At 38.9% G+C, this 72,089-nt stretch overlaps 1 long non-coding RNA gene and 2 other non-coding genes across 3 annotated transcripts; all 3 read left to right on the top strand.

The window, feature by feature from the left end:
• The first annotated feature begins 8,677 nt into the window (after positions 1-8,677).
• Positions 8,678-8,749, top strand: TRNAW-CCA. Its single transcript has one exon. It is a non-coding gene; the product is annotated as a tRNA-Trp (tRNA).
• An 8,574-nt stretch (positions 8,750-17,323) lies between these two features.
• LOC109167453 lies at positions 17,324-34,284 on the top strand. The gene is made up of 5 exons (XR_002051858.1): positions 17,324-17,335; positions 17,451-17,567; positions 18,612-18,718; positions 20,319-20,322; positions 34,256-34,284. It is a non-coding gene; the product is annotated as an uncharacterized LOC109167453 (long non-coding RNA).
• Positions 28,534-28,605, top strand: TRNAW-CCA. Its single transcript has one exon. It is a non-coding gene; the product is annotated as a tRNA-Trp (tRNA).
• Positions 34,285-72,089: the final 37,805 nt, after the last annotated feature.

A 72,089-nucleotide genomic window follows, 5' to 3' on the forward strand; every position in this document is an offset into this window, starting at 1 on the left:
GAATAAACTTAAGAGTGGGAGTAATGGTTTGATCAGTGAGAGTGATCATTTAAAAGATCAATAAGATGCCCCATTTGATCAGTGGGAGTGATCATTTGGAAAGATCATTAAAGATGTCCCACTTCAAGATTGCTCCACTTCAAGGATATGACACCTTGCTTTGTTATTATAAAATCAATAGTTCAATTTGTTGAACTACAAGTTGTGCAACATATTTCTGAAAATGTTGAAACAACATTAATAGTTTTTTTTTATTATAACAATGGCAATAAGTTTATGGTGAACTATCACGAGTTAGCTTTTTTAGCATTTATTGGAGTCTTTCGTCTCACAGCGTTACATTAATAAATCCCCGTTATTGCTCTCGAGCATAAAAGTTGGCCTTCATTTTTTTTATTTTGGAGATTATTTATAAGGTGTATGCTCAACGTTCCATTTTGTGGGCTTAGACTCATTAATTTGTTATCTAAGTCGTTGGAATATGGACTACTCAATTATTATCTTTTGGCTAAGATTAATGAGAGTAGGAGTGACAGACGTGTCAACTCTGAAAACTTAGCTGTCAGCGATAATATTAAAGATAATGCGTCAGTCATGTAATATATTTGCATTTTGCTAATAGTTTCGGATCCCTATTTAAGGCATGCTTATAAGAATTTTAGGGATCATACATGGCAGATAAAACTTATTATGTAACTATATTGTACGTACATTTATGTTGTCACTTCTATGTAATAATTTGGATGGTTTCTCCTATGGTTATGCGCATATTTACTTGAGAAACATCCCTAATGTTGGACGAAGAATAAACGTAGGGTTTATTCATAAAGTACCTGAGTTGGGAATCAAAATGCATGTGATGCATAGATGGTATTACTCACACTTTAATTTAGAGGACATACCACTATGATTCATGTTTTTTGATCTTCAACAAAGGTTGTGCCAATACTTGCACCAAATGGAAAATTGCAACATTTTTCATTAATATTGTGCAAATGAGGTTGTGCAAGTTAATTAGGCCAAATTTAGCCATTGCGGCAATAATTAGTTTTTGATAACTAATTATAATCAAGAATGAACGTAAGGTTTATTCATTAAGTTTTATACCACATAAGGTACTTAGAGAAGAGTTACATTGTAATCTTAAGTGGATACTACTCTGATTAAGAGGAACTATCTCTTTGGTTCACACATGTATTTTTTTTTTTTTTTTTTTTTTTGCTTCTTTGAGTTAATACTTGCACCAAGTGAGAGAATGTAACATTTTTCATTATGTCACCATTAAGTGGTGCAAGTTTAATAGGTCATTTATGACCATTATGTTGTGGTTTGAAACGGATGTAACGTTTTCCGTTACAAAGCCTCTATTGATGGCATATAAGGCTATATAAGTTTAGGTCCTACCACTGCTCCGGAACACTTGAAATACACCATCTATATTATCTGGAGACCAAGTGGGAGACATTGTTACTCTACAAAAATTTCTACTACGATTATTCACAACGCAATACACAAAGATGTCAACTGTATATGGCTGGAGTTTTCCTATGCTTCCGCTATGATGTTAGATCATTACAAGTGTTTGATTGTATATTTATTCTAACAAGCTTGCCATTGAAATTTAGCCCTTAGGACTCTGAAACCAAATGTAACAGTTGAGGACAATTAAGATGCATGGTGCTATTAGCTTGTGTGGTACTAGAGCGGCATGCTCCAATATAATATTTAGCTTTGGGACTGATGAAACTATAGTGTACATAAAATTAAATTAAATAACATTTTCACGTATATGAGTGTATAAATATCGAATGAAACTATAGTTATATCGAAATGAATCTGTAGTTGTGTTAAACTGAAACTACAGTGTATACAAAATGAAACTGAATAACAGAGTTACTTTTTGCGGAACAGCGCGAAACGGGTGCCTTTTCTTTTCATTAAACAGAACGACGTCGTTTAACTGAAACTGTAATTCAAATGTTAAAATGCAAGGTATGATGATATTTTCTTTATTATAAATAGAGATTTTCATTTCAAGTGAAAGGACAACAAAGATGAAGATATTCTCCAAAGAAATTAAAGCTAGAAGATTAAAGAACGTATTCAAGTATTTTAAATGTGTTCAAGTTCAAGTATTCAAAGTGAAGTATTTGGAGTATCAAATCCAAATATTCAACCAAGTGCCTGCAAAGGAGTGAGTTGTAATGTCCATTGTTTTGACTTTTGAAATGTCCTACATCTAAGATCAGTTTTCAAGCTTTTGTTGACTCTATTAGTCTGTCCATCGGTTTGAGATGTTGTGGGCTCGCCATTGAAATTTAGCACTTAAGGGCTTCGAAACTAAATGTAACAGTTGAGGACAATTAAGATGAGTGATATTAGCTTGCATGGTACTAGAGCGACACGCTCCAATGTTTAGCTTTGGGACTAATAAAACTTGTGTGGTACTAAAACTAGAATGCTCCAATCTTAGGAATGGTATGAATATTTATAGAACTGGAATGAGAATAAAATAAATAAAATTTAGGCAAGACAAGAACTAGTTCTAGTTTGTCATATGCCGAGCATTCCCATTAGTTATTTTTTCACGGTTTTTGAGAATTACTTTGCTTTGGTGGAGGAAAGAATGGGGGGGGGGGGGGGGGGGAAGAGAAACAAATGAGCTCCGGTTGGTTTTTATCAGAAATGTAGGACCCATTGAAATTAAACATGCCTCTGCTTGCTTCGCATGCGCAGCCAAAAAAGCGCCCAGAGTGCACGCGCCCCCTGGGCATGTATACGTGCATGTTTTTTCTTTTTTTTTTTTCCTTTTTTTTTTTTTTATTTCCTTTGCCATATTTTGTTTTGTTTTTTATTTTTTTGCCCATTTTCTATTTACTCCCATTTCTTCTTTCATAATCATACCTACAAAAACTTCTCAAAAACCACATGGGGGCATCCTCAATAGTGGAGTTTTTGGTGTGGTTTTTGAGAAGTTTTTTGTAACTGTGATTAGGAAAGAGAAGATGGTAGAAAAGAGGGAAGAAGAAAAAAAAATAAAACAAATGCTAATTTCCAAAAAAAAATAAAAATAAAAATAAAAAAGGTTAAACATTGTCATTAACGCGCCCGCTGGGTGACATTGTGGCCTTCACTAGAGCAGCGCGGGACTGGTCTTAAAAGACATTGGGTCTCACTTTTTCTGAAAAAAACTCCAAATTAGTAGGAGGAACTTGAACCTTCTCTCTCTTCACTCTCTTTCTTCCATGTTGGCATTTATTTCTTAATAACCGTGAACAATCAATCCCCCCTTAATGGGGATGCTCTAGGATCTATCCATTATTAGAGGTCACATGTGTTTGATTCTAGCCTCCACAAAGTAGTTTTGGTCAAAGTACCTATGAGGTCCATGTACTATAGCGTTTTGTTCAATTTAGTCCTTATACCCGTTTTTGTTCAATTTAGTCCTTATACCCTTTTTTGTTCAATTTACTCCTTGTATCTTAAAAATGTGGTGCAAATAAGTACAATAGTTAACGATGTTTATATTACCTTTAATTTTGATTACGTGGCGCTTACATCATCATTATCACATCATGATATATTTATATTCCTACTCATATATTATTTTATAAATATTTAAAATTAATTATTTTTACTACCAATATATTAAATTAATATGTACAAAATAAATAATTACAACCACGTTCCTAATGAGATTTGGCCACTTAATGTTAGCATGAGTTGGAATATAAATATCATGATGTGGCAGCAATGTTAGCATGAATTTTAAAAATTTATAAAATAATGTATGAGTTGAAATATAAATATCATGATGTGGCAGCAATGATGTCAGTGCCACGTAAGCAAAGTTGACGGTAACATTAACACCGTTAACTATTATCATTAGTTTTACAACTTTTTAAAGTATAGGGACTAAATTGATAAGAATTAATGTGCAAGAACTAAATTAAACAAAACACTATAGTGCATGGACTTCATACGTACTTTGACTAATCAGCTTTTTGTTGGAACTTGCTCAGTGAATAAAGTGCATGTTATAACAATGCAATAAGTTTTTACTATTATTATTTTTTGAACCCAATACCATCTGCAGTATAAATTTTGAGTTTTGGAGAAGGACTAAGTTTTCCTAGTCGAAGAATCTTACACTGGATATGAGTGAAGACCAAAACCAAAAGGGAAAAAAGCCGTTGGACTACAAACGCTTTCCAGTACAAGACAAATGCATGACAACACAAGTAACATAGAACTTTCACATTTATCTCAGAAATGATGATGATTCTTCCCCACTAATAAGAATCTAGTTTTATCTCAACTCTCCAATCTCCATTTTCTGGTGCGTTAAGCCCAAAACAGTAACACATATATAGAAACCTGTAGACCAAGATTCCATGGCCCCATGCATCACACCTTTCTGAAATCTGAAACCCACAGTAGCCAAAAAAAAATGGAAATAGGAAAAAAGATTGGGAAGCCTTTCAGACAGCCAAGGGTCCATCCCAGCAGCAGTTAGACGGCCGGAAACGATCCTCTACAGCACGGTCCGGTGAGGGTACGGTGGTGTTACTCACGCTCTACATTCCCATTGGTTTCCTGTTGTTAGAAAATAATATTTTTGTGGCTCAAATTTATCAGCTTCCAACAGACCACGTTTTGTCTTCATCTTGACCGTGATGCAAGTGTCCCACCATCCAAGCATTTCTTCACCTAAAATTGCTCTCCTCCAAGTGCATGCCACATATTTCTCTTATTGTATTGTATAAATAGCTTACTGCTTTTCTTGTAATAAGCACATCAATTCATCATTATTAATTCTTCTATCTATTTATTCTATTTTTCTCACGTAGATTTATATATATATATATATATATATATATATATATATATATATATATATATATATATATATATATATATATATATATATATATATTATAATCTCCCAAATTAGCAATTGTCTTATTCTGTCACTCATATATTTTCCCTATTATTTAACTTCTATAATTCTCAATTTTCGATTCTTCGCTCCCGCATTATTCCGCTATATTCCTAACAAGTGGTATCAGAGCGGTTTAATTGAGAGTTATTTTCAAAGATGTCGACTGTCACTAAGTTCGATATCGAGAAGTTCGATGGGAAAATTAGTTTTTCTATCTGGAGGTTCAGATGGAAGCCGTTCTAACTCAGAACGGTTTGAAGAAAAGCGCTAGCTGGGAAGAAGAAGAAACCGGCTACAATGACAAATGAAGATTGGGAAGATTGGGATGACAAGGCACGTTCAACCATTCTTTTGTGCCTGTCTAAAGAGGTTCTACGTGAGGTAGTAAGTGAGACGACTGCATCAAATTTATTTTCCAAGCTGGATACGCTTTACATGGCCAAAACTCTGGCGAACACGCTACGCCTGAAGGAGCGCCTGTACACAATCCGTATGACGGGAGGTACTTCGAATTTAATTCTATTTTATTGGACTTGGAGAATATTTATGTCGTAATTGAAGATGAGGATCGTGCTGTTTTATTGTTTGTCTCTCTCCCTAAATCATACAAGCATTTCAAAGAAATTATGTTGTATGGTAATAGTAGTGATACCCTTACTTTTGACAATGTTAAGTCAAACCTGTTGTCCAAAGAAAAGTTTGACTTTGAAATTAAGTCTGAGGACAAAGGTGAAGGCTTGACTGTAAGGGGTCGTTCACTTGAAACAGAGAGTAGAAATAAAAAATCTAGATCCAAGTCCAAAGGACGTAAGTCCAACAAATCCTGTAAGTACTGCAAGAAGCAGGGTCACGATGTGACTGAATGCTTCAAGTTGAAAAACAAGCAAGAGACAGAAAAGAAGTCCGCTGAAGCTAGTGTTGTTGAAAGTGATTCAGAAGGCGATGTTATGTTATCTGTTAGCTCCGGTGACAAACAGAGCAAGACTGAGTGGATTATGGACTTTGGTTGTACATTCCACATGTGTCCTCAGAAAGACTGGTTCGTCTCTCTGGAACCGGTTGATGGTGGAGTTGTCTTGATGGGTAATGATACCCAATGCAAGGTTAGTGGAATTGGAAGTGTTCAGATTAAAACACATGATAATGTTGTCAGGACTCTTACCAATGTTCGGTATATTCCTGATTTGAAACGCAATCTGATATCCTTGGGCACCATGGAATCTCTGGGGTGCAAGTACATAGCTGAAGGTGGAGTTCTGAAAGTCATAAAAGGCTCTTTGTTCTCAAGAAAGATTCTCGATCTGGAAGCTTGTACGTGTTGCATGGCAGTACTGTGACAGGTTCAGTAGTGGTATCCTCATCGATGTCTGATGCAGATCTCACTCAACTATGGCATATGCGTCTGGGCATATGAGTGAGAAATGCATGCATCTCCTGAGCAAGAAAGGTATCCTTGGTGATTCAGGTACGGGTAAATTACAATTTTGTGAATATTGTGTTTTTGGGAAACAAAAGAGGGTTAGTTTCTCTACTGCGACACACCGTACCAAAGATGTAGGGTCCGACTAAATTCCAGTCTATATGAAGCTGTAGATATTTCATGTCTATTATTGATGACTTTTCCCGTAAGGTCTGGGTCTATTTCTTAAAACACAAAAATCAGGCTTTTCCTATTTTCAAAAAGTGGAAAATACTTGTTGAGACTCAGACCGGGAAAAAAGTCAAGAAGCTCAGGACAGACAATGGCTTGGAGTTCTGTGAGTCAGATTTCAATGACTTCTGTGCGGCAAATGGAATTGCCAGGCACAAGACCTTGCCTGGTAAACCCCAGCAAAATGGTGTTGCCGAACGTTTGAACAGGACTCTGTTGGAAAGAGCTCGTTGTATGCTCTCTAATGCTGGGTTATGGAATAGGCGTGATTTTTGGGCCGAGGCCGTTTCTACTGCTTGCTATTTGGTAAATAGAACTCCACATTCATCCCTTGATTTCAAAATTCCAGAGGAAGTTTGGTCAGGTAATCTTATTGACTACTCTATCTTAAGAGTGTTTGGATGTCCTGCTTATGCTCATTCTAGTACGGGTAAATTAAACCCGAGAGCTGTCAAATGCATTTTCCTTGGTTATGCCTCTGAGTCAAAAGGGTATCGCCTATGGTCTCCTGATTATCAGAAAATCATTCTGAGTCGAGATATCACTTTTGATGAAAATGCACTACTTTCTTCTAGAAAAGTTCCCAGTACAGGTGAGACGCAGAGTACTGGTGAGAAGGTGGAGTTTGAGTTCAGGTCTATTGACAGTATTACTACCACTGATGGTAATACTAAAGTTGATGCATCTACTAGCACCGCACCTCTCGTTGAGCCACAACGAGAGTATTCCATTGCTATGGATCATCTTAGGAGGACAATTAAAAAACCTGCTAGGCATGCTAGTGATGATGAAACCAACATGGTTGCTTAAGCTCTTTCAGTCACACAGGAAGTTGATGGTGATCCATCCTGCTATTCTAAGGTTCTTCCTGTTACTAAGTTCAAGGAGTGCTTGAGTTTAGTCGAATGTTCCAGTTGTTAATTCTACAATGAATTTGATCCAAGGTGGAGATTGTTAGAAAATAATATTTTTGTGGCTCAAATTTATCAGCTTCCAACATACCACGTTTTGTCTTCATCTTGACCGTGCTGCAAGTGTCCCACCATCCAAGCATTTCTTCACCTAAAATTACTCTCCTCCAAGTGCATGCCACATATTTCTCTTATTGTAGTGTATAAATAGCTTACTGCTTTTCTTGTAATAAGCACATCAATTCATCAATATCAATTCATCTATCAATTTCTTCTATTTTTCTCACGTAGATTTATATATATATATATATATATATATATATATATATATATATATATATATATATATATATATATATATATATATATATCATTGTAATCCTCTATTTAGATATTAATATATATATATTTTATAATCTCCCAAATTAGCAATTGTCTTATTCTTTCATATATATATTTTCCTTATTATTTAAGTTCTATAATTCACAATTTTCGATTCTTCGCTTCCGCATTATTCCGCTATATTCCTAACACCTGTCTCATTAGAACTCAAGGATACAGAGATACGAGCCTATAGAACATATCCTGTTCAAGTAAGGTCGTGATCAAGTCTCATAAAAGAAAAAAGGCACAACACTAGACATCAAATATTACACACACTCAGTTGAACAATCACACTTAATACATAAAAACAACAAAGTAGCGGGAGTGGATGTCATGCACTTGATTGATTTTGTTAACCGTAGTTCTTTGTTCTCCCTTGACGTTTCTGAAAGAAAACCTTTGAAATAATTCCATCAATCTTCATGTTATAATATGATCTCCATTTGTTGGACATCAAAAGTGGCACAAAGATTCCTCCTAGACCCGCAGCAAATCCTAATGCAACACTGATGTAGATACTAGATATCAACATGTAGAAGAAACTTCCTAGCTATTTCGTCTTAGATCAAGGCAAAATCTAACTGGAAAACTAAATTTCACTTTTAATCATATGATTAATTACCGTAGTATTTTTACATTTAGTCATCAATTATTAATTTAATCATACTTATGTTGTTTGTTCATTAACTAAAACGAATATGTCAATTGTAATCGTGCAACTAAATCTGGCATTAATTCTAAAGAAAGAGACCAAGTATAAAAAATTGAAAGTTAAAATTCCACAACAGTGGATCCGTGGTGCAATGGTAGCGCGTCTGACTCCAGATCAGAAGGTTGAATGTTCGATTCACGTCGGGTTCAATCCCCCATCCTGTATATACATCTACATCCTGTATATACATCTACTGGCGCAGCAAAATCCTTATACATCTACTGGCGCTTGGAAAGAATGTCGTCAAATAGGTGCTTAGATATGATAGATCTTTTTGTGCTGGTCTACGTGTTGTTGCTATGAACTTAATTTCTGAAAGGTTGAGTGAGTGATTGTGTTTCAGTTAAATTGGTGAAGTGGTTGGGTGCATGATTTGGGCAAGGATGGTGCACTGTGTCAAATGAAAGGGTTATACTAACTGCATGTCCTCCAATTGGGTTTAGAGCTGAAAATCCTTCACGAAAATGCAAAGAAAACGCCTAACTCAATTTTCAGCACATCTCGTATGTGTATCAAACAATACAGCATGGTGGGACTATGTTTCTTAGACCATAAGGGATTTGTAGAGTGCCAACGCCTTCTTCCAGGAAGAAAGTCACACTAGCCTTCTTCCAGGAAGAAGGTTGCGATAGCCTTCTTCCAAACATGGAAGAAGGCCATTGATCCCAAGGCAGCGGCGACCTTCTTCTAAATATGGAAGAAGGCCGTGACGTCATTCTCGGGAAGAAGATTGTCATTCTTTGAAAAAAGCAGTGGTCGATGGTGGTCTGGAACGTCATGATGGAAACATTATTATGATTCTGAACATTATTAATTTGTCCAAAAAAAAATTGATTTGATTAATGCAGGCCAAGTGAGGGTTATGCATATATATCATAATTAAGTAGGATGGGTAGTGATGGTTTGGAGAAAGCTGGAAATTCATCGATCTGCTTCAGGTGAAGTTTGTGCATGATTTCAAGGTGTGTTTACTTGATACAATATACTGTTGAGTGCAAGATTATATTTGTGCATCAATGCATGGAAGATTCCTGGCCTGAAAGAATATGACGCTTTCTTTTGAGATTAGAGAGAGAAAAAAATTGAGGATTTGGATAAGCATATTCACTGATCGACAAATCCAACAGTAGGACACGTTATCAAAGTGTCTACTATCAATGGCGCATCCTACATATGAGAAGTCCGGAGAAGCTTCATTAAGAAGTTGGCAAACATTTAAGCAGTCAGTTTCTATGGTAATGCACTAATTGGAAATGATATATTTGGACTGGTCTTTGACCACGGCAATGGTGAAGAGATGGAGGCCAGAGACCTATTCATAGTAATTGCATGATACGCAGTAGGGTCATGCGTCGCACGTCTGATCATGAGTTTGAATACTCTGTCCGTAGTATCAGATTCGGTAGATATGTCATGATCAAACTGGAGGTGCCGAAAATTGAGTTGGGTGTCATCTCTGCATTTTTCATAAGGATTTGAAGCTCTAAACCCAATTGGAGGACACGCAGCCAGTGTAACCAGTTCATTTGACACAGTGCACCATCCTTACCCAAATCTTGCACCAAATTACCACTTCACCAATTTAACTCCAATCTATCAACACACAATCATTCACTCAACCTTTCAGAAATTACGAACATAGCAACAAACACATACACCAGCAAATGCACACTCGATAAACGTCAAATTTGCATCCCAAAACCAGCTATCATAAATACAACACCTTAAGGGTTCATTTATTTGACAACATCCTTTCCAAACTTGAGTAGATCTATGAGGCTTTTGCTGGGTAAGAACAAAATTGCAAATGGGACCAGGTTCAAGTTGACATGTCCTACAAAGCCAACATTGTTATACTACCTCTACAATACACATGAAAACTACAAATTCTAGGTAACTATATATATGTTCAGATGGATAAAACATATGTGGGAAGATAATGGAAGAGAAATGTAAGAAAAGGAACATAGAGATATGATGGAAGCTAGTGAAAAAAAAAATTTCAATCTTATTTTATTTATTTAGTTCAAATTCAAGTTATATGTTTACAATTAAATTTATTGTTAATGGGAAATTTTGTATATTTAGACATTATATTAAAGTTGTATTAATGATAAAAACGAAATTTTGAATTTAAAAATTATGAAAACAATATTTTATATAAATAAGTGGATAATTTCTTTTATCCTGATGTTATTCTCACATTATTTATCATCGTTTTCCCCAGGCTTTCTAATATAGGAATGGATTATTTTATCCCAATTCCCAAGCACATTTTCTCATAATATTTTCATGCATTTTTTAAATCTATTTTCATCGAAATAAAATAAACAAATTATTGTCGTCAAATAATTGAACCCTTGAGGTGATGTATATGATAGCTAATTTTGGGATGCAAAATTGAAGTTTTCGAGTGTGCATTTGTTGGTGTACGTGTTGTTGCTATGTTCTTAAATTTTGAATGGTTAAATAAATGATTGTGTTTCAATTGTGATTAATTTATGTGTGTTGAATGATAGATTGGAGTTAAATTGGTGAAGTGGTTGGGTACAAGATTTGGGCAATTTAAGGATGGTGCATGCACTGTGTCAAATGAAAAGGTTACACTGGTCGTGTGTACTCCAATTGGGTTTGGAGTTTCAAATCCTTCTTTAAAATGTAGAGATAACACCTAACTCAATTTTCGACACCTCTCGTTTAATCAAGACATGTCTAAAGAATCTGATAATACAGACAGAGCATTCAAATTTATGAAGACGTGCGACGCATGGCCCGACTGCGTATCATGCAATAATTACTAAGTGGAATATTATTTCCTGACATGTTGACCATGCAACATGGTGAGACTATGTTTCTTAGACCACAAAAGGGATTTGCAGAGTGCTAACGAATACATGGGTAATACTTGTATTGAAGCATGTGTAAGGCAACCATGGGTAATGCTCATCAAATTGGTGGTTCCCTCATTCTACTTCAATCGTGAGTTTGGGAATGTATAGTATGGCTTTATTCTCTCCGAACATACTCTCTCGCTCTCTCGTCAGGACCTAATTAATAGATTGACCTAGACCTGCATATATGAAATTGTACTAATCCAAGACCTTGTGTTAAAAATTAAATATGGTCGAAAAGGCACCACTCACAAAAAAAAAAAAAAAAAAAAAAAAAAAAACGGGAACATAAAATTAAAAACTAATACAACAAAGAAGTAAATAATAGTAAACAGGAAAAAAGTATTTTATTTTTGTATGACTCAGTCCACCTTGGTAATGATAATGAACAAACGAGGATTCATGCGTTTAGCATCAAAGCTAGAACTGTAATACCCACAACCTTATAAATAAAATATATATATGTTTAGTAAATGAGGTCAACAAGTCAAAGCTTATTAAAATTTGATATTAGATAAAATTACTAAATTACCCTTCTCTACCCTTAAAGATTAAGGAATCCCTTGGTCTTGGAGAAAGATCTCTTTTAAAAGAAGATAAGGAGAGTTGACTAGAGAGATGGGGGAAGGAAAAATCTTGAAGCTTTGATCTCCATCTTCTTCAAGTTTAGGTCTCAAGTTATTGGGAGTATTGTAGGTGAGTTTGATCTCCATTTTTTTTTTCACTCTTTTTGCGTTGGGTTTATCATTTGAGCCCTAATATTAATGTTTGAAAATATTAGGGATTTTGACAAGGAGTATTTAGGCGAGTTTAATAGCTAAGATTTGGATGTTTTTAGGTAAGTGGTTAACTCTTCTCTCCTTATTTTGCAAAACCCATAAACTATTTTAGAATCTCTACTACTTTGAATGCCCATTTAAGGGTTAGTATGAGTTAAAAGTATTTTGGACTATGATATGTTTTTGGACTATTAAACTTGACTAAAGATATCTTTGGGCATGCCTAAGTTTGGATTCTGTGAATAAGTGAACATGACTATATTTGACTATATTCGTATGTGTATGATTTGTACTAACGTGTTTTGCTCTAAAAGAGGATCATATAATTTATTTGACAATTATTAGTTTATGATTTCATAATATTACTTTTGGATATGTACTTTGTTATGTGATCTTTAAGGAATTGATTTTTGCTACAATGGGCTATTTGATTATAAGAATTATTTTGAAGGTTTGACCAAACTCATGAGGCAACCTACATTTTGTCGTTTGTTCTGTTCGGCTTGGAACGTTCCTAATTGCTCATTCTGAATCGTCGAGCTTGGCTCATTCCGAATCGTCGATTCTTTTGAATTATTTGTTGGAAAGTTCCATCCGGCTCATTCTGAATCATCGAGCCTGACTCATTCCGAATCGTCGAGTCTTTTTGGACCATTATGCCGATAATGGTGGTTGTAGGTTGCCAATGAGTCATATGTTAAGGAATGATTTGTTCTTTTGAAAGTATTGCATTATGAAATGATGTTGATGCCCATGTAGCTAAAGTTTTCCGTTTTGGGAATTTGTGTATAGTATGATGTAAGTATGTTATAACTTTGATATAGTTTAAGGATTGAGTTTTGCATCTGTTTATTACTCTTAGTTTTTTGTACTCTATTGGGGTTACTTGATCCGGGGTTGAGAGGAGTACCACTTACTGGGCATTAGCTCATTATTTGTATATTTTTCCTCATGTTTCAGAGTAGTTAAGGACATGTGAATAACACGAGCACAAGTGGTGGGGTTTCGAAGGTGACTTTTGAAACTAGGAGGCTTAGTCCTAGTATTGGAGCTTATCATGGACTTTTGTTTATTTAGATTTTCCCTTTGACCTTTGTATTTTTGGTAAACCATGTGCTTGGTTTTGATGCTTGTGATGCATTTTGGACGTACTACTCTTGATTGTAAATATTTAATAGTGAATTTGATGAGTTTTTGGGAAGAACTAGTCGATTATATTTTGTCTTTTTGGGTTGTGGAATTATTGTATATTCAAGTGTTATTATGAAGATTCTGAGAGGTATGTATGGTTAGGCTTCGTATTGTTACAGGTTTTCATGTAGCGATACGGCCGGGTCATGTCCTAGAAGTGGGGCGTGACAGAGTGGTATCAGAGCCTAGGTTTAAATCCTTAGTTGGTCAAGAAGTTAAGTTTGAATTTTTGCAAGATTAGACTTTAACCTAGCGGATGATAAGTTTATGCCTTGGGCAAGTTTTGGATGTGGTTTCCTAGACATTTTCGCTAATGTGGCCATACTTTTTCTGTTTGAATTTAAGGAGTATTGCTTTACAAGGATCAGGACGGGTGTTCCTAAATGTGGTCGAACTCATCGGGTTAGCCTGTTGATAAATGTGTCGCCTATTCGGAATATAGTTGTAGATGTTTACGTGCTGTGTGATTCAGGTTCTTCGCATTATTTTATTTATGAGAAGTTGCAAAGGATTTAAATTTGCAAGCTAAGAAGTTGAGTGATCATTTATATGTTAATAACCCTATGGGAAAGATTGTGGTGATAGATACTTGGTTTCAAGATTGTCATCTACAACTTAATGGAAGTGATGTGTCAATTAATTTAATTTAGTGGGATATGCAGGATTTTGATGTGATATTAGGAATGGACTGGCAAAAAAAAAAAAAAAAAACTATGCCTATATTGATTGCGCTCGTAGGAAGGTGGTATTTGAAATTCTTGGACAATCTATCTTTACTTTGAGACACTTTCCTAGGAGCGAAATGTTGGTGTCGAAAGTGGCATTGAAAGTAATTTCTGCATTGGAGGGTAAGAAAGAATTGAGAAAAGGGTGTAGCGGTTTCTTGACTTATGTAATGGATACCCACCAGAAAGAAGTTGAGTTAGATGATATCCCAGTTGTTAAGGAATTTTCGGATGTGTTCCCAGAGCATTTACCTGGATTACCTCCAAATAGAGAAATTGAGTTTGAAATAGAGGTTCCCGGAACTACTCCAATCTCAAAGGCCCCTTATCGCATGTCACCGTCTGAGCTACGTGAGTTAAATGTGCAATTGCAAGAATTGCCTGATATGAGATTTATTAGACTTAGTGTATCTTTTTGGGGGTGCACTAGTGTTATTTGTGAAGAAAAAGGATGGTAGCTTGCGATTGTGTATTGACTATTGGAAATTGAATAAAGTTACTGTCAAGAACAGGTATCCTCTACCTCAGATAGATGATTTATTTGACCAATTCATGGTGCTAAATACCTTTCAAAAATTGATTTGAGATTAGGGTACCATCAATGGAAGGTTAAAGCTAGTGATGTACCCAAGACTACTTTTAGGACCTGGTATGACCATTATGAATTTTTTTTTTTGGTGATGTCGTTCGGGCTAACTAATGCTCCTGCTTTCTTTATGGATTTAATGAATAGGGTCCTCAAGTCATTTCTGGACAAATTTGTTGTGGTATTCATTGATGACATTTTGCTATATTCAAAGAGTGAGGAAAAGCATGCTCAACATCTAAGGACCATCTTGCACACTTTGAAGGAAAATGAATTGCATGCGAAGCTAAGTAAATGTGAATTTTGACATAAGAAGATATCTTTTTTTTTGTCATGTAATTTCTGGAGACAGGATTTCTGTAGACCCAACTAAGGTTGAAGCAACAACACAATGGTTGAGACACACTAATGTTACAAAAGTAAGGAGTTTTCTGGGTTTAGCAGGTTAATAACTATGCCATTGATTCGGTTAACTCGGAAGGGTATAGAGTTTAATTGGGATGAGTAGTGTGAGAAGAACTTTCAAGAATTAAAGGAAAGATTGGTTAGTGCACCTATCTTAGCCCTACTATCTGGGGAATAAGGATTTGTTATTTATAGTGATGCATCAAAAAGAGGATTAGGATGCGTGTTGATGCAAAATGATAAGGTGGTAGCCTATGCCTCTTGACAATTGAGGTCTCATGAAGTTAACTACCCCACTCATGACTTAGAACTAGCAGTTGTGGTATTTGATTTAAAAATTTAGAGGCACTACCTGTATGGAGAATCTTGACAAATATTTATGAACCATAAGAGTTTGCAGTACCTTTTTACCCAAAAGGAATTAAACATGAGACAACGACGATGGTTGAAGCTAATAAAAGAATATGACCTCACTATTAATTATCATCCATGTAAAGCTAACATGGTAGGCTGGTGCTTTAAGTCGTAAGTTTTCCACTGTTAATGTGATAGTGGTGACTAGTCAAACCTAATTGTTGAAAGATTTTCAAGATTTAGAAGTTGAGGTTATTTTGCAAAATAAGCGAGGGATATTGGCAACTATGATTACAAAATTGGTATTATTAGATCACATCAAAGCAGCCCAAGTTTTATATCCTGAGCTGATTAAGATTCGGGAAAAAAATTCAAGTGGGTGACCCAAGAGAGTTCGGTATTCATGATGATGGATCCCTATATTTCAAGTCCTGACTATGCATTCCAAATGATGTTGAGATAAACAAGGATATTTTAAAGGAGGCCTATCAGTCTCACTTCTCGGTACTTCCAGGTGCTACCAAAATGTATAAAGATATGAAAAAAAATAATTTCTGGTGGAGCGGTATGAAGCGAGATATTGCTGACTTGGTGGCTAGATGCATGATATGTCAATATGTCCAAGCTGAACACCAAAGACCTGTAGGATTATTGAAACCCCTAGAGATACCTCAATGAAAGTGGGAACATATATCTATGGATTTTGTGATTGGATTACCGAACAGTCAGCATGGGGAAAATACAATTTGGGTTATTGCACACTTTCTACCCATTAGGAAGACAACTTCATTGAATGACCTAGCTGAGTTGTATGTGGATGAAATTGTAAAGTTACCTGGTGTACCTGTTAGTATAGTATCTGACTGGAACTCTAGATTTATGTCAAAATTTTGGAGAAGCTTACAACGAACCATGGGGACTGAATTAAAATTACGCACTGCATATTATCCACAAATAGATGGGCAAACAGAGAGGACTATTCAGACCTTGGAATATGTGCTTCAAGCTTGTGTCTTGGATTTCAAAGGTAGTTGGAGTAAATACTTAACTTTGATTGAGGAGGTTGCATATAACAATAACTACCAATCGAGTATAGGAATGACACCTTTTGAAGCTTTATTTGGAAGGAAATGTAGATATCCTTTATATTGGAATGAAGTTGTAGAAAGAAAGATCTTAGGACTAGAACTTGTACAACTCACAGTTGAGAATATTCAATTAATTAAGAAAAGAATTAAAGCCTCGCAAGACAGACAAAAGAGTTGGGTTGACTTGAAAAGAAGAGAATTGGAATTCAAAGTTGGGGATTTGGTGTATTTAAAGGTTTCACCAACTCGAGGAGTAATGAGGTACGTAGAGAAAAGGGAAATTAAGTCCACGTTACATTGGACCATTTGGGATTCTAAGTTGAATAGGTAGTTTGGTTTATGAGCTAGCACTACCTCCACAACTAGCTGGAGCTCACAATGTATTCCATGTATCAATGCTACGAAGGTACATTGCAGAACCGAGTCAAGTGGTGGAGTATCAACCACTGCAAGTTACAGATGATTTAACTTATGAAAAAGTAGCTCTTAGCATCATTGACCAAAAGGAACAATTGTTGAGGTCACGAGTAATCCCCTTTGTTAAAGTGCAATGGTCACATCATACTCCAAGAGAAGCAACATGAGAAAAGGAAGATGATATGAGGATAGATATCCAGAACTCTTCAAGTTTGAAGGTATGCAAGTTTCGAGGACGAAACTTATTTTAAGGAGGGGAGATTGTAATACCCACAACCTTATAAATAATATATATATATGTTTAGTAAATGAGGTCAACAAGTCAAAGCTTATTAAAATTTGATATTAGATAAAATTACTAAATTACCCTTCTCTACCCTTAAAGATTAAGGAATCCCTTGGTTTTGGAGAAAGATCTCTTTTAAAAGAAGATAAGGAGAGTTGACTAGAGAGATGGGGGAAGGAAAAATCTTGAAGCTTTGATCTCCATCTTCTTCAAGTTTAGGTCTCAAGTTATTGGGAGTATTCTAGGTGAGTTTGATCTCCATTTTTTTTTTCACTCTTTTTGAGTTGGGTTTATCATTTGAGCCCTAAGATTAATGTTTGAAAATATTAGGGATTTTGACAAGGACTATTTGGGCGAGTTTAATAGCTAAGATTTGGATGTTTTTAGGTAAGTGGTTAACTCTTCTCTCCTTATTTTGCAAAACCCATAAACTATTTTAGAATCTCTACTACTTTGAATGCCCATTTAAGGGTCAGTATGAGTTAAAAGTATTTTGGACTATGATATGTTTTTGGACTATTAAACTTGACTAAAGATATCTTTGGGCATGCCTAAGTTTGGATTCTGTGAATAAGTGAACATGACTATATTTGACTATATTCGTATGTGTATGATTTGTACTAACGTGTTTTGCTCTAAAAGAGGATCATATAATTTATTTGACAATTATTAGTTTATGATTTCATAATATTACTTTTGGATATGTACTTTGTTATGTGATCTTTAAGGAATTGATTTTTGCTACAATGGGCTATTTGATTATAAGAATTATTTTGAAGGTTTGACCAAACTCATGAGGCAACCTACATTTTGTCGTTTGTTCTGTTCGGCTTGGAACGTTCCTAATTGCTCATTCTGAATCGTCGAGCTTGGCTCATTCCGAATCGTCGATTCTTTTGAATTATTTGTTGGAAAGTTCCATCCGGCTCATTCTGAATCGTCGAGCCTGACTCATTCCGAATCGTCGAGTCTTTTTGGACCATTATGCCGATAATGGTGGTTGTAGGTTGCCAATGAGTCATATGTTAAGGAATGATTTGTTCTTTTGAAAGTATTGCATTATGAAATGATGTTGATGCCCATGTAGCTAAAGTTTTCCGTTTTTTGGAATTTGTGTATAGTATGATGTAAGTATGTTATAACTTTGATATAGTTTAAGGATTGAGCTTTGCATCTATTTATTACTCTAAGTTTTTTTGTACTCTATTGGGGTTACTTGATCCGGGGTTGAGAGGAGTACCACTTACTGGCATTAGCTCATTATTTGTATATTTTTCCTCATGTTTCAGAGTAGTTAAGGACATGTGAATAACACGAGCACAAGTGGTGGGGTCTCGAAGGTGACTTTTGAAACTAGGAGGCTTAGTCCTAGTATTGGAGCTTATCATGGACTTTTGTTTATTTAGATTTTCCCTTGGACCTTTGTATTTTTGTAAACCATTGTGCTTGGTTTTGATGCTTGTGATGCATTTTGGACGTACTACTCTTGATTGTAAATATTTAATAGTGAATTTGATGAGTTTTTGGGAAGAACTAGTCGATTATATTTTGTCTTTTTGGGTTGTGGAATTATTGTATATTCAAGTGTTATTATGAAGATTCTGAGAGGTATGTATGGTTAGGCTTCGTATTGTTACAGGTTTTCATGTAGCGATACGGCCGGGTCATGTCCTAGAAGTGGGGCGTGACAAGAACACTTGGTAAGTTAAAAACAAAATAAATTTAGCATAATATCATTGATTATGGAAGCATTATTATTATGATTCTAAACATTAATAATTAATCCAAGAAATTTTTGTTCGATTAATGCAAGCCAGTGAGGGTTATGCATAGCATAATTAAGTAGGATGGTTTGGAGAAAGTTGGAAATAATGCAGGTGAAGGCTATATATGCTGCCATGCATTGACATTGAGGAAGCGTGTGTTAAAGCTTTGACCCTCACTGTTTGCTGCATGCCAAGCTTCTGGATCATCAGGCCGGGATTACAGGTCACCCTCAACACCTTCAGTCAACATTCTATGGGGCAGAACAAGAGGGTTTTGAGTCTGAGGAAAATAAGAATAATGAGTAGTATCAAGCAACACTACTGTTTGCGGCATGCCAATATACTCAGGGAAGTATCAATAATAAAGTTCCACTTGCATTTCTGGTATGCCGTAATAGATATGAGAAACGCAAGTTGTATGTACTGACATGTGTTTTTTTTCAGAAATTCGACAAACTCACCGTTTATGAAGTTCAATGCAAGATTTGTGCAAGGATGGTGCTAAGTTTGTGCATCAATCAGGGGCGGATTCAGAATTTCCTTTGAATGGGGGGAAGAAATAAACTGATAAACATAAGCAAAGCATAATTTATTGAAAGAAGCACATGTGACAATTAAGCAAAGCATTAATCATAATCTGTAAGCAAAACATTAACTAATTAAAATGTGGAAGAAGGCCGTGACATCATTCTTTGAAAAAGCGGTGGTCGATGGTGGTCCAGAACATCACGATGCCATCCTCCGGGGAGAAGCGGTGGTCGTTGATGGTGAACAACAACAAATATAAACGAAGATTATTTTTAAAATTTATTATTATTATTATTATTATTATTATTATTATTATTATTATTATTATTATTATTATTATTATGGAAGGCATTATTATATATGATTCTGAACATTATTTATTAGTCCAAGAAAATTTGGTTTGATTAATGCAAGCCAGGTGAGGGTTATGCATATATAGCATAATTAAGTAGCTAGGATGGGTAGAGATGGTTTGGAGAAAGCTGGAAATTCATCGATCTGCTGCAGGTGGGGTTTGTGCATGATTTCAAGGTGTAGTGTTTCATTGATACAACGCTGAGTACAGTGCAAGATTAATTTGGGCGCGCGGTTTGAGTGCAAGATTTTTGCATCAAATTAAGATTCCCTGAAAGAATATGAGGCTTTTTTTTTAGAGAGAGAGAGAAAAAAATTGAGGATTTGTGTGCAAGAATTTGATGGTAGGGTTGTGGCTTACATTCGGCTGGCAGGCTTTGATGAATTGTCTTGATTGGAAATGACATTTTTTTGAAAATAATCTAAGTATGATTAATTAAACAAGAGGAATAAGGTGTGGAATACAATGAGGGATAGATGAAAATCTAGCAAAAGGACCATGCTGTGAATTTGTTGTCCTTGCTAAGGTTTGGGCAAGCATATTCACTGATCGACGAATAAAATAGTAGGACACGTTATCAAAGTGTCTCACAAACCTACGGCGACATTTAGGCAGTCAGTTTCGATGGTAATACACTGATTATTGGAAATGATATATTTGGATTGGTCTTTGATCACTGCAATGGTGGAGAGATGGCGGCCAGATAACCATTCTTTCCAACTTCCATGATTTGTGGAGATTATATTCTCTTAGGATTGCGCATTGATGGCAAGCTTAAATATTTCCAAATGCAGACAAAAGATGAGTTGTAGTGACCTCCTCAGCATTAGCCCTAACAACTAATAACTCTCTGTTTGATCCTGATATGTCTACAGAACTCGCGACTGCTGACAAATCATTCAACTGATGAAGACATAGAAAACATGACACAGTTATGTATCATGCAATTACTAAGTGAAGCAGTGTACTGTTATTCCCGGACACGTCGAACAACAAGGTGAGACTATAGCTTTGACAACAAGGTAAGACTATGTTTCGTAGACTACATTAGAGATTTGCAAAGTGCCAACGACTACAGTTGGTGTAGTGCTATACTTAAATTTCCTTCTTGTATAGAAGCATGTGCAGGGTGACCATGTATAATGCTTATCAAATTTGCGGTTCAATTCCTCATTCTTCTTCAATTCTGCCAACGACTACAGTTGGTATAGCGCTATTCTTGAATTGCCTTGTTGTATCGAAGCATGTGCAGAGTGACCAGGGATAATGCTTATCAAATTAAATTAGCCGTCCTCATTCTTCTTCAATTGTGGGTTTGGGAGGGTATCGCCACACCTTACTCTCTCCAAACATACTTAATTAATAGATCATCGACCTAGAGCTGTTAGCTAGATATATATGTTTACTAATTTATTTCAAAATTATACTAATCCAAGATCATGTGTTAAAATTTAAATATTGTCCAATAGGTACCACCCATTAAAAAGGCATGAACGTCAACTTTTTAAAAAACAATAAATATGTAAATAATATTAAACTAGAAAAAGTATTTTGTATTAGTGATATATAAGACAGTAGAAATAATATTGGTAGCTGATACTTATAGTGGTTACCATTTCGATCTATTTTCAAAGTCATCAATACAAATATTCTTTCTAGTTTAATATTATTTATTACTCTATTTATTTTATATTTTATTTTATTTTATTTTTTACTTTCAGATAGGTGAAATTATTAGTAACTAGTACCGCCATATTTAATTTTTAGCTTCACAAAGCCATTGCACCAACAGTTGAGCCAAACTAACCACTACTTATTAGGTCATTTTTAGGAAGTGTACTAGAGTTTGACGACGTTGGCATTCCTGTCAAGCACTGGGACTGAGCTACTTAAGGGGGTAGGGGGCCCCTGACCCCCACCCCCACCACACCCCTACCCTCACCTTAAATTTTTTAGTAAATATGTATGCATATATATAGTAGGGATAAAATACACTTTTTACCCCCTCTAATTTTTTTAAAAAACAGTTATGTTTATATTAAATGAACTAAAAATATATATCAAAGTTGAAGTTCATTAAATATATAGAAATAAATCAAATAATTAAAGTGACCATTTTTCTTTATTATCTAATTTCTTTTATCAAGATTTTAATAAATAATGACATCAAGTATACATTTTAATTTAAAAAAATCTCCAAATTTGAGATACATTCTCTGGTTTTATTAGTTATATATGTTCATTAATTAATTAGTGATTTATTGTGTGTTTTAATTATTTATTTACATTTTAAGATGTACATTTAATTTGCTAGTTTAAATGATTAGGTTTGAAATTGACAAAAATTAATATTAATTATTTAATTCGTCTTGGTTTTTGTCTTTATCTCTCAAATTTTGAAATATTTAGTTAACCAGTAAAATGAATATAAGTTAATTATGAAAAAATTTGGTGATAAAATTATTGACAAAACTTTTTATTTGATGTTATATGACAATCTATATTTAAATAAATGTTGTTGTTATTGTTATTATTATATTTTGTGTTATGTGAAAAATTTCCAAAGTAATGCATGTGTCGATCGTACTCATATAATTATGTGTTTCATAGTTTATTACACATACTATAATTAGAAATCATTATCAATAATAACCACAATAATGTATGGTATATATAATAATATATGGTGCCGTTACTTATAATGTCGACTAACATTATAAATTTTCTCTACTACATCGGCCTCCATCTCGAGCATCCATAACAATAATATGTATGTATATATATATATATATATATATATATATATATATATATATATATATATATATATATATATATATATATATATAAGAAAGTGACTGTTAGGCCCTGCCGCGCCACCGAGCACACGCTCGTGTGGCTTCTGCTGTGCGCAAAATGCGCATAGCACCTTCATTTGTTTCTCTTTTCTTGGGAAGAAAAATATTTCAAAGCTTGCCGGGTGAGCTGCCCCACTCTCTCTTCTCTCTCTCCGCCATGTAGACAAGCAAATCTAAAAAACCGTGAATAAACTCTTAATAATACTCTGTTATTGATGCTTTTAAAAGCATACTGAGATCAACTTGCCAATATGGAAGAAGGCACTCATGTATGTACTAAGGTACTTATATTCTTGTACAGGACAAACAGAAGTTGTCTAAAAAGAGAAACTTCATGCTGTCATGCTCCTATTAATTTTCAAATACTACTGGAGGATAAAGTTCATTATTAACTGAAATCAAAATTCTATGCATGTGAAAACTGTTAGATATACAATAGTCTAACTATAATAAACCATAGTATACGAGAAACCTGACCTCGTATGATAGCGGAAGCGTAGCCGTGTTGATCTCCAGCCATAGTTGATGTTCCTGTTGTGTTGCCTCTCAACGGTAGTCCGTTAGCCATGTTTTGCCTCAGACCTGATTCAGAACCCTAGATGGTGTATTGGTGTCTACTGAGCAGTCTGAGTACCGTAACTGAATGTGCTAACATCCAACATGTATCCCATCAATCCAGGATTATATTAGGCACAGAGTTTGGTTGACTAACAACTACTAGTTATTAAGTCCAACCAGACCACTTAATAAGCCTAGTCAACTTGCACCACTTAATTAAGGCCCTAATATATAATATATATTATTAGGGAAAATCTTACATTTTCCCACTTGGTGCAAGTACTAGCACAACCTTCATCAAAGAACGAAACACACGAATCATAGTGATATGTCCTCTATTTAATCAGAGTAGTATCCATTATGGTCACATGCACTTTAATTCTCCAACTTAGGTCCTTTATGAACAAACCCTATGTTTATTCTCGGTACCTTAAAGGATGTTTCTCAAAATACATTATGTGCACAACTGAAGGAGATAACGCATCCAAATTGTACAAAAGAGTACACTGTATGATCTCTAAAACTTTATAAGCATGCCTTAAGTAGAGATCTCTTATTGTTAGCATAATGCTAACTATATTTCATGACTTCTTTATAAGTTAACTTTAAGTACTATCTCTAACAGCTAAGAGCTTGGAGTTGACACGTCTGTCACTCCCACTCATCAAAAATAGCCAAAAAATAGTCAAGTCACAGAAGCATTCCAATAACTTAGACAATAAACCAAAGATCTAAGTCCATAAATTTGGAATCTTAAACATACACCATAACTTCCCAAATAACTTCAATGTTCACTTTAAATGAACTGAACATAACGAGTCTTACTTATATGTCCCACAAAATTGTTTTGAGCCTTACAAACCAAAATGACCCAGGATCAATTTTGAAGAAACTAAAGACTCTATTAATCACTAAAGAATTTCTTAAATGGGAGTGCACCACTAGTTAAATATTTTTGTTCTAATAAATTCCTTAATGTTATTACAACATTTTCATAAATATGTTACACAACAAAATGTTTAATAATTTGAACTTATGAATTTATATGAACAAGTACAAGATTAATATTTTGGACTTATTGTCTGACATATAATCAAATTTAGGATGTATGAAGCCATTTAAATCCATAAAATTTAGTGGAGTATCTTAATGATCTTTTGCTAAATGATCACTCCCACTGATTAAAATATTCTTCAGCGAAATTAATAAAGTGAACTTAATAATATACATACTCATAATTGATTTATTGACCAACTAACAAATGAAGACATAATTCCCCACCATTAGTTGGACATACTAAATAATCAATTTTGGTTCCAATTAAAGTCCAACTAAATAATGAAGATATAATTCCCCACCATAGTTGTACATACTAAAATAAAAATACACCTTCCAAAACCAAGTTAGAATTTGGCTCAAAAGATACATTTTATTATTAAAGGAATCCAAAAGATGTATGTCAAATCACGTAACTTACTACAGTTAGTCCGAAGAACCGAGCAAGATTCGTGGATTAATTAATAGAAGTGACTAAATTTTGGGAAGTGACTGAATACATGTTTTGCCAATGCAAACCATGAACCTTAGAATTATAATTGAGCTAAATTTATAAATTCTAAGAATTGTGATAAAATTATTATCTAATGGGTTGGAGGATTTATAGACATAAAACTTGCCTGTGGGCTAAAGTTTTAATTCTATTAAATCCAATTAAGAAACCCTTATATCACAATTAATAAAGAGCCAGAAGAATCTAGTGACATAAAACTTGCCTGTGGGCTAAAGTTTTACTCAATTAGATCCAATTGAAAAATTATTTATGATGAAACCATTATCAAATGAGTTGAAGAATCAAATGACATAAAACTTACCTGTAGGCTAAAATTTTAGTCAATAAGATTCATTGCTATCATTATGATAAAAAACTTAAGAGATCATGTTCCTTTTCTTAATCCCTGTGGGCAAATTAAGAAATATGACCTAAATTTACATCATAAAATTAAACTTCATGATAGAACTCGAAATTATTTATAAATAACCATAAGGTAAATAAATTGATTTATTTCTATCATCACTGATAAAACTACTAAACTACATTCCGATACATAATTGCCAGTGGGCTAAATTACGACCGTAGTCCAGTATTTAATCCGGATTAATCATACAAATATAATGAAATTGCCTGTGGGCTAAATTCCATCATATTACATACAATTAATCACAAACAAATTGTCCAAAACTTTATGTGATCAAAATAAACCGCTTAATATACAATTTTAACAGATTAAGGATGCTGTGGCTACTCCCAAACCAAATTAAAATTATAAGATCACTAGACAATTATCAAATTCTTCCCTAAACTTTATGTGATTAAAACTTAATAATCTTAGGTAGCTGAATATGCTGTAGCTATTCCTTAATTAACCAAGATTGAAAACTTAAGAGACCTCAGTAAATTAAAGATGTTTTGGCTATTCTTTAATGAACCGAAATCAAATCACATTGGCAAGGAATACTTAAAATTTTGACAAACAGATTAGACCAGATTGTGATGGGAAAATCAAAATATACTCCAAGGAAAGGCGGTTAGAGACTAAGTCTCATTGAAAATCAATTCCTTAAATAGAGTATCAATTTAAGGAAACTAGTGGCACAAGTTGTTCTTAAGTCATGGCCATTAAAACTAGTATGTCTCCCCGATTCATATATACTTAATGTATAACTGTTTGGGGGTATGAACCTAAAATTGTAGGGTATATACCAGAAAACTGTATGATTCACCTATGATTAAAGCTTAAATGGTGAACTAAATTAACGGCTTAAACGTGCTTAAATTCAGGCACTACCGCAACTAAAGTTTATGCATAAGTCCAACTTAAATAGGAACTAATATAATTCCATCCTAAAGTATGCATTGCTAAAGGCATAATAAAATTGCATAATTTAAAAAAGAATATTATGCTTAGGACAAATATGCACAAAATTAAACATTAAACTCATATATTCCAAATAAATTGCATAACTTAAAGCAATTTACAATATGAGATTTTAAAGTATAAACTTAATATTCAAACACCGATGAGTCCAAACCAAAAGAGACCCAACATTTTGAATAATAATGTACTGGATATATACTTTGAATTTTTAAACTGTAAGCCCATGGGAAAATGTTTTAATGCATAAAGATCAAATTTATGAGAAATAACTGAATTTACAAATTCAAACAATATCAAACCAAAAGGATATGCTAGCATTTGTAAATTAAAATCTCATAAACCCTAATTACATAATTAAACTTAATATTATGTACTTAATGTGATCGAATGCATAAAACAATCTAAAGAGTATGAACCAACTAAAGAATATGAATTTAAACCAAATATTCATTTATTCATACTTTAACCAAACATGGGCAATCAGAACTAAAATCATAATTCCAAGAACTAAAAGAATTATGGAATTAATACACGAAGGTATCAATAATAAACTGCAATTTCATTTGTTGTATGCTGTAATACATACGAGAAACCTAAGTCGTATATACTAACATGTATTTCAGGCAAAATTTTATTTTAAAAATTTCACAAACTCACCGTTTGTGAAGTTCAATGCAAGATTTGTGCAAGGATGGTGCTGTGTGTGTACGAGAAACCTAAGTCGTATATACTGACCGTTTGTTTTGTTTTTTTTGTTTTTTTTTTTTTTTTTGTTTTTTTTGTTTTTTTTTAAGAAATGTTCAAAAATTATAGCATAGGGAGTGCTTGGAATATAACTGATAAGATATTTTCCAGCTAGTTTTTGACCAATTTTTATTGAACTTAATTAGTGGAAGAGCTTATTGGAAGACCAAATTTCGCATCATCATTCACCATCCTTATAGGTATTTCTGCTCTAACCATTTCACTTGCATTACGTTTAGTCTTATACGGGTGTAGAGAGTAAACATTATTTCAGGCCAGTAAATGCAATTTCTCCGATGAACACTGAATTTATCATCATTGCTAATTGGCATTTTCCTTTTAGATAATTGTACTACATTTTGATCACTTTGCATTACATTATTTAGTCTTGCACGGGTGTAGATTTTTCGAGTAAACCATAGATCTACAAGTGATTTCTACCATTTTGGGCATGCAATGTAAGCTCATTTCCTCCAAGGAAGACTAGATTTCTCATCACCGTTGACCTCCAATTTATGAAATTATACACTATTTCACTTGTGTTACTTTTATTCTTGCATCGGTATAAAAAAGTAAACCCTAGATCTGAATGCGGTTCTAGAATTTCAGGCAAGTGAACTCTTTTTCTGCAACAAAGACCAAAATTTTTTTTTTTTTGTCATTGTTCAACCGTTATTTTAGATAATTATACTCTTGCTATATCACCTGCATTATATTACTTTTAGTCTTGTAGGGGTACATGGAACAAACCCTATATCGAGACTAATTCAACAACATTATATTCTGTAATTGAACCCGGAGCTTTTCAAAGATAAATGGAAGCTTGAGCTTTCCACAGTAGAAACTGAGGGAAATATAGAGAAGAAAGTAGGGAGAAACTTTTTTTAGAATTTCAAATTCAAAATCTGCATAATCTGCCAAAATCTTGTGGTCACAGGTTCGGGTTCAAACTCCAATGGGGCCAGTGACTCGTGTAGATATCAACGTGGAGAGATGTTGTGAAAAGAAAAAAGGCAGGACACTAGACATCCAAGATTACACACACTCAGTTGACCGATCACACTTAATACATAAAAACAACAAAGTAACCGGCGTTGATTTTTTTAACGATAGTTTTTTCTTCTCCCTTGACGTTTCTAAAAGAAAATCTTTGAAATAACTCCATCAATCTTCTTGTTATAATATGATCCCCATTTGTTGGACATCAAAAGTGGCACAAAGAATCCTCCTGGACCCGCAACAAATCCTAATGCAACACTGATGTAGATATATGAACATGGAGAAGAAGATTTCTATTTCGTCTTAGATCAAGACAATGTCTAACTTGAAAATTAAATTTTACTTTTAATCATATGATTAATTACCATAGTATTTTTATATTTCGTAACCAATTATTAATTTCATCATATTTATTCTATTTGTTAATTAATTAAAAGGAATATGTCAACTGTTAACTTCATATCAGTGGATCCGTGGCGCAATGGTAGCGCATCTGACTCCATATCAGAAGGTTGCGTGTTCCATTCACGTCGGGTTCAATCAATGATACTGCGTCTGACTCCAGATCTCAACTAAAAATTGTGTTTAAAATTTAAAATGCAATGGTTGTCCACTTGTAGGAGCTTCAGACTGCAACCCCAATCCCCAAGAATAATGGTGTCAGTCAAATCTCTAGAACAAAAAATAATGATAATTAAAATAAACATGCAATGAAAACCCCATTGTAGAAAAAAAACCAAAAATGTAATAAAAAGTTACAAACTGTAGCAATGATCAAATTAAAGTGGGAACCAGAATATTATATTCTGGGAGGAAAGCAGTAGTATTATAGCAAAAAAAAAAAAAAAAAACAATCCTGTACTTGTTGGGTATGTTTTTGAGCATGATAGTGGTTTCTCTTCTTCATTTATAATGAAACGAGTATCTAAATGAAACGAGTATCTTTTTGTTTCCACCCACGTTTGCTTTCTTCCATAGTATCCCGGTTACCGTCCTTCCACGAATCTGCTTCGACAGTTCGACGACGACGAAGAACACAAAAAATGTCGTCAAATTCTTTTAGGGAATCTTCAATTGAAGCACACACACAACACCATCCTTGCACAAACCTTGCATTGAACTTCACAAACGGTGAGTTTGTCAAATTTTTGAAATCTTTTCTTTGCTCGAAATACGTGTCAGTATATACGACTTTCGTTTCTCGTATGTATTACGGCACACGACAAACGTAAGTGACACTTTATTCTTGATTCCTCCTTGACCCTTGACCAGTACTTTGGCTACTTGGCTGATGTTGCTATATTTGTGAGAGTTGATTAGCATATATGCAGCAAAGAATAGTGTTGCTTGATACGGTTCATTATACTTATTTTCTCAGACTCAAAACCCTCTTGTTCTTCCCCATAGAATGTATAGTCACTACAAAAAATAGTTATTTAGTGACACACGTTTAGTGGCGGTTTAGTATAACCGCCGCCAAATAAATGTTTTGCGACAATTATACTAACCGCCGCTATTTAAATGTTAAAACTTAGGTTATCTGCGGTTGCTTATAACCGCGGCTAAGGAAATACTTAATATTTTAGGCTTATGTTTAGTGGTAATTGATGCATCATGAATCGTGGCTACGGATTAAGTGTCAGACAAGCTCATTTCATCTCAATATATTTCTCCCTTTGAAACCTTTCTAGATCTCTCTTCTCATAGCTCTTCCGCCCTCTCTACCACATCTCTCCACCATTCCTTCTTGCCTTCTCTTCACCTTTGCCATATTTTCATTTTTGTTTTTCTTATTGGAGCTATTCTCGCCCTTCAGTCGCCGTCGTGCCACCACCTGCCGCTGTCGCATCTCAACATACTTCTTTCAAGTATCAAATCCCTACCCCACTCTTTGTTATGTGCAAATTGTAATTTATGAACTCCAATTAAACTTAGTTGAAAACCAAACAATTGAATCGTAACTAAGTGATTTGAAATTTCTAGTAGTCCGATTACTGGTTTCAAAACAATTGAAAATCGTAACTAAGTAATTTGAAATTTCTAGCATACGGATTACTCGTTCCTTGTAGTGAACTACTATAAACCCTATACAAGCCTAGGAAATGATTGATCGGTTTTTGGCTCTAATGTTGAGAAACGACATTGAATTTAAATATTTGATTGTGATTTAGTTGTAGAAATTCTCTCTATTTATTTCATTTTCTAGTTCATAAATTTTCATTATTACATTCCCTTTGTTATTTGTTTTTTATTTTTATGGAAAAAATCATTGTGATTTAAACAAGACTTATAATTGTTAATCTTAGTGTTGAATTATTCCTTCTCTTGGATTGTTAATGTGTTTTACTGCCTATAGACTTTGAAATACAAAAGCTATCCAAAATTGTTATCTTAATTTATTGCCACTTCTCAAGTCATCTTCTTATCTATTTCATTTTTAGTTATTGTGTTTGTTATGCAAACCAAGGTTATATGGTAAGGTTATCTGTAACAACCCTAAATTTCAAGATATTTAAAATAAAGGCTAATATCTTATTAATTCCCAAAAAGAGCGTAAACTAGACATTGTAGTCGGGTGCTATGTCACATCTGAGCTGGAAAACTCAGATGCCCAGGCTAAACTACAACAGTAAACCAGTGCGAAGATAAGACTATTCAGCGCTGCGGTCCAACAACTCAATCCAAAACATTGAACCACTAAGTAGAATTAATTAATATATTGCAAGTACGAGTTCTTCTTCTCCAACAAACGAAGCCATGTCGGCCACTTCTTGCATCAGATGCCTCCATAATGTATGGTTCCATGCACAGTACTTCAGCAACCTACAACTATTCCCATATATAGCCTCATGCTAGCACACCACATCCATCTGGATGAGGGATCGATAACAACTCACCCTCAACAGCTTCAGTCTACATTCTATGGGGCAGGACAAAAGGGTTTTGAGTGTGGGGAAAATAAGAATGAGTCGTATCAAGCAACACTACTGTTTGCTGCCAATCTACCCTCACAAATACAACAACAACAACCAAGTAGCCAAAGTGGTCAAGGGTCACACAGAGGTATCAATAATAAACTGCAACTTCATTTTTCGTATGTTGTAACACATACGAGAAACCTAAGTCGTATATACTGACATGTATTTCAGGCAAAATTTTATTTTAGAAATTTCACAAACTCACCGTTTGTGAAGTTCAATGCAAGATTTGTGCAAGGATGGTGCCGTGTGTGTGCATAAATTGAAGATTCCGATCCCTAAAAGAATTTGAGGACATTTTTTGTGTTTTTTTTGAAAGAGATGTTCAAAAATTATAGCAAAGGGAGTGCTTGGAAAATAAATGATAAGCTATTTTCCAACTAGTTTGACCAATTTTGACTGACCTTAATTAGTGGAAGAGCTTATTGGAAGACCAAATTTATCATCATCGTTCACCATCCTTATAGGTATTTCTCTCTAACCATTACACTTGCATTACGTTTTGTCTTGTACGGATGTAGAGAGTAAACATTATTTCAGGCAAGTAAATTCAATTTCTCCAATGAACACTGAATTTATCATCATTGCTAATTGGCATTTTCCTTTTAGATAATTATACTACATTTTGATCACTTTGCATTACATTATTTAGTCTTGAACGGGTGTAGATTTTTCGAGTAAACCATAGATCTATAAGTGATTTCTACCATTTTGGACATGCAATGTAAGCTCATTTCCTCCCAGGAAGACTATATTTCTCATCACCGTTGACCTCCAAGTTATGAAATTATACTCTATTTCACATGTGTTACTTTTATTCATGCATCGGTATAAAAAAAGTAAACCCTAGATCTGAATGTGGTTCTAGAATTACAGGCATGTGAACTCTTTTTCTGCAACAAAGACCAATTTTTTTTTTTTTTTCATTGTTCAACCGTTATTTTAGATAATTATACTCTAGCTATATCACCTGCATTATATTACTTTTAGTCTTGTAGGGGTACATGGAACAAACCCTATATCGAGACTAATTCAACAACATTATATTCTGTAATTGAACCCGGAGCTTTTCAAAGATAAATGGAAGCTTGAGCTTCCCGCAGTAGAAACAGAGGGAAATATAGGGAAGAAAGTAGGGAGAAACTTTTTTTAGAATTCCAAATTCAAAATCTGCATAATCTGCCAAAACCTTGTGGTCAAGCGATATAATTGTGACTCTCCAAAAAGGGAGGTCACAGGGTCGGGTTCGAACTCGAATGGGGCCAGTGACTCGTGTAGATATCAGCGTGGAGAGATGTTGTGAAAAGAAAAAAGGCAGCACACTAGACATCCAAGATTACACACACTCAGTTGAACGATCACACTTAATGCATAAAAACAACAAAGTAACCGGGGTGGATGACAACAATAATATAAGCCATGCACTTGATTGATTTTGTTAACGGTTGTTTTTTCTTCTCCCTTGACGTTTTTAAAAGAAAACCTTCGAAATAACTCCATCAATCTTCTTGTTATAATATGATCTCCATTTGTTGGACATCAAAAGTGGCACAAAGATTCCTCCTAGCAGACCCGCAACAAATCCTAATGCAACATTGATGTAGATATCAACAAGGAGAAAAAGCTTCCTATTTCATCTTAGATCAAGACAATGTCTAACTTGAAAACTAAATTTTACTTTTAATCATATGATTAATTACCATAGTATTTTTATATTTAGTCATCAATTATTAATTTCATCATATTTATTGTATTTGTTAATTAATTAAAAGGAATATGTCAATTGTTAACTTCATATTAGTGGATCCGTGGTGCAATGGTAGTGCGTCGAACTCCAGATCAGAAGGTTGCGTGTTCGATTCACGTCGGGTTCAATTAATGGTACTACGTTTGACTCCAGATCTGAGCTTCAGACTGCACCCCCAATCCCCATGAGTAGTAATGGTATGTTTTTGAGCATCATATTGGTTATGCTTCATTAATCTCTTCTTCATTTATCATGAAACGAGTATCTTTTTGTTTCCACCCACGTTTGATTTCTTCCATAGTATCCCGGTTACCGTCCATCCACGAATCTGCTTCGACAGTTCGACGATGACGAAGAACACAAAAAATGTCATCAAATTCTTTCAGGGAATCTTGAATTGAAGTACACACATAGAACCATCCTTGCACAAATCTTGCATTGAACTTCACAAACGGTGACTTTGTTAAATTTTTGAAATATATTTTTTGCTCGAAATACGTGTCAGTATATACGACTTTCATTTCTCGTATGTATTACGGCACACGACAAACGTAAGTGACACTTTATTCTTGATACCTCTTTGACCCTTGACCAGTACTTTGCCTACTTGGCTGATGTTGCTATATTTGTGAGAGTTGATTAGCATATATGCAGCAAACAATAGTGTTGCTTGATATGGTTCATTATACTTATTTTCTCATACTCAAAACCCTCTTGTTCTGCCCCATAGAATGTATAGTCACTAAAAAAAAATAGTTATTTAGTGACATACGTTTAGCGGCGGTTTAGTATAACTGCCACCTAATAAATGTTTTGCGATAATTATACTAACCACCGTTATTTAAATGTTAAAACTTAGGTTAATCTGTGGTGGTTGCTTATAACCGCCGCTAAGTATTAACTTAATATTTTAGGCTTATGTTTAGCGCTAATTGATGCATCATGAATCGCGGCTACGGATTAAGTGTCAGACAAGCTCATTTCATCTCAATATATTTCTCCCTCTAAAACCTTTCTGGATCTCTCATCTCATAGCTTTTCTTATTGGAGCTATTCTCGCCCTTCAGCCGCCGCCGTGCCACCACCTGCCGCCGTCGCATCTCAGCACACTTCTTTCAGGTATCAAATCCCTTCCCCACTCTTTGTTATGTGCAAATTGTAATTTATGACCTCCAATTATACTTAGTTGAAAACCAAACAATTGAATCGTAACTAAGTTATTTGAAATTTCTAGTAGTCCGATTACTGGTTTCAAAACAATTGATGGGTTACCAGCAATCTTTGCTGACCGGGTGTTATCCCTTGATTCTACAGGTATTGAGTAGATGCTGAGAGCGCTAGATGTGGATCGCTAGATAGAGTAGTTACCATGTTTAGACGTTACCTTTTGTTGGCCTATGTGCCTAGACGTTTTCTGTTTGTTGACTTGATAGTTTTCCGCCTGTGCACCTATGTTTGAGATAGGTGTGGCATAACACTTACCGATTTTATTTAGCTTCCGCTTTCTTTATGTCTTGATGATTAGATGTTTTCCTTTGAATTTAAGTTTTAAAAATGTGGTAAAAATCGGGGGTGTTATGTACATACTTGGGATGTTAAGAGTTAGGTTTTAAGAATCTAGGCTACAGCTAGGATGGTACTCTAAGTTTGAGACTTTAGGATGCTAAGCTTTAACTCTAGGTGTTTTAATACCTAGGACTTAGGAATCTTAGGACACGCGGTGAGGCTGTGAGTTACCTATCATTATCGACTTAACTTCTCCTTACTCTATTCTGTGTTTAGCTTAAGAATTCCCCATAATTATATCATCAAGGTTAGGATGCAAACCCCTAACTTACCGTTGCAATCAATATTGGCCCTGTAGAACACCAGAATGGCGCTAACAAGGAGTCAGTCAAGGACCCCTGAACCCTCTGCCGACGAATCACTAGCTCAGAACCTACAGCAACTGACTCAGGTCGCCCAGACACTAAGCAACGCCATCCTCCAAAACAATAACCGACCACCACCACCGCCAAAGGGAAACTCAGATATAACTCGACAAGTCTCAAGCCATCGCCCGCCAATCTTCTCAGGAGAAGAAGATCCCACGATCCTCGAAAAATGGATCCGAACATTCGACAAAATCTTCGAGGTAGTAGAATGCCCGGAGGGACGCCGTGTAGAGATAGCCTCATTCTACTTCGGGCACGAAGCCGATCTTTGGTGGGTCCACGAAGGACCTGCATGTAGGCAAGAACCGTGGTTCAACTGGGAATCCCTAAAGGTACGACTACGGGGACATAAGGGCAGCCATGTACGAGGAATTCCTCCACCTGAAACAGGGGATGTCCGCGGTCATGGAATACCATAAACGATTTCTTGAGCTAGCCCGTTTCGCACCTGAATTGGTGCCTACCGAAACGACCAAGATAGAGAAGTTTGTGATGGGCCTCAACTTCGAAGCTCGAAAGGCTCTAATCGTGAGCAAACCCCGAACCCTTAACGAGGCATACACCAGCGCCGCCGACCTCTACCGGATCCAACTTCTACAACGAGGAGTTCAGGAACAAATCCGCAAGAGGAATACTAGAAGTAGGGGACCGCCTGTGAAAAGAGCAAGGAATGACTCTAACACAAGGACGGTTAACCCACCAAATCAAGGATCGTCAATGAGGAACAACGAAACCAACGCAAGACCATTCCTTTGCAGAAGATGCAATAAGGATCATAGGGGCAAGGACTGCCTCGGAAACACCTTGCGATGCTTCCACTGCGGGGGAAAAGGACATAAGGCCTTCCAGTGCACGACCTCGACCATGCACCAACAAGGAAACACGAAAAATCGGGGAAATTACGGGGCACCCAGAAAGGTGTTCGTCATTAGCCGTACCCAGGCCGACCTCGAAGCTGAAGCCAAGATCGACGCAGAGAACGTAGTTCTAGGGGACGAGGACCCCACAAATCAACTGGAAGAAAACCCGAAAGAGGAATTTGCTGTCTTGGATAGACTACAAACCGTTGTAAACTTCCCTTTAGTAGAATCGCTTATTTAGTTCGATTATTTAGAAGTTCTCATACCTTTAAATAAAAGACAAAGTTAATTAATCCAATCAGCCTAATTCCCTCTGACTACCGCCCCTCGGATTAAGTAAAGGACTAACATCCACGCCTTCTATAATTGCCACCCCGGATCAAACGAATAATAGGAAGCCCTCAAAAGCGTAGAAGAGGTGCACCAAAACAACTAATGTATCTAATAAGAATTCACCATTAGACCTCTTAATCCTAAACCAATGCCTTAACCATTGAAACACAATTGTCTCTTGAAACCTTAAGGGGACACAACCTTCTTAATCCCTCAAAATCTCTAAAACCCAAAAAATCCCCAAATAAAAAACCCGTATTCCTCCCACTCTCTCTCTCTCTCTCTCTCCTTCCCTCTCTCCCCGCCACTCCAGCCGAGACACCCCCACAACAGCCGCCGACCACCCGGCCACGACCCGTCTACCAACTGTCCAAGCATCGCTGAGAACCCGCGGTCTCCGCCCTCCGCCGTGTCGCCGGCCACCTGGGCAGAACGACGTCACCACCGCCGCGCCACGCCAAACGCGCGAACCCGCCGCCCTTCGTTGCAGCTCCAGGCAGACGCCACACCACGCCGATGTCGCCCCTCCAGCCAACGCGATGCCCGGACCCCGCAATCGACGCCCCTCACCGCGTCGCACCGCCGCCGCGCTCACCGGAAGTCTCGTCGAAAAAGTCACCGGAAAGACCACCCCAAGGACATCTACTATGTCGGAGAGGGACAATACATCACCCTAAAGGAGGTTTACCTGAAATCCCCCGAAGAACGACAAGTATTGGTGGATCAGTTGGAAATCCCCAACAAGAAAATGAGACAGGCAATGCAAGAATGCGAAGAGCAGGAGGAGCAGGAAGAATAAAGCGAGCCCAGCCAGCCTGAACCCGCACAAGGAAGGGGGAACATGGAAGTCCGAGACGAAAGGTCCACCAATGAGTGCATCCTCGCGCAACTCATGAGGCAGAAACGGATCATGGATGAGGGATTCTCGTCCTTGATTCTCGCAACAAGCTCATTGGACAGGAGAGTGGCGGCAATCGAACCATGTTGGGCACGCGTGGAGCTTCGAGCTCGAGAGTAGGAAACCAAGGTATTCTGGAAATCTCAAACACTACTTGCTACCGACCTAATCAAACTCCACTCTACCCTCATTAAATGACGAATTTGAGCTACATTTCCTTAATCAGGAGACCAAATTGCATGGCATCTAGGGATAAAGGAGTAATCTATGCCTGAGCTTCGGGGACGAAGCTCCTTGTAAGGGGGGAGGGTGTAACACCCCGTGTTATGACCTTTTATCCCGGACTAATCATTTAACCAATCCCGTTAATAATAATTAAAAAGGGTTTTAAAATTGGTTAGGATTCCCTTCAATGAATTAGTGTGGTCCACAATGGACCAAGGACCCTTATCCTTAATCCAAACCCTTAATCCTATAAGAAATAGGATAAGCGGACCCTTACTATTCAGACCCTAGTTGGGACTCCTAAATATATATATATATAGGGACTTAGAAAGCATTTAGAAACCCTACCACAGTTAATTCTACCACACAAGATATTCCCAGAGAGAAACCTATAGAGGAATCCCCATGCCAACAAACGTAGGAGAATCCACGGGAAGAAGATCTTAGAGAAGAACCTTAGTAGCCAAGGATATTGATAAGGGCTAAGAGGTAACCCATGTCTCGACAAAACCTATTTTCCTTGCTATATCTTATTCATTGGCTCCTTTTATAATCGTATGTGTAATTCTGTGTTTGAGTCTTGATAGAGCCTTGCTTAGGGTTTATATTGTGTTTATGTGATAGTCTTGATGTTTATGTGATAATCTTGATGTTCTTGACACTATGATTGATTATACCAATGATCTTGTATTTTGACTATGTCTAGAGCCCTAGGGTTTATATCGTGAAATCTTGTATTATGATGTTCTTGGTATATTTGGGTGGGATTATGCATGATCGGGTGTTGAGTCTAGCCTAGGACTTGTGTTTAGGACTTTTCATATAGATTTCTTGATGTTCTTGTGATTCCAGATGTTCCTGAATCGTTATATGATTTATGTTGGGTCTTGGTATATTTAGGAATCGTGTTAGGATCTACTTGGTGTGATTCTTGATTTATTTCCATTAATTGAGTACGTGGTGTTGTCGTTATGTGTTTAAATGTGTTTGGACATGATTCCGGGTTCCACGAGAGGGATCCCAGGACCGAAAGTTGCCTGTGTATCAGTGAGGGGTAGGTGGGGGGACTAACAACCCACCAACTACCCGCTGCCCGTGTCACTATTCCAGCGGGCAGCCGGCGGGTGGTGGTCTGCCCGCCAGCCACCCGCTGGAATAGCGTGTGGCCGCCGGCGGGTAGTCACCCCACCCGCCACCTACCCGCTTGAAACCGGTCGAGGTTCGTGATGTTTTCCCCCGTTTGATGTTTCCCCGTGTCCTGTTGTACCCCTTTTGTCGTGTGTGAGTCTCGTTTGCTGTTTTAGGTATCGTCCTAGGAATTTATGTGTAATACGTGTCGTTGTTGTTGTGCCTTGATTGTTATTTGATTATGTGTAACACCCCAGATTTTCAAGAAATTTAAAACTTATAAAATAAAAGAGAAATCTCATTAAGTCCCAAAATATAATACAAGAGTGCGGGGTGCTATGCCACACCTGAGCTAGAGAACTCAGGTGCACAGGATAATTAACTAATATCCTCAATAATGTAAACGCATATGGCACGCAGGACGAAAGGGAAACTATCTACTTCTACGTTCCAAGTTCTAGCGCGCTCTAGTGACTTACTCTTCTGTGCCTGAAAGCCAAATATATCTGTTCAGCGAGAGATGATGGTAACCCACTCCAACGCGTTGAAATACAATACATATATATATATATATATATATATATATATATATATATATATATATATATATATAACTACATAGATATACGAAAAGTCATTTTGAAGCATGAGGATATATCCTAAGAGACTCTAGCTTTCAAATCAGGGAACCGACTCGACAGATAGGGGTACACACAATCAACAGTCATAATCAAGCATATACAATTCTCACAAAGGGAACAGTTATTGATAAGCACAATCAATAATCACAATTAAGCATTACTAGTAAGAGCCCTATGGTCACGTTTCCATAATAGTCATATCATCAATTCTTCTCATCTCATCACGTAGCACACTTTGTTGGCGACACAGGACCAATCGCATGCCCATACATGAGAGTCAGCGCATATAGCTCTGACACGGCCCCGCAGCACCCTGCCCCGTCTCACAATACGGAGGAGTCGATCGCAACCGACTGATGAACCGCAGTTCTATATAATGTTTATATACCTGACCGGTCTTTACCAGCCTGATTAACAGTTGGGATGGTTTTCAACCCATTCAACTGCCCGTATAGTGGACCTTTGTCCTATATAATATTTATATACCTTACCGGTCTTTACCAGCCTGGTTAACAGCCGGTATGGTTCTCAACCCATCCGACTGCCCGTATAGTGGACCTTTGTCCTATATAATATTTATATACCTGACCGGTCTTTACCGGCCTGGTTAACAGCCGGTATGGTTCTCAGCCCATCCGACTGCCCGTATAGCCCGATTGATCTCAACCAAATCGGGGTAACATGCACACATAACACATAGCAAGCACATGCAACCCATGTTAACACATTGGGAAGGGGTAAAACGTATAACGAAACCTATGCGTGGTCATCCACAACTAAGAATATTCCTAAGGGGTTCATACTCCTTATACCTAGGTCAACGGGATACCAATTCAACTAGCATGCAATATATAAGACTCATACAACCTATGAACGGTACCCGAAATATCAAACTAGACATAGGCACGATGGACGGAGTCCGTTGGGACACCACGGGGGTCGGGGGAACATCAAACGGGGAAGCCGGAATCCCGAGGTAGGGTGTAAACCAGCGGGTAGCAGGTGGGTGAGGGTTCACCCGCCGGCGGCAATTGTTCCGGGCAGCGGGTGCCCGGCGGGCAGCTGCCCGCCCGCCGACTGCCCGCTGCCGGCGATGCCCAAATAGGCCGCGGGTAGGTGGCGGGTCCCCTACCCCCACCTACCCCCCACTGACTCTTTTCATCACAAAACGCCCCGGGAACCTTCATGGAACCCTGAACCATGCTTAGACACTTTCAAACGCAATTGACGACAACACGTAGACAATTAACGGACCGAAATCAAGAAACATACGGCACATATCCTATCATGCTTTTCTAATACAATTAACACCCAAACATACGAATTCCCACCCAATATACCAAGAACAATACCATACGAGTTTCACGATATAACCTAGGGTTCTAATTACTTTTAAATCAACAAGAACACAATTCATCTTCTAATATCAAATTTGGTAGGAATATCACATAAACATCAAGAGCATCATATACTCATCAAGAATATCAATAACACCATATAATCATCAAGAACCTCTTATCATCAAGATCACCCACCAATTATCAATATCATTATAATGAATCATCAACACACAAGAGTATGGGGGAAATCCTAAGAGGGGAATCATAGCTATGAAAATAGGTTTTGTTGAGACATGGGTTACCTCTTAGCCTTAATTAATTCCTTGGCTATGAAGGGTCTTTCTTTAAGCTTTCTTGCTTTCTTGATTTCTTCTAAGGGAATTCTTGGAGCTCTTTGGGGTGGTGGGACGTTTATTGTGGTGGGGGCGTTCTAGGTGCCTCTTAAGTCCCCTATTTATATATTTAGGAGTCCTAGTTAGGAACTAATATTATAGGCTTGCTAATTCTATTTCTTTTCGGACTAAGGATTGGGTTTAGGGATAAGGGCCCGTGGACTATGGTGGGTCTTTCCTAATTAATTATTGTGATTTAATTCTTTCTTTTGGGTAATTGATTAAATGATTTAATTGATTCTAGGGATCGTAACACGGGGTGTTACACTCTCCCCCCCCCCCCCCCCCCCCCCCCCTTACGAGGGGCTTCGTCCCCGAAGCCCGGTGTGTTAATCCATTCTTTCACCCCTAGGCATCCCGCATCTTGGCCTCCCGGTTAGGAATGTGGCCCCACGTTTTGCCTTAGCTGGGGTAGACTGGATTTCTGGTGGTGTTGTGATAGAAGGGTTTTAGGTCTACCTCGGTCTCCTGCTCCTGAGCTGGATGCCCCGCGAGTGCCCAAGGTGGCCTCGATTGCTGCCACCCTCTGATCCAGTGCGTGTGTCGTACGGATCAAGGATGAGAATCCTTCTTCCATCATTTGGTTTTGCCGGTTGAGCTGTGCGAGTATGCGTTCATTGATTGAGCCCTCGTTTTGCTCCCTTGGATTCCCTCCCAATCGTGGTTGCACCGACGGGTTGGGCTTGTCATCCTCCTCTTGGTCCTCATTTCCCTCCAGAATTCCGCAATCTTGCATTGCTCGTTTGAGCTTTTTGTTGGAGATGTCTAATTGGTCGACCAATTCTCTTCGCTCATCCTCGGGTTTTTGGCAAATTTCTTCGAGGATGAGGTAATGTCCTCCCCCGGTGTAGTAGATGTCATTGCGGCGTAGGTTTTGGGCGTTAAAGACCATGCCATTTGCGATCTTGACCTTGGTGTGGCTTAGGTCCACCCCCTTTTTCTCCATGATCTAACTTAGGATCATCCCGTAGGGTAGGCTAAGTCGGTTGTTTGTCTTGCAAAACTCCATGTGTTTTAGCATGAGTGCCGGCAGGTTGAACTTGATTTTATGTTTCAGTAGATAGGCAAAGGTGCACTCTAAGCTCCCTACGTCCTTGCTCTTGTTATTGGTGGGCAAGAGGCTTTCGGTCACAATCATAACCAATATCTTTTGCTCCGCCGAAAGCCACTTCCTGTTTGGCCGCGTGGCCGAGGTGAATCCTTCCTCCTTCCCGAGGAGGTACCCGAGGTAGTCCTTGTACCATGTACTTTGGGTATCAATCCACCCCTTTCGGTCGTAGTTTGACACCCCCGTGGTGGTTAATTTTAGGAGTTTGGCCAAACGGCCTTCGGAAAGTATAATTTCCTTGCTGCGGACCTTGGTGGTGATTTCCAGCTTATCACCCCATTTGGTGGCTACGAGGTGTTGATAGAATTCTTTCACCAATTCGGGGTACGTATCCCCCTTGATGGTGAGATATGAATCTCGGAGACCTTGGTGCTTAAGCATATCAACCAATTCCGGAGAAAATTGGTCGGGTACAAGGGCTTTACCTCCGATTACGGTGTAATCCGCGTTGCTCCACTCCGGGGTGCGGGTTCCGAGGGGCTTTTTCGGCATTTTCTTTTTCTTTCAAGGGGCGTTTTTGTAACACCCCGTGTTACGACCCGTAAAAACCAATTAATTAATTAACCCATAGCCCAAGAGAAAGAATAAATTATAATAATTAATTAGGGAAAAAGGCCCACCATAGTCCATGGGCCCTCATCCCTAAACCCAACCCCTAGTCCTAAAAGGATTAGACCCTAAATAAGACCCTTAGATATATAAATAGGGAACCTAGAAGGCACCTAGAATTCCCAAGAGAATAACGCCCCACCACCCCAAAAGAACTCCAAGAATCCCCTTAGAAGAAATCAAGAAAGCAAGAAAGCTTAAAGAAAGACCCTTCATAGCCAAGGAATTAATTAAGGCTAAGAGGTAACCCATGTCTCAACAAAACCTATTTTCATAGCTATGATTCCCCTCTTAGGATTTCCCCATATTATTGTGTATTGATGATTTGCGATATTATTATTGATGATTGATGGGATGATTCCATGGGTGATCTTGATGATGAGAGGTTCTTGATAAGTATGGTGTTCTTGATGAGTATATGACATTTTTGATGATTATATGATGTTCTTGATGATTGTAGGATGTTTTTGATGTTTATGTGATATTCTTACCGAATCCTGATATTAGAAGATGAATTGTGTCCTTATTGATTTAAAAATGATTAGAACCCTAGGTTGTATCGTATGGAATTATTCTTGGTATATTGGGTGGGAATTCGCATGATTGGGTGTTAATTATGTTTAGAAAAGCATGATAGGTTATGTGCCATATGTTTCTTGATTTTGATCCGTAATTGCCTACGTGTGATATCAATTGCGTTTGAAAGTGTCTAAGCATGGTTTCGGGTTCCACAAAGGTTCCCGGCGCATTTTTGTGATGAAAGAGTCAATGGGGGGTAGGTGGGGGTAGGGGACCCGCCACCTACCCGCGCCCTTCTCGGGCAACGCCGGCAGCGGGCATCCGGCGGGCGGGCAGCTGCCCGCCGGGCACCCGCTGCCCGGAATAGCTGCTGCCGGCGGGCAGCTGGCAGGTGAACCCTCACCCACCGGCTACCCGCTGGTTTGCACCCCAAATTGGGAGTTTGGCTTCCCCGTTTGATGTTTGCCCGACCCCCGTGGCGTCCCAACGGACTCCGTCTATCGTGCCTATGTCTAGTTTGATATTTCGGGTACCGTTCGTAGGTCATATGAGTCTTATATATTGCATGCTAGTTGAATTGGTATCCCGTTGACCTAGGTGAAAGAAGTATGAACCCCTTAGGAGTATTCTTAGTATGTGAAGGATCACGCATAGGTTTTGTTATACGTTTTCTCCCCCTTCCCAATGTGATAATGTGGGTTGCATGTGCTTGCTATGTGTTATGTGTGCATGATACCCCAATCCGGTTGCTATCGGATTGGTTATTCCTGAGCTGCGGTTCAGAAGCTGGCTGCGGTCAGATTTACACTCTTGGGCTGCGGTCCACCGTTTGGTTGCGATCAAACGTTTCTACATGACCTGCGGTTCATACTTTCCTGGCTGCGGTCAGATGACATACTCTTGGGCTGCGGTCCACTGTTTGGTTGCGATCAAACTATGATGAGCTGCGGTTCATCGGTCGGTTGCGATCGACCCCTCCGTGTTGCGATACGGGGCAGGGTGCTGCGGGGCCGTGTCAGAGCTATATGCGCTGACCCTCATGTATGGGCATGCGATTGGTCCTGTGGCGCCAACAAAGTGTGCTATGTGATGAGATATGGATGAGTTGTGGTTATGAGTGTCTTGGGGATATGACTATGGGATATATACTAGGAATCGTATATGTTGGGTTATGATTATTAATTGTGCCTATCTTACCTGTCTTGCCTGTTGTAAACTGTATATGCTTGGTATAACTGCTATCTGTGCTTAGCCCTATCTGTTGAGTCGATCCCTGTTTTAAAAGCTAGAGTCTCGTAGGATATATCTTCATGCTTCAAAATGGTTTTCGTATATCTATATATATGTCTATATGTATTGTATTTCAACGCGTTGGAGTGGGTTACCAGCATCTCTCGCTGAACAAATATATTTGGCTTTCAGGCACAGACGAGATGATCACTGAAGCACGCTAGAAGCTTGGGGCGTAGCTTAGATAGTTTTCCCTTTCGGCCTGCGTGCCACGATTTAGTATTGATACTGATTTAGGTTTTAGAATCTAGCCTGTGCACCTGAGTTCTCTAGCTCGGGTGTGGCATAACACCCCGTACTCTTTGTATCGTATTTTGGGATTTAATGAGATTCTATCTTTATTATATAAGTTTTAAAAGTCTTGAAAATCTGGGGTGTTACAGTTGGTATCAGAGCCTAAGTTTGACCCTAGGATAAGGCTATTAAGACCAGACCTTAGGACGTAGACTTGAACTCTAGGAACATAGGACCCGGGAGTCTTAGGACGCAAGGTGAGATGGTGAAACCTACACTTAACCCCATACACTTTATCCCTCCCTTATCTAAAGAAAACTCCCCCCCCCCCCCCCCCCCCCCCCACTTATCACATCATAAGAAGAGCACCGAACTCTAATTTAACATTCTTATAAACGTTGACTCAGAAAGGCGACAGCATGGCACCCAACAGAAGACAATCAAGGACTCCAGAACCCGCCACACACGACCCCCTGACCCAAACACTACAACAACTAACGCAAGTCGCCCAGGCACTAAGCGACGTAGCTCTTCGCAACAACAGGCCCCCGCCTCCTCCATCAAACACGAACTCAGACGTCGGCCGACAAGTTTCAAATCATCGACCACCCACGTTCTCAGGAGAAGAGGACCCCGTGATCCTGGAGGAATGGATCCGAACCCTCGACAAAATCCTCGGGTTAGTGGAATGCCCAGAAGAACGTCGCGTAGAGATAGCCTCGTTCTACTTCGGACACGAGGCCGATCTTTGGTGGATCGACGAGGGTCCCGCTTACCAACAAGAACCAGGGTTCAGTTGGGAAAACCTCAAAGCACGACTACGGGAACGATTCTACCCAACACACGTAAAGGCATCCATGTACGAAGAGTTTCTCCATCTGAAACAAGGGACGGCCACCGTCATGGAATACCATAAACGATTTCTCGAACTAGCACGCTTCGCACCAGAACTAGTCCCCACCGAGGTGACCAAAATAGAAAGATTCGTATCGGGCCTCAACTTCGAAGCCCGAAAGGCACTAGTGGTAAGCAGGCCTCGGACCTTCAACGAGGCTTACTCCAGTGCCGCAAATCTCTATCGAATCCAACTGCTCCAACGTGGGGTTCAGGAACAAATACGAAAGAGAAACACCGGAGGTGGAGCACCACCTGTAAAAAGAACGAGAAACGACACCGGCACAAGACCGAGCAATCTGACCAATCAAAGGCCACCCCTAGGGAACAATGAAGCTAATACAAGAAGCTTCCCTTGCCCGAAATGCAACAAAAGCCATAGAGGCAAGGATTGCATGGGCAACCCCTGGCGATGCTTCAACTGCGGAGAAGAAGGGCACAAGGCCTTCCAGTGCACTTAGCCCCAAAGACCACGCCCCACCACCGTGGGTCAACACGGGGGCACCGGCCACCAAGGAAACTACGGCGCTCCCGGGAAAATATTTGTTATGAGCCTCACTCAAGCCGACCTCGGGAACGAGGATGACCTCGAAGAGGGAATCCCAATGTAACACCCCAGATTTTCAAGACATTTAAAACTTATAATAAAGGTAGAATCTTATTAAATCCCAAGATATAAATACAAGCGTTCGGGGTGCTATGCCACACCTGGGCTAGAGAACCCAAGTGCACAGGCTAACTAACTAATATCCCCAAGGCGCAAATACGTAAACGTGGCACGCAGGCCAAAAGGGAAACTATCTACTTCTAAGTTCTAGCGCACTCCAGTGACTTAATCTTCTGTGCCTGAAAGCCAAATATATCTGTTCAGCGAGAGATGCTGGTAACCCACTCCAACGCGTTGAAATACAATACATATAGAGATATATATAGATATACGAAAACCATTTTGAGCATGAAGATATATCCTACGAACTCTAGCTTTAAAACCGGGAATGTCTCGACAGGTAAGGCCAGACACAAGCAACAGTTATAACGAGCATATGCAGTTCACAACAGATAAGGCAGATAAGGCAAAACATAAACAATGATCATAACCCAACATGAACAATCCCCAATATAAATCCCATAGTCACATCCCCCAAGACACTCGTAATCACAACTCGTCCCTGTCACAACACATAACACACTTTGTTGGCGCCACAGGACCAATCGCATGCCCATACATGAGGGTTAGCGCATATAGCTCTGACACGGCCCCGCAGCACCCTGCCCCGTATCGCAACACGGAGGGGTCGATCGCAACCGACCGATGAACCGCAGCTCATCATAGTGTTTGATCGCAACCAAACAGTGTACCGCAGCCCAAGATAATGTCATCTGACCGCAGCTAGGAAAAAGGACGAACCGCAGCTCGTATAGAAACGTTTGATCGCAACCAAACGGTGGACCACAACCCAAGAGTATCAATCTGACCGCAGCCAGCTTCTGAACCGCAGCTCAGGATAACCAATCCGATCGCAACCGAATTGGGGTAACACACACACATAACACATAGCAAGCACATGCAACCCACATTACACATTAGGAAGGGGGAGAAAACGTATAACAAAACCTATGCGTGATCCATCACATACTAAGAATAGTCCTAAGGGGTTCATACTTCTACCACCTAGGTCAACGGGATACCAATTCAACTAGCATGCAATATAATTGACTCGTAAACCTACGAACGGCACCCGAAATATCAAACTAGACATAGGCACGATGAACGGAGTCCGTTGGGACACCACGGGGATCGGGGGAACGTCAAACGGGGAAGCTGGGATCCCGAGATGGGGGAATTTCCAGCGGGTAGCCGGTGGGTGGGGGCCACCCGCCGGCTGCCTACCGGAATTACTGTTCCGGGCAGCGGGTCGCCGGCGGGCAGCTGCCCGCCCGCCGGCTACCCGCTGCCGGGTGGTGTTTCACGGCCGTGGGTAGGTGGCGGGTCCCCTACCCCCACTGACTCTTTTCACAGACTTTACGCCCCGGGAACCGTTGTGGAACCCAAAACCATGCTTAGACACTTTACAACGAAATTAACGACAACATGTAGCCAATTAACGAATCAAATACAAGAAACTAACGGCACATAACCTATCATGCTTTTCTAATTATAATCAACACCCAAACATGCGATTTCCCCACCCGATAACCCAAGAATAAGATCATACGATACAACCTAGGGTTCTAATCACTTTTATATCAACTGGTATACGGTTCGTCTTCTAATTGCAAGATTCGGTAAGAATAACACATAAGCATCAAGAACATCACACAATTATCAGGAACAACACATGATCATCACGAACTCCATATAATCATCAAGAACACCATAATTATCAAGAATCTCCCAATATCAAGATCATCAAGATCCCCCATGGGATCATCACATCAATTACCAATATTAATCATCATAACTCGCCAATATACAATAATATGGGGAAACCCTAAGGGGGAATTATAACTATGAAAATAGGTTTTGTTGAGACATGGGTTACCTCTTAGCCTTAATTAATTCCTTGCTATGAAGGATCTTTCTTTAAGCTTTCTTGATTTCTTGATTTCTCCTAAGGGGATTCTTGGAACTCTTTGGGTGGTGAGAGATTATTGTGGTGGGGATTCTAGGTGCCTCCTAAGTTCCCTATTTATATATTTAAGACTCCTAGTTAGGGCCTGAATGGTATGGGTTTACTAATTCTATTCCTTATATGGCTAGGGCTTGTTTTAGGGATAAGGGTCCATGGTCCATAGTGGACCATATTAATTAAAGAGGATCCTAATCATAATCTGAATAGTAAAAGGCCTACTGCCTTTATTCCTAACAGGCTTAAGATTCTTATTCGGGCAAGGGTCCACGGTTCATGGTGGACCTTACTAATTAATTAAAGGTAAACCTAACATAATAAAATCATATTTAATTATTATTAACGGGATTAATTAAATAATTAATCCGGGATTGAAGGCCGTAACACGGGGTGTTACACCCAACCCCGGAAAACGAGGACCATGCAAACCCAGCAGAAGAAAATCAAGAGAACGAATTCTGTTTAGGATAAGCCGTCAAACCTCTTGTAAACACCCCCCCTTCATAGAACCGCTTACTTAGCTTAGTTATTTCGGAATTATTATCGAATTTCGATTTCACTAACGAGGGTAAAACGCAAGTTATACCAACAACCCAAACCTTCCCCCACTAAAGGACAAAAGAAGGAAAAAGACAAGGACCACACCATTAAGAAATGCCTAATGTTACCAATGGGGATTGAACTCTAGACCTCCCACTTATAAAACAAAGTTCTTAACCACTAGGCTATGAATGCTTCTTGAAACCTCAAGGGAACACTCCCTTGATAAACCCCTCCAAATCCCTAAAACCCACAAAACCCCCAAATCAAAAACCTTTCTTCTTCTTCTTCCTCTCCTTCTTCTTCCCCACTTCCTCCCCTTCCCTCTCTCACGCACCTCACCACCCCCCTACTCGGAAAAACCACCAGCCACCCGCGACACCACGAGCCAAACGCCGTCGCCGTCCGACCACCTCCCGCCAGCCTAGCGCCGCCGCGCCACCACCTAGCCGCTCCGCCGGAGATCGCCCGCGACGCCGAAAACGCCGCCCGCCACCTGCCCAAGCTCCACCCGCTGCCACCAACACCCCACGCCACCGGAGACCTGCACCGCCTCGCCGAGCCGTCGCCTGGACTCCGCCCACCGTCACCGCCCTCGCAAGCAGCGAAAGAAATCCCCGCCGGAAAAAGTCACCGGAAAAGTGTCGCCTATCAAAATGCCGAAGAAAACCCTCGGAACCCGCACCCCGGAATGGAACAACGCCGATTACACCATGATCGGAGGTAAAGCCCTTGAACCCGACCAATTTTCTCCGGAATTGGTTGATATGCTTAAACACCAAGGGCTTTTAGATACATATCTCACCATCAAAGGGGATACGTACCCCGAATTGGTGAAAGAATTCTATCAACACCTCGTAGCCACCAAACGGGGTGACAAAATAGAAATCACCACCAAGGTCCGCGGCAAGGAAATTGTGCTTTTTCCGAAGGCCGTTTGGCCAAGCTCTTGAAATTGACCACCACGAGTGTGTCAAACTATGACCGAAAGGGGTGCATTGATACCCAAAGCACCGGGTACAAAGACTATCTCGGGTACCTACTCGGGAAGGAGGGCGGGTTCACCTCGGCCACACAACCAAACCGGAAGTGGCTATCGGCGGAGCAAAAGATATTGGTTATGATTGTAACCGATAGCCTCTTGCCCACCAATAATAAGAGCAAGGACGTAGGGAGCTTGGAGTGCACCTTCGCTTACCTCCTGAAACATAAAATCAAGTTCAACCTGCCGGCACTCATGCTAAAGCACATAGAATTTTGCAAGACGAACAACCGGCTTAGCCTACCCTACGGGATGATCCTATGTTGGATCATGGAGAAAAAGGGGGTGGATCTAAGCCACACCGAGGTCAAGACTGCAAATGGCATGGTCTTTAAAGCCCAGAACCTCCGCCGCAATGACATCTACTACACCGAAGGGGGGCATTACCTTACCCTCGAAGAAATTTGCCAAAAACCCGAGGAGGAGCAAAGGGAATTGGTCGACCGATTGGACATCTCCAACAAAAAGCTCAAGCGAGCCATGCAAGATTGTGGGGGTTGGGAGGGAAATGAGGAACAAGAGGAGGATGACGAGGCTAACCAGTCGGTGCACCCACGACCAGGAGGGGACCCAAGGGGACAAAGCGAGGACTCAGTCAACGAACGCATACTCGCACAACTCAACCGACAGAATCAAATCATGGAAGAAGGGTTCTCATCCTTGATTCGCACCACGTGCGCACTTGATCAGAGGGTAGCAGCAATCGAGGCCACCTTGGGCACTCGCGGGGTATCCAGTTCCAGAGCAGGAAACCGAGGTACACCCGAAACTTCACTATCACGACACCACCAGAAGCCCAGCCTACCCCGAGCCAAGACAAACGTAGGGCCGCATTCCTAACCAGGAGGTCAAGATACGAGATGTCTAGGGGTGAAAGAAGGGGCTATCACACCGGGCTTCGGGGACGAAGCCCCTCGTAAGGGGGGGAGAGTGTAACACCCCGTGTTACGACCCCTAAAACCAATTAATTAATTAACCCATAGCCCAAGAGAAAGAATAAATTATAATAATTAATTAGGGAAAAAGGCCCACCATAGTCTATGGGCCCTCATCCCTAAACCCAACCCCTAGTCCTAAAAGGATTAGACCCTAAATAAGACCCTTAGATATATAAATAGGGAACCTAGAAGGCACCTAGAATTCCCACGAGAATAACGCCCCACCACCCCAAAAGAGCTCCAAGAATCCCCTTAGAAGAAATCAAGAAAGCAAGAAAGCTTAAAGAAAGACCCTTCATAGCCAAGGAATTAATTAAGGCTAAGAGGTAACCCATGTCTCAATAAAACCTATTTTCATAGCTATGATTCCCCTCTTAGGATTTCCCCATATTATTGTGTATTGATGATTTGCGATATTATTATTGATGATTGATGGGATGATTCCATGGGTGATCTTGATGATGAGAGGTTCTTGATAAGTATGGTGTTTTTTATGATTATATGACGTTCTTGATGATTATATGATGTTCTTGATGATTGTAGGATGTTCTTGATGTTTATGTGATATTCTTACCGAATCCTGATATTAGAAGATGAATTGTGTCCTTATTGATTTAAAAATGATTAGAACCCTAGGTTGTATCGTATGGAATTATTCTTGGTATATTGGGTGGGAATTCGCATGATTGGGTGTTAATTATGTTTAGAAAAGCATGATAGGTTATGCGCCATATGTTTCTTGATTTTGATCCGTAATTGCCTACGTGTTATATCAATTGCGTTTGAAAGTGTCTAAGCATGGTTTCGGGTTCCACAAAGGTTCCCGGGGCATTTTTGTGATGAAAGAGTCAATGGGGGGTAGGTGGGGGTAGGGGACCCGCCACCTACCCGCGGCCTTCTCGGGCAACGCCGGCAGCGGGCATCCGGCGGGCGGGCAGCTGGCAGGTGAACCCTCACCCACCGGCTACCCCCTGGTTTGCACCCCAAATTGGGAGTTTGGCTTCCCCGTTTGATGTTTCCCCGACCCCCGTGGCGTCCCAACGGATTCCGTCTATCGTGCCTATGTCTAGTTTGATATTCCGGGTACCGTTCGTAGGTCATATGAGTCTTATATATTGCATGCTTGTTGAATTGGTATCCCGTTGACCTAGGTGAAAGAAGTATGAACCCCTTAGGAGTATTCTTAGTATGTGAAGGATCACGCATAGGTTTTGTTATACGTTTTCTCCCCCTTCCCAATGTGATAATGTGGGTTGCATGTGCTTTCTATGTGTTATGTGTGCATGATACCCCAATCCGGTTGCGATCGGATTGGTTATTCCTGAGCTGCGGTTCAGAAGCTGGCTGCGGTCAGATTTACACTCTTGGGCTGCGGTCCACCGTTTGGTTGCGATAAAACGTTTCTACATGAGTTGCGGTTCATACTTTCCTGGCTGCGGTCAGATGACATACTCTTAGGCTGCGGTCCACTGTTTGGTTGCGATCAAACTATGATGAACTGCGGTTCATCGGTCGGTTGTGATCGACCCCTCCGTGTTGCGATACGGGGCAGGGTGTTGCGGGGCCATGTCAGAGCTATATGCGCTGACCCTCATGTATGGGCATGCGATTGGTCCTGTGGCGCCAACAAAGTGTGCTATGTGATGAGATATGGATGAGTTGTGGTTATGAGTGTCTTGGGGATATGACTATGGGATTTATACTGGGAATTGTATATGTTGGGTTATGATTATTAATTGTGCCTATCTTACCTGTCTTGCCTGTTGTAAACTGTATATGCTTGGTATAACTGCTATCTGTGCTTAGCCCTATCTATTGAGTCGATACCTGTTTTAAAAGCTAGAGTCTCGTAGGATATATCTTCATGCTTCAAAATGGTTTTCGTATATCTATATATATGTCTATATGTATTGTATTTCAACGCGTTGGAGTGGGTTACCAGCATCTCTCGCTGAACAGATATATTTGGCTTTCAGGCTCAGACGAGTAGATCACTGGAGCGCGCTAGAAGCTTGGGGCGTAGCTTAGATAGTTTTCCCTTTCGGCCTGCGTGCCACGATTTAGTATTGATACTGATTGAGGTTTTAGAATCTAGCCTGTGCACCTGAGTTCTCTAGCTCGGGTGTGGCATAGCACCTCGTACTCTTTGTATCGTATTTTGGGATTTAATGAGATTCTATCATTATTATATAAGTTTTAAAAGTCTTGAAAATCTGGGGTGTTACAGTTTTCCGGCGAGTGCTCCGGTGATGTGACTTTTCCGGCGGGGCTCCGGCGGCGCGTTTTTTCGTGCGGGCAAGGTGGGCGGCGGTGAGCTGTGCTCCAGCGGTGGCCTGGCGAGGGAAGGAGGTGGCTCGGCGAGGGGCGGTGACGGGTGTTGGGCGATGCGTGGCAGCGGGCGGCGGCTGGGTGTTCGCCGGGCGAAGGTGGCGGGGTGCTGGTGCGGCGGCGTGGGACCGGCGGGAAGTGGTTGGCCGGCGGCGGCGTTAGGTTGGGTGGCGGTGTCGAGTGGTTAGGGGGTTTCTCCGGTGGTGTGCGGCGAGGGGCGTGAGGGAGAGTAGGGAAGGGAGTGTTCTCCGGTTTTTGATTTGGGGGGTTTCTCCGGTTTTTGATTTGGGGATTTTGAGGTTTTAGGGATTTGTAGTGGCTTTAACAAGGGAGTGTTCCCTTGAGGTTTCAAGAAACACTCATGGGCTAGTGGTTAGAGTCTTGGTCTCCTAAGTGGATGGTCAAGAATTCAATTGTCATTGGCAACACTTGGCCTTGTGATGATGGGGCCCTTGTCTTTTTCCTTCTTTTGTCTTCTAGTGGTGAGACTTGTATAGTTCTAGTTCCTCCCCCCCGTAAATAAGACCGAATTTTGAACCGATCTTTTATTTATAATATCTCTGAAGTAATTAAGCTAAATAAGTAGTTCTACCACGAAGGTGATTACAAGAAATTGCCAACCTAACCTAGACAGAATTCGTCTTCTTGGCTTTCTCCCACGGGGTTTGCATGGTCCTCGTCTTCTGGGCTTAGGTTTCCTTCCTTGAGATTGCTCTCGTTCCCGAGGTCGGCTTGAGTGCGGCTCATGACGAATATTTTTCCGGGAGCGTCGTAGTTTCCTCGATGAGCGGTGCCCCCATGTTGTCCCATGGTGGTAGTGCGTGGTCTTTGGGGTTGGGTGCAAAGGAAGGCCTTGTGTCCTTCTTCTCCGCAGTTGAAGCATCGCAAGGGATTGCCCATGCAATCCTTGCCTCTATGGTTCTTGTTGCATTTCGGGCAAGAAAAGCTCCTGGCGCTAGCGTCGTTGTTCCCCAGAGGTGGCCTTTGGTTGGTCAGGTTACTTGGTCTTGTGTTGGCGTCGCTTCTTGTTCTTTTTACTGGTGGTGCCCCTCCTCCGGGGTTCCTCTTTCGCATTTGCTCCTGAACCCCGCGTTGGAGTAGTTGGATTCGGTAGAGATTAGCGGCACTGGAGTAAGCCTCGTTGAGAGTCCGAGGTCTGCTTACCACTAGTGCTTTTCGGGCTTCAAAGTTGAGGCTCGATACGAATCTCTCTATTTTGGTTACCTCGGTGGGGACTAGTTCGGGTGCGAAGCGTGCTAGTTCAAGGAATCGTTTGTGGTATTCCATGATGGTAGCTGTCCCTTGTTTCAGATGGAGAAACTCTTCGTACATGGATGCTCTTACGTGTGTTAGATAGAATCGCTCTCGTAGTCGCGTTTTGAGTTGTTCCCAGTTGAACCCTGGTTCTTGTTGGTGAGTGGGACCCTCGTGGATCCACCAAAGATCGGTCTCGTGTCCGAAGTAGAATGAGGCTACCTCTACGCGGCGTTCTTCTGGGCATTCTACCAACCCGAGAATTTTGTCGAGGGTTCGGATCCATTCCTCCAAGATTACGGGATCCTCTTCTCTTGAGAACGTGGGTGGTCGATGGTTAGAGACTTGTCGGGCGAAGTCTGTGTTTGCGTTGGATGGAGGTGGTGGGGGTCTGTTGTCGCGGAGAGCCACGTCCCTTAGTGCTTGGGCGACTTGTGTTAGTTGTTGTAGTGTTTGGGTTAGGGCGTCGTGTGCGGCGGGTTCTGGAGTCCTTGATTGTCTTCTGTTGGGCGCCATGCTGTCGTCTTCCTGGGTCAATGTCTATAAGAATGTTAAATTGGGGCTTGGTGTCCTTCTTTGACGTGGTAAGCGGGGGGAAAGTTTTCTTTAGGTAAGGGAGGAGAGGTTATGTGTAGGTTTCACAATCTCACCGCGCGTCCTAGCGTTCTTGGATCCTATGTTCCTAAATATCTAGAGTTCAAGCTTAATGTCTTAAAGTCCGGTCTTAAGAGTCTTATCCTAGGGTCAACTTAGGCTCTGAAACCAACTGTAACACCCCAGATTTTCAAGAAATTTAAAACTTATAAAATAAAGGAGAAATTTCATTATGTCCCAAAACATAATACAAGAGTGCGGGGTGCTATGCCACACCTGAGCTAGAGAACTTAGGTGCACAGGCTAACTAACTAATATCCTCATTAATGTAAACGCATATTGCACGCAGGCCGAAAGGGAAACTATCTACTTCTACGTTCCAAGTTCTAGCGCGCTCTAGTGACTTACTCTTCTGTGCCTGAAAGTCAAATATATCTGTGCAGCGAGAGATGCTGGTAACCCACTCCAACGCGTTGAAATACAATACATATATATATAACTACATAGATATACGAAAAGTCATTTTGAAGCATGAGGATATATCCTAAGAGACTCTAGCTTTCAAATCAGGGAACCGACTCGACAGATAGGGGTACACACAATCAACAGTCATAATCAAGCATATATGATTCTCACATAGGGAACAGTTATCGATAAGCACAATCAATAATCACAATTAAGCATTACTAGTAAGAGCCCTATGGTCACGTTTCCATAACAGTCATATCATCAATTCTTCTCATCTCATCACGTAGCACACTTTGTTGGCGCCACAGGACCAATCGCATGCCCATACATGAGGGTCAGCGCATATAGCTCTGACACGGCCCCGCAGCACCCTGCCCCGTCTCACAATACGGAGGAGTCGATAGCAACCGACTGATGAACCGCGTTCTATATAATGTTTATATACCTGACCGGTCTTTACCAGCCTGGTTAACAGTTGGGATGGTTCTCAACCCATTCAAATGCCCGTATAGTGGACCTTTGTCCTGTATAATATTTATATACCTGACCGGTCTTTACCAGCCTGGTTAACAGCCGGTATGGTTCTCAGCCCATCCGACTGCCCGTATAGTGGACCTTTGTCCTATATAATATTTATATACCTGACCGGTCTTTACCAGCCTGGTTAACAGCCGGTATGGTTCTCAGCCCATCCGACTGCCCGTATAGCCCGATTGATCTCAACCAAATCGGGGTAACATGCACACATAACAAATAGCAAGCACATGCAACCCATGTTAACACATTGGGAAGGGGGAAAACGTATAACGAAACCTATGCGTGGTCATCCACAACTAAGAATACTCCTAAGGGGTTCATACTCCTTATACCTAGGTCAACTGGATACCAATTCAACTAGCATGCAATATATAAGACTCATACAACCTACGAACGGTACCCGAAATATCAAACTAGACATAGGCACGATGGACGGAGTCCGTTGGGACACCACGGGGGTCGGGGGAACATCAAACGGGGAAGCCGGAATCCCGAGGTAGGGTGTAAACCAGCGGGTAGCCGGTGGGTGAGGGTTCACCCGACGGCTGCCCGCCGGCGGCAACTGTTCCGGGCAGCGGGTGCCCGGCGAGCAGCTGCCCGCCCGCCGGCTGCCCGCTGCCGGCGATGCCCAAATAGGCCGCGGGTAGGTGGCGGGTCCCCTACCCCCACCTACCCCCCACTGACTCTTTTCATCACAAAACGCCCCGGGAACCTTCGTGGAACCCGAAACTATGCTTAGACACTTTCAAACGCAATTGACAACAACACGTAGACAATTAACGGACCGAAATCAAGAAACATACGGCACATATCCTATCATGCTTTGCAAATACAATTAACACCCAAACATACGAATTCCCACCCAATATACCAAGAACAATACCATACGAGTTCCACGATACAACCTAGGGTTCTAATTACTTTTAAATCAACAAGGACACAATTCATCTTCTAATATCAAGATTTGGTAGGAATATCACATAAACATCAAGAGCATCATATAATCATCAAGAATATCAAGAACACCGTATAATCATCAAGAACCTCTTATCATCAAGATCACCCACCAATTATCAATATCATTATAACGAATCATCAACACACAAGAGTATGGGGGAAATCCTAAGAGGGGAATCATAGCTATGAGTATAGGTTTTGTTGAGACATGGGTTACCTCTTAGCCTTAATTAATTCCTTAGCTATGAAGGGTCTTTCTTTAAGCTTTCTTGCTTTCTTGATTTCTTCTAAGGGAATTCTTGGAGCTCTTTGGGGTGGTGGGACGTTTATTGTGGTGGGGGCGTTCTAGGTGCCTCTTAAGTCCCCTATTTATATATTTAGGAGTCCTAGTTAGGAACTAATATTATAGGCTTGCTAATTCTATTTCTTTTGGGACTAAGGATTGGGTTTAGGGATAAGGGCCCGTGGACTATGCTGGGCCTTTCCTAATTAATTATTGTGATTTAATTCTTTCTTTTGGGTAATTGATTCTAGGGATCGTAACACGGGGTGTTACATTATGTCTTGCTTGATTGAATGATGTTGAGTATCGTGGTCATTGCGCAATGGCCGGTGTGAATGATGATGATGATGATGATGGGATTGTGATTGGTGGAAAAGAATTGTTGGCTGTTGGCACCACTTGTGCCCGGTCATTGTACAAAATGTACAGGCCGTAGCGGTGACTGTGCTAAAGGCACACACCCACCTTAGACTTGTTTGTCGTTGAGCATGAGTCAGGTTATAAGTGCTGCGGTGTCGTGTTAGAGCTATATGCGCTAACCCCTTGATAGTGGCACTAGAGGTGCGGATCATTGAATGGCACTGCGGCACCATCTTGATATGTTGGTGGTTGATAGGCGGTTTGTCGGTGGGGGCATGTAGTTGCCCGGAGGCATAATGGGTGGTGATATAAGGGTGGCCTGGAGGTATAGGTTGGAACTGATATAAGGACGGAGGGGAGCTACAAGGTTGGAACTTGTTATTGTAACACCCCTCTAAAACAAGCTAAAACAACAGCCTTAACACATGCAGATAACACTACAAAACACTAGTACAGCAGAAGATAAAAAGGTAACTGGATAAAAGCAAATCCAAACAGGGGTGTTATGCCACGTTTACCAACAATGATAAACGCTACGGCGGTCAAATCTGAATTGTGTACACAACTATCCCAAAATCCATAAGTCTATCACTACATCGGCTCACAGGCCAAAAACAAGGGAAAGACACTAAACTACCAGGCACTAGACATCGCGCTCGTCTAAACATCACCTGAAAGATCACAAAGATAAACATGGGACGACGCCCGGTCAGCGAATAGTGCTGGTAACCCATAAATACATGTGAAATATCATACATAGATAGATATAAGTTATAAAGCCATTTTCGAAACAGAATACATAAGTATATAAGTGTAAAACCAAGAGTAAACACCAACTCAAGACTCATCACTCTCAAAGATAACACGGGAACATATCCCAAGAGCACAAGGATAACCACAACAAAAAGGATAAAGACAAGACCGATGACAACACACATGACCTTGTGACTACACACGTCACAAGAAAGAGAACTCACAACAACGGCTACACAAGCCCTCGTGACATCTCCCATCACGAGTTGATATGCCTTCCTTATGCCCGGTTCCAACCTTATGGCTCCCCCCAACATTATATCTTCTTCCAACCATTACCTCCAAGACCCCTGTACAACCAAGTCCAACCTTATTCCCCCGGGACCGTCGTCCCCCACCAACGACCACCAACGCGACCACCAATTCATAGTACACAAGGTACCGTACACACATGGCACACATGCCCGCATAACACATGTTATCCCCCATAAAACGTGAACCTTACACAAAGGCCACAACTCCATAATCACGTCACGGCCACCACGAGGACCGTTGCAATACCTTGGTGACTAGTGTCCCATACCACTAATCGTGCAATCCAAGTAAAGCCACACACACATCACACCACAACAGGAATCAATCAACGGATCACAACGAAGATATGAAACCATACTCAATCAAGGAATGGGTCACAGCCCAACAACAATAACGATGAATAACACAAGTTCTCATCAACCAATCGGAAGGTACAAACAACACACACGCTAGCATTTAGACACTGAACTAGCATGCTCATCAAACGGATAAACCAAAGGTAGTTCCGAGGAACACACAAGACACATCACGGTTCAACGAAACACAATGTTGAACACTTAGCACGATTCAAGACACCAAAGCCTACATGGAATCCTACCATATAGTTCTAGACATACGAAACATCAAGAAGACGCTCAAATAGTTCCACAAAATAACATCGGGAAGTCAAAAGATCAAATACCGAGTCAAAAAAATCACGGGGAACAAATCCCAAACAAACACCACAGTGTTCCCCCCGGGTGGACCCACGGGGAACACCTTCCCACAAGGCCATGTACCCGCGGGTAGGTCGGCGGGTGGTGCCCCGCCCGCCGTTCCGCCCGCGAGTACAATCCTGTACCACAACAAATCCCTTCGCGGATTTTCTTCTCCAAACACAAATTCAAGTCCAAAACATGCCAAATCTCACCCAATACAACAAAATGACTTGAACCATGGAAAATGCCAAGCAATGGCACAAAGGAACCCTAAACACAAGCTCTAGATATGCAATATCACAAGACAAATGCATAAACCCTCACATTTCATAGCAAAACACAAGTAGAATCCAAGAAATCACATATAGGTAAGCAAAATAGGTTTTGTAGAGCATGGGTTACCTCTTGTAGACCAAAAGACTTCACTTTACACCACAACAAGCTCCCCACAAGGCTTACTTTCCAAACTCACTTCAAGATTAAACCAAAAGATCATAAAGATCTTACCTTTTAGAAAAAGACAACTATGATGAAACCAAAAACACAAGATGGACTTAGATCTTACCCTCCTAGATGCCCAAATAGGTGAAAGGTTGAATCTTGGTAGCAAATCTTGGAATCTTGACAAGGGTCTCAACTTAGCTTGGAGAATAAGCTACTCACCTTTCTAGAGAGAAGGTAGAGCTAATTTCTATGAAATGTAAGGAATGAAATGAAGAAGTCTTCTAGGTTAGGTTACAATACTAACTCTTGGTGAAAAGTCAAGGATACCCTTACTAACCTTTAGAAAGTGTAAGGAACAAGGGAACTCCCCTCAAAGCTCAAGGTACTACATAGGTTTGAAGTTGACTAGTCAAATACTAGTCCTCGAGTATTAAAAATCAGGAATTTAGGAATTAATTCTTCAAATAAAATAGGATTAATTACTCCATTAATCCATGGATTGAATGTGGATTTTTGGGATGTCACAGTTATAAGGTTGGAGGATGAATTGTGTGCTTCGATGACTACTTGCTAATTAATTGTATTGAATGCCTGAGTCGCCTCTACTTGTTATCTGCATGTTTATCTGCTTGTCATGTCTTGCTTTCCATGCTTTGGGTGCCTATTAGTTCTTATGCTTATCTTGTGATATTGAGTCTATGCCTTGAGTCATGAGCTTGGATTTAAACTAGAGTCTCGTAATTATATATGTATTCCAGCTTCAAAATGAGTTTTTTATATCTACCTATATTGTACTTAACGCGTTGGAGTGAGTTACCAGCATTATTCGCTGACGATTGTTATACCGAATGTTTTTCAGGTGATGAACATTAGCTTCGGAGAGCGCTAGTCAGAGCTTGGGACTTAGCTTAATTAGCTTTAGCTCAGTAGTATTCCAGCGTGCCTTGGGATTGTATTTGAATATGGAATTAAGGATTTATTATGCTTAGATAGCTTAGCCTGTGCACCTAGGTTCTCAAACCTAGTTGTGGCATAGCACACCGACACTTATGGTTAGCTTTATGCTCTATTTGGAATTCAATCAATGGATTTGCCTTTATTTTACAAGTTTTAAATATCTCAGAATTTAGGGTTGTTACTCAAAATGGATAATGGATGAATGAGATATTGATTCTCAAAGTAAACCCATTTGAGTTGGAAAATGAAGGGAAAAAGTGAGCTTTTGTCCCACATTGGTTTGGGAAGAGGATTTGCCCCACTATTTATACAAGAGCTCTTTTTAAGCTTATTAAATGTATAGCATAGAGCCTCTCTCTTGCGCGCAGGGGGGGGGGGGGGGGGATGCAAATCAAATCCCAAACTGAGATCGAAAAGTCTTGATTCAAGACTAAGCTCGTGTGCGCCAGAATTAATTATCTCAGATTTTTTTACACAAGAAGAAAGCATACACACTTGCACGGTTTTAGCTCCAAAATACTCTGTTCCTACTCCTTTCTTTGCTTAACTATGTTCAAGGCTTTGCTCTAGTTCACCGGGTTTGTTCGTTTGGGTGCTCAAACGTCGAACCGTAGCACAATTTATCCTGGGAAACTTAGGCCACAACGCTCCTAGCACTTTTGGGAGGTGGCAAATAAGGTTTTAAGGAAAGAGTGATCTCTTGACTCGCGTTAAAAAACCTTATACCCAAACACGAGCCAATCTCCTTCTTCTTTAGGTTTGGATTATGCTTCTAGGCAAAAATCCCCTCTTTATATTTGTTTTTGTCGTTGGATTGGATTTATAATCTGAGGATTATAAGTTCCAATTTTTTGGTTAATATATATACGTCGTATACATATGTGATATAAATGTATATATAACATTTGGTTCCTTTTTATATATATTTGTGTGTATGAGTTAATACCATCTGAGGTCCTCCGAGTATAGTGGTTTCACCACGTTTAGTCTTAAACTTTCAAATTGACCATATGTGGTCCTTCAACTTTCAAATTTAACCATTCGCGGTCCAAGTTAACCACCCATGGTCCTTCAAGTTTCAAAATTTAACCAGCTATGATCCTCTTGAAAGGACCATGGTTGGTTAAAATTTAATACTTTAAGGACCATGAGTGGTTAACTTGGACCACGAATGGTTAAATTTGAAAGTCGAAGGACCATAGATGGTCAATTTGAAAGTTTAGGACTAAACATGGCAAAACCACTATACTCGGAGGACCTCATACGGTATTAACTCTTGTGTGTATATATATATATATATATATATATTTCGGATATATATCCAATAATATTTTATATATTGTCGTGTGTATATATATATTTCGGATATATATCCAATAGTATTTTATATATTTTTGTGTGTATATATAAATATTATTTAAGGATATTAAATAGACTTTTGGTTCATTATATCCAACAGTAGCATTATAAAGCATGCCGGGAAGAATAGGTTCAAGTAGAAGAAACAATTATGCCGTTATAGGTACCTACCACAGCATAAAAACGGCAACTGCCATCCATGAAGCCCACAACACCACCCTGTGTCGATTAAAAGCCCATAAATCCCTCAGACCACATAAGGGATTTGCAGAGTGCCAACGACTACAATTGGGACAATGTTGTTCTTGCCTTCTTGTATAGAAGCATGTGCAAGGTAACCATAGGTAATGCTCGTTGAATTGCTGGTGCCCTCATTCTACTTCAATCGTGATGAGTTTGGGAACATATCACTTTATTCTCTCCGAGCATGGCTTCGTTGGCTTCTTTGTCCCTCGGCATCTAAGCATCTTACATCAGATGCCTCCGTAATCTATGCAATGGTTCCACAGTACTTCAAAATCAACCTACAAATCAGAGTATCAGAAAACACTAATTAAAGTGTTGATATTCTTATTTCACTTCTAAAATTGTTAATATCTTTTATTAAAAACTAATAAGTATTACTCTACAAATTAAGATGCAATAAAAAATTTCAATATGTAAATCCAGGATCAATTTTCAGAGTCATTCATCTTACTATTAGTACGACTAAGCGCTTATGTTCTATTCCACCTCATGCACAAAGCACTTATCTAATCCTTCTACCATACCTTCATCGGAGATAAATCATCTACGTAAATGATTCTTTACAATATTTTTTAATTATCAATGTACATTTTATAGAATTCTAGCAAGAGGAATTGTTAAGGTTATTATGAAAAACCCACTCATTTATATTACTGATGAGAGTTAATAACATTTGCTGTAACTAAATAGTAGCGTACCTTTTTTTTTTTTTTTGTTAGAACACAACATATATTACTTATGTTATTTTGATTTTTTAGTTGAATATGCAGATTTAAGTGATCCGTTGCAACCATTGCAATGCCCTGTTTTGGTATGAAGAAAGAGTTAATAAATCCAGCGTTAGTAGTGTTGGTCCCGATAGAATTAGATGAGAGTCTTGGGGGGGGGGGGGGGGGGTTGAATAGACTCTTTTCGTTAGAAGCCCTAAATTTCACCTTTCGGTGTCTTGGCGCAGCGGATAAGATAGATTTGTTTTAGATGCTTTGCACGAGTTTGCGTATTTAAACAAAATTTCGGTAATGATGATAAATAAAAGATACGAAAGCAAAAAGAAAAGCGTAAGAGATAGAGAGGACACGAGATTTTATAGTGGTTCAGCCAAAGATGCCTACTCCACTCTTCTTCCACAACTGTTGGAAGGATTGCACTATCACTCTTAGTACAAATACACAAAGACTTCCTTGATCACTAAGGCGGACAGCCTTCGTAGGTTTTTCAACTCCTCGAGTTTACTCCGCCTCTATCAACTTCTTCTCCTGAGTTGAGGTTGGTAGAAAATGATTTCTTGAATTCTCCAACGATGAGGTCTTGACTCTGAGATATGATTGCTTCAAACAAGTGTCAAGACTTCCTTGAGGTGCAAGACAAAAGATTCTTCAAGTAACTTAGCACCTCAAAACTGGTTCACAAAAGCTTTTAGTAAATTGTAATCTTTTCAAGAGCTTTTGTAAGTGAGTAAGTTGAGTGATAATGAACCAGCACCTTCTTAGTTGATGAAGGTGAGTTTATATAGGTGATGAAAATTCATCCGTTGGAGGGAGATGAAATTTTCGAACCTTTTAACCAGTGGACAAGGACCGGGGAGCTTCATGCATTAAATGCTCCATTAATGAGGTTGTACCATGTAGCCGTTGTGGGTATGGGAAGCATAGGGATTTTGTCCTTTAGCTCCAAGAGGTGGTACATCTTCATTTAATGCTTCTTGAAAAGGTGTCCCATAAGGTGAAGTCCTTATTGTCCTAGGATGTTGTCAAATCAGATAGGTGAATCATTCTTGTCATTTTTGAAGAGAGGTAAAGCTTGAAGATCGTCTTTCACCAACACTGTCCTTTCGTGCTTGTTGAGAGCTCCTGTTTGATTCTTGTTGCTGTTCTCGTGTCTTCTTTTCGCCTTGGAGATCCTAACATCTAATCATAACTCATTTTCGTGTGTTTGTCTAGCTTAACACGAATTACAAGGGAGTTATGGCAACTTTCGTCTAGGACGAAAGTAGCAATTGAAAAAGCTAATGGTTAGGGGTTTCCTTTTCTACAATACATTGGTATCATCAAAATCCTAATACAATGTTCCTAACAAGTAGATCAACCAAATATTCAGTATGTTGTTCTCATGGGAAGATTAAGTTACCGTCAATAATGACCTATTCTTTGTAAAAAGTCAAAAACCGACAAGTTTCTTGGAAAATATTAGGACATAGTAGTATGTTCTGCTTTATTTCAATAGGTGGCAAGGTAGACAAGTGTATAAATAGTGGAAATGCCCTACAAATATTTAAGATCAATGGTCAAAATGGAGAAGTCCATACTCTAGAGTTTCTTATTGGGTTGCGAGCAATGGGTATTCCAAATCATACCTTAACATTGAAAGTTGGATCACCTATAATGTTGTTGTGGAAGACAGATCACTCAATAGGCTTATGCAATGGTACGGGATTGGTTATTACAAGATTGTCCGACCATGTTATTCATGCCAAAATAATGACGGGTGACAATGCATGGAGTATGCGACCAATTGTATGTGACTGCGTCTAGAGCTAGCAACCCTATTAATTTGTAATGATCATAATAAGAGTTGTACTTCAACCACTAATGTGGTTTATCATGAAGTTTTTCATAATTTGTAAATGAAATATTAATTGTAAAATTTAATATTATAACTCTTCTCTATTGTTTTTCTAAATAATAAGATTACCGAATTACAAGAACCTAATTACAAGATTTTTTTACTGTTTTAATATCCACTAATAACGTTTTGCGAGGTCATGTGTATAATTTAATTTGGCATATACATTCGCTTCGTTTATTACAATAACATTTTAAATTAAAATATAATTTCTATACCGTGCATCACACGAGTATAATGCTAGTACGTGTATGTATGTATGCATTGGCGTCTTAGACCACTTGGCCAAACTGTCCTTGTTGTATTATGTATTGAAAGAAAATAGAAAACAAGCCACTCGGTTAAAGGGAAGAAAAGGAATTGACAACTGTGGGATATGAACCCACACCCTTTCAAACCAAAGCCTAAATTTGGTGCCTTAGACCACTCAGCCAAACTGTCCTTGTTGTGTTTTCTTTGAACAAAAATTATAACCATAACACAAAAATTCAAATTAAATAAACAAAATTTAATTTTGATATATTTGGATTTTGGACCACTACTTCCGAAATAGGTTTACATTCAGTTCACCTATTAGAATTCAGATCAAATATAGATGGAAAATATACCTGGCATGTAGTAAAAAAAAAAGATTGCATTTTGATATTTCACAATCATACTATTATTAATTTCATAGTAAATTTACATTCAATTTAAAAAAGAATTGATGTCTTAACACTCAAACTAACAAGTTAATGTCAATCCTAATATGAAATATGAGTTTCCAATGAGATGGGAATAGCATTGAAACTAACAAGTTAATGTCTTAACACTCAAACTAACAAGTTAATGTCAATCCTAATGTGAAATATGAGTTTCTAATGTCAAAAAATAATTGATGTCTTAACACTCAAACTAACACAATATGTGTAGTGCTTGCTAGTTTTACTTACATTTATTATGTATTTTATTTTTCACCCATATCCAACAATGGTAATTTTTTTAATATATTTTTTCAATATATCCAACCATTATCATTTTTTTAATATATTAATAATGAGATGTGTGATTTAATGTGTTTTATATTCGAAACATTTTATCAAAGTAATTATGTTTAATATTTTGTTATGATTATTTTTATAAAGTTTTGATGTATTTTATTTTTCGTCCATATCCAACAATATTTATAGTTATGCTTCCTATGTGTTTTATTTATTTTTTAAAACTATCTTTTTTGTTTTAATATTTGTCCCCACCAGAAAAATTTTCTGGCTCCACCCTGGGAAGAAGGGTAGGTTTGGAGATAGTAAGGCACAATGATATGCTCCCAAATCCACAATTGAAGAAGAATGAGGAACGGCTAATTTGATAAGCATTATCCATGGTCACCCTGCACATGCTTTGATACAAGAAGGCAAGATTAACACTACCCCAACTATAGTTGTTGGCAGTTTGCAAATCTCTAAGGTAGTTTAAGAAACATAGTCTCACCTAGTTGTTCGACGTGTCAGGGAATAATGCTTCACCTAGTAATTGCATGATATGTAACTGAGTAATGTTTTCCATGTCTTCATCAGTTGAATATAATGCTTTGTCGGAGGTCGTGAGTTCTGTAGACATATCAAGATCTCTTATGTGGTCTAAGAAACATAGTCCAACCATGTTGCATTATTTGACATACATACATGTCGAGGAATAACATTCCACCTAGTAATTTCATGATACACAGTCGGGCCATGCACTGCACGTCTTCATGAGTTGAATGCTTTGTTAGTTGTGTCGGGTTTTGTAGATATGAGAATTAAACGAGAGGTGCTGAAAATTGAGCTAGGTTGTTTCTTTGAATTTTCCTGAAGGATTTGAAGCTCTAAACCCATTTGGAGGACACAAAGCCAGTGTAACCCTTTCATTTGACACGGTGCACCATCCTTGCCCAACTCTTGCACCTAGCCACTTCACCAATTTCACTCCAATCTATCATTGAACGCACATAAATTAATCACAACTGAAGCACAATCATTCATTCACCCATTCAAAAATTAAGAAAGGTGAACGGTGATGAGAAATCTGGTCTTCCTTGGAGGAAATGAGCTCACATGCCTGAATCTATGGTTTGCTCTCAATCTACACCTATGCCAGACTAAATGTAATGCAAAGTGAAATTTAGTATAATTACCTAAAAGGAATGTTAGAAATAATGATAAATCGAGTGTTCATCGAAAAAATTGCATTTACTTGCCTGAAATAATAGAAATCTTTACATACCTAGTGTTTGCTCTCTATACCCATAGAATATCAAAAGTAATGCAAGTGAAATGGTTAGAGTATAAATACCTAAAATGATGGTGAACAATGATGAGAAACTTGGTCTTCCTCATAGGAAACTAGTTCACATGCCTAAAATTGTATAAATTGTTTACTGATATAAGATTTGCTTTCTATACCAATGCAACACTAAAAGGTACAAATGAAAGAGGGTAGAATTATCTATAAGAAAGGTGAAAGATGACGAGATCGAGTCAAGATCTTAACGAAAATAGAAGAAATCGATGAGAAGCAATTGTGGTGAACGACGACCAGATCTGGTTGAGCTCTCAACAAAAATATCAAAGGGTTGGTGAGAAGCGATAAAATAACACGATTTGGATATTAAAATTTTGAAGCCCATTAGATTGATTGGGTCGTGTATAATTTGGCCAAATGTTTTGTTAGAAATTGATGGACTTGTTAATTGTATAATTAAAGTGGTCCAAATATTATATATTTGGTCGTGATTGTAAGTATCGGTCGTTATACTGTGGACCGCGGTGAACGTGCACCGCGGTAAAAACTGCGTTGTTTATTTATGTAAAGAAACGGCGCGCCGTTACGGTTAACGGAGTGCACATTTTTTGTGTGTTCATTACCAACTGAAACTACAGTGTATTCTAACCGACACTGCCTCACGTATTATTTTATATCTTATCAAATGAAACTGCAGTTATATCAAAATGATACTGTAGTCGTGGTGAAATAAAATTACAGTGTATATAAAATGAAACTGAATAACATTTCACATATTTGAGTGTATATTGTGCAATGAAGCTGTAGTTATATCAAAATGATAATGTAGTTCTATTTTAATGAAACTATAGTGTATATAAAATAAAATAAAATTACATTTTCACATATTTGAGTGTATAAATGTCGAATGAAACTGTAGTTATATCAAAATGAAATGGTAGTTGTTGTTGAACTGAAACTGCAGTGTATACAAAATGAAACTGAATAACAAAGTTACTTTTTGCAGAACGGCGCGAAACGGGTGCCATTTGTTTTCATTAAACTAAACAACATCGTTTTGATGCTCGGTGCATGATATAATTTGCCTGTAAGTATTTATGTTGGTCCCAAAGGGGGTGTGGTAAAAGTCTAGAGGGGGGGGGGGGGGGGGGGTGAATAGACTTTGAAACTTTTTCGCGAATACAACAATTGCTAAGGCAACAGAGAGATCAAGACTCTTAACTAGATTATTAGAGTCTTGTACGCAGCGGAATAAATAAATACGAGTTGTGTGATTGTGTCAAGTATATCAACATGATATGCAGTAAGTAAATAAAGCAGTAAATGACACAAGGCAATTTATCGTGGTTCGGAGGTGATGTAATCCTCCTACTCCACTTGCTCTTATCGTCCAAGAGCAATTCACTATATCCACCACTTCTTGGTTCCTAGATACAATGAATTTCCGTCATCTAGTGCTTTGATCACTAAGCCCACACTAATCACGCCCAGTGCCTCCAACACTGCTGCTTCGGATTTCACAGCTCCGTGCTACTTTCCAGGATTTCACAGCTCCGTGCTACTTTCCCCCCCATCTTCCACGATCCGGTCGACGTATCCCGTGATCTGGTGCTTTGATCACCAAGCCTACACCAATCACGCCCAATGTCTCCAACACTGCTGTTTCGGATCTCACAGCTCCGTGTGACAATCTAAAATTTCACAACTCTGTGCTACTTTACCCCCGTCTTTGACGTATCCCGTGATCTAGTGCTTTGATCACAAAGCCCGCACTAATCACGTCCAGTGTTCTCCAACACTGTTGATTCACTCGTTTGTAGAAAACCAAGTTTCACTAGCTTCCAACTTTGAGACTTCTTGAATGGATCTTCAATATGCAGCAAGTCTCTCAATGATGAAGAATTAAACACTCTTGAATATTTTCTCTTTGAGCTCTCTGAGTGTTTTTCTCACTCTGAATATATTCTCACTTTTGAGTATAGCACTTGTTCGTATGTACTGCCTTTTTGCTTGTGTTGGAAGTGCTTTGATCTGCTTCATTCTTCATCCTTTTATAGCTGGTTATGAGAAGTTGTCCGTTGGAAAAAGACAATCTCAAAATTTAATTGTAGATCTCAAATTTGAATTCCAAATCTCATATTTGAATTCTTGTAGCCTTTTGCAGAAGATCTGTAGCTTTCTCAGAGGATCATATTAAAAATGATATCTCTGATATTTTGGCCGTTGCTTAGCATGTGGTCCATGTGAAGAGACTTAAAATATTTCTGATGCCGATCTTATCTTCACGTGAAGGCACCTTAAAATGATTCTGATGTATATCATGCCTTCCAGCTGGTAATCCGCGTGAAGAGCTTCTTTAAAATAATCTTGATGCAGATCATGTCTTCTGGGATTTTTATCTTCTGAATATATGCTTCTGCTACTTTTTGTTCGGCTACTTGTGTTGAGACTTCATCTCCAATTGACTTTCAATTGGTTCAAGGAGCACAATAATATTCTAATTCTTGAATTAGAAGAAATGAATAAAAAATTGCAAGATGCTTTACTTGAAGTGAGTAAGTTGAAGAGTGAAAATATTCATCTTCAAGAAGAGTGTAAAGCAAGAGAGGTTAGAGAACATAACCTTCGGGCAACCATTGCTACATTCACTAACTCGTTCAAAATAATGGATAAGATGGTGAGCATGCAAAAGCCATCCGGAGATAGAACCGGAATCGGTTATGACTGCACATGTTCTCAAACCCCTCCAAATCTTATTATTTCTACTACTGCTTTAAATAATAAAGTTCAAGTGGTAAAATTTCTTAAAAGTCATAATAGCACGATGGGACAAGGACTTGGCTATAAAACAAAAGCAAAGTTGAATGTTGAAAGGCCGAAACAAATCTACACTACGGCAAAGCAACAAAAATTCTTCAAGCAAATATATGACAAAGAGTCAAGTGCAAAAAGATTTCATAGAAAAGAGGGAAGTTTTTCTAGAAATAGAGTTGGGAGATTTTATACCACTCAAAAGGATTGGTTGTGTAATAGATGTAATGCTTTTTATAGACCAAAGCAACAATCCTCTTCCCAGGTGCCAAAATATAAAAATGTTTTTCAAAATCACGCGCCAAAAATGTTTTCAAAAGTGAGTTATGATTATCGTCTCTCAAATGGTTACAAATCGCCTCATCTTAATTCAATAAAATCTAGGTGGGTTTGGTTACCTAAAATCACTAACAGTAAAGGATCCAGGCAAGTATGGGTACCTAAAGTTAATTAATCTTTTTTGCAGGATGTTTGGTACATCGCTTGTGGTTGCTCACGCCACATGACTAGAAATAAATCATATCTAGTGAATTTCAAAGAAATCGATGGACCAAAAGTTATATTCGGAGGAAATCAAAATTATGGAATTACAAAAGGAGTTGGCACGATCAAGAAAAATGGATTAAGGATTGAAGATGTTTCTTTCGTTGAAGGCTTAAAATTCAATTTGTTGAGCACTAGTCAATTTTGTGATAAAGGCTATCTTGTAGAATTTTCTAAAGATAATTGCCTAATCAAAAATGAGCTCACAAATGATGTGATACTCTCTGGAAAAAGGCGAAAGAACATGTATGTTGTTGATTGGAGTACACGCACGCAAAGATTCAGTGTGCTTAATGGCCAGAAATTCGAATGAAGCAAATTGGGAATGGCACAGAAAGCTCAACCACTTAAACTTCAAGATTATCAATTAGCATGCAAAGAAAAATCTAGTAGAAGGCTTGCCAGATATTATCTTCAAGAAGGACCAAGTGTGTGATGCATGCCAACGCGGAAAGCAAATCAAGTCATCATTCAAATCAAAGACACACGAGTCAACGTCAAGACCGCTAAGCTTACTACACATGGACTTATTTGGACCGGTTGATCCAATAAGTGTAAGTGGTAAGAAATATACTCTCGTTGTTGTTGATGATTTTTCTAGATACACTTGGACCGTGTTTCTCAATAAGAAAAATGAAGTTGAGCAAGTTCTACCGAAGCTGTTGAAGCAACTACCAATTGAGAAAGATTTTGCAAATATCAGAAATACGAACGGATCGTGGAACCGAGTTCGTGAATGGAGTTATACAAGCTTTTTGCAATTCACATGGAATTTCTCATCAATTATCTACGGCAAGAACACCGCAACAAAACGGTGTTGCCAAAAGAAGAAATCGGACGCTCAAATAAGCCGCACGAGTGATGATTAGTGCAGTCGGTTTCCTGAAACGATATTGGGTAGAAGTTATCAACACTGCTTGCTACACGCAAAATCGAAGCATGATCCATAAGCAGTACAAGAAGACGCCATATGAGCTTTATAAAGGGAGAAAACCAAATATTGGTTATTTTCAAATTTTTGGATGCAAATATTTTATTCATATTAATGATAAATTGCATCTAAAAGCTTTTGATGAACGTGCAGATGAAGGAATTTTTCTAGGATATTCGACTACCAGTAAGGCGTTCAGAGTTTTGAATAAAAGAACAATGGTGGTTGAAGAATCCATACACGTTGTATTTGACGAAAAATCACAGATCAAAAATGACGCTCTGGCGAAGAAATTGCACAAAACGGTAACAAGTGTCATATTGATTTTTGTGATACTAATGATGCGTGTATAGATGAATTTATTTGCGTGTATTTAATTTGATACTTGTGCTCAAAATAAATTGTTTTACGTGATTATATGCATATGTTTATTCAAAATTTTGTGTAATAAAATTGCAATATGTGTTAGGAATTTATTTGTGTGTTTGCATGTGTTATTTAACGTGAAATCATATGTCATGCAAATTAATTTGATGAAATGTGCATTTCGTGATTATTTGACAATTTGTTTAGAATTGCATGTTCCAATGTGTTATTTAATCTGCGAATATGTGTTCATGTTTGTATAAGTTGATTAATTTGTTTGCATGAACAATTTGCTTTAAAAATCTAATTTAATGTGTCTACTGCATTATATATATGTGTTTCGTGCATATGTGGTTTATGTGATATAATTTGTTATAAAAATGTTTTAGAAATCTGAGCTGAAAGTTAATATTTTTTGTTAGTTTCTAAAATTTTTTTAGAATCTGATTTGTGTGCAAATTATGTGAAGAGGTTTCTAAATATGAATTTGGAATATGTGTGATAATTTTGTTAATTTCCAAAATGTGTTTAATTTGATTGGAAATCGCCGTGTGTGTGATTAAATATATTGTTATGTGTGATTGATTATTTATGGTTGATTTTTGCTACTAACGAGATGTTTGAGTGTGATTATATTTGTGGTACACGTTTTTTA

Source organism: Ipomoea nil, unplaced genomic scaffold (genome assembly GCF_001879475.1).
Source record: "Ipomoea nil cultivar Tokyo-kokei standard unplaced genomic scaffold, Asagao_1.1 scaffold3162, whole genome shotgun sequence".
In the NCBI taxonomy this organism is placed as follows: domain Eukaryota; kingdom Viridiplantae; phylum Streptophyta; class Magnoliopsida; order Solanales; family Convolvulaceae; genus Ipomoea; species Ipomoea nil.